The sequence below is a fragment of the Xenopus tropicalis genome, chromosome 7 (genome assembly GCF_000004195.4).
Source record: "Xenopus tropicalis strain Nigerian chromosome 7, UCB_Xtro_10.0, whole genome shotgun sequence".
NCBI lineage: Eukaryota > Metazoa > Chordata > Amphibia > Anura > Pipidae > Xenopus > Xenopus tropicalis.
Genome location: NC_030683.2, coordinates 130,284,217 through 130,356,305, shown reverse-complemented (window position 1 = coordinate 130,356,305; position 72,089 = coordinate 130,284,217). Strand labels below are relative to the sequence as shown.

Below are 72,089 nucleotides of genomic sequence, written 5' to 3'. Positions count from 1 at the left end.
TTCTGGATTTTTTTAAAGGGGAAGTTATCACTTATGTGATTGTCCATTGGGGGCTCTGAGATAAAAGAGTGATTAATATGTGACTTGCAGTACCACCTTTTACCTGTTGCTCTTGCATAGGCTGCAATAGAACAGCGCCTCCCGTTATGAATAAATGGCCAACAAACCAGGTCCCAATAACTTCATGAAGGTGTTACTTTCCCTTTACCCCGACTCCTGACCCGCGACTGGGACGTCCCTTGCACCGCGCCCCCCACAACGTGCAACAAGAAATCCTTTTCCCAAGTCCGAAGGTTCCTCCGGTGAAATTAGGATTGGGTTAGGGCGCCCCCTTGTGCTATAATTACATAATGACCTTAACGGATTCAGTTAAAATAAAGACATTAAAATTCACTTTAAAAAAATAAAATATCGTTATGATAAACTCTGTAAAATGGGGGAGTTTGGGGGGTTCTTAGTGTCCGTGTCGCAGAGAACCGAACCGATATTGGCAGCGGCTCCGATGTCTCCCCTCTGGGGGTTCAGTTGGTACAGCCCCCTGTAGGTATGGGCACGGCTCACTGCATATACGGGTACTTCCATTCCGTCAGGGGTACGTGGGTCTCTTTAACGACTTGGGGTGACGTCCATCTGAGGATGTAGTGTGGCCCCCCCGGCTTGTCGTTGGTGCCTGGAAAGCAATAGGGCTCAGCGTGAGGGAAGGCGGGGTTACACAGTCACTTCCTCCCAGGGCAGTAGGTACAGAGGGTTCCCTGGGTATCTGGGGGAGGTACTTCCTGTGCAGGGGGGAGAGGGGCGGGGTTACATGGTCACTCCCTCCCAGTGCAGTAGGTACAGTGGGTTCCCTGGGTATCTGGGGGAGGTACTTCCTCTGCAGGGGGGAGAGGGGCGGGGTTACATGGTCACTCCCTCCCAGTGCAGTAGGTACTTTGGGTTCCCTGGGTATCTGGGGGAGGTACTTTCTGTGCAGGGGGGAGAGGGGCGGGGTTACACGGTCACTTCCTCCCAGGGCAGTAGGTACAGTGGGTTCCCTGGGTATCTTAGGGAGGTACTTCCTGTGCAGGGGGAGAGGGGCGGGATTACATGGTCACTTCCTCCCAGGGCAGTAGGTACAGTGGGTTCCCTGGGTATCTGGGGGAGGTACTTCCTGTGCAGGGGGAGAGGGGCGGGATTACATGGTCACTACCTACTGCCCTGGGAGGAAAAGTGGGTTCCCTGGGTATCTGGGGGAGGTACTTCCTGTGCAGGGGGAGAGGGGCGGGGTTACATGGTCACTCCCTCCCAGTGCAGTAGGTACAGTGGGTTCCCTGGGTATCTTGGGGAGGTACTTCCTGTGCAGGGGGGAGAGGGGCGGGATTACATGGTCACTTCCTCCCAGTGCAGTAGGTACAGTGGGTTCCCTGGGTATCTGGGGGAGGTACTTCCTGTGCAGGGGGAGAGGGGCGGGATTACATGGTCACTTCCTCCCAGGGCAGTAGGTAAAGTGGGTTCCCTGGGTATCTGGGGGAGGTACTTCCTGTGCAGGGGGGAGAGGGGCGGGATTACATGGTCACTTCCTCCCAGGGCAGTAGGTACAGTGGGTTCCCTGGGTATCTGGGGGAGGTACTTCCTGTGCAGGGGGAGAGGGGCGGGATTACATGGTCACTTCCTCCCAGGGCAGTAGGTAAAGTGGGTTCCCTGGGTATCTGGGGGAGGTACTTCCTGTGCAGGGGGAGAGGGGCGGGGTTACATGGTCACTCCCTCCCAGTGCAGTAGGTACAGTGGGTTCCCTGGGTATCTTGGGGAGGTACTTCCTGTGCAGGGGGGAGAGGGGTGGGGTTACATGGTCACTCCCTCCCAGTGCAGTAGGTACAATGGGTTCCCTGGGTATCTGGGGGAGGTACTTCCTGTGCAGGGGGGGGAGGGGCGGGATTACATGGTCACTTCCTCCCAGTGCAGTAGGTACAATGGGTTCCCTGGGTATCTGGGGGAGGTACTTCCTGTGCAGGGGGAGAGGGGTGGGGTTACATGGTCACTCCCTCCCAGTGCAGTAGGTACAGTGGGTTCCCTGGGTATCTGGGGGAGGTACTTCGTGTGCAGGGGGGAGAGGGGCGGGATTACATGGTCACTTCCTCCCAGTGCAGTAGGTACAGTGGGTTCCCTGGGTATCTGTATAGATCTATCTGTATAGATTGGTAGGTGTGGGTTAGGTGTGCTGGGTTTACTTGGATGGGTTGAACTTGATGGACACTGGTCTTTTTTCAACCCTATGTAACTATGTAACTATACTATCTGGGGGAGGTACTTCCTGTGCAGGGGGGAGAGGGGCGGGGTTACATGGTCACTCCCTCCCTGTGCAGTAGGTACAATGGGTTCCCTGGGTATCTGGGGGAGGTACTTTCTGTGCAGGGGGGTGAGGGGCGGGGTTACATGGTCACTTCCTCCCAGTGCAGTAGGTACAATGGGTTCCCTGGGTATCTGGGGGAGGTACTTTCTGTGCAGGGGGGTGAGGGGCGGGGTTACATGGTCACTTCCAATGCAGTAGGTACAGTGGGTTCCCTGGGTATCTGGGGAAGTTCTTTCTGTGCAGGGGGGAGAGGGGCGGGGTTACACGGTCACTTCCTCCCAGTGCAGTAGGTACAGTGGGTTCCCTGGGTATCTGGGGGAGGTACTTCCTGTGCAGGTGAGAGGGGCGGGGTTACACGGTCACTTCCTCCCAGTGCAGTAGGTACAGTGGGTTCCCTGGGTATCTGGGGGAAGTACTTTCTGTGCAGGGGGGAGAGGGGCGGGGTTACACAGTCACTTCCTCCCAGTGCAGTAGGTACAGTGGGTTCCCTGAGTATGAAATATAACTCATTTGGGGCCAATGACCTGCCTGGGTGGTTATTACCAACTTACCAGATGCCCGAGAGCCCCCAAATGGTTGTTGCGCCACAACTGCGCCAGTGGATTTATCATTTATATAGAAATTCCCAGCCGCGTGCCGGAGAATCTGCGTCGCCTCCCTCAGCACATTCCTGTAATAAGTACCAAGGGTTCATTAGAATCTGTACTAAGCACAATTCAGCAGGAACAGCCCCCTAAGTTTGCCCATAGCCTGTACAGAGAGATACCATAAAACTATGGCACATAGGGATTCCCCTGTACTAAGCACAATTCAGCAGGAACAGCCCCCTAAGTTTGCTCATAGCCTGTACAGAGAGATACCATAAAACTATGGCACATAGGGATTCCCCTGTACTAAGCACAATTCAGCAGGAACAGCCCCCTAAGTTTGCTCATAGCCTGTACAGAGAGATACCATAAAAGGATGGCACATAGGGATTCCCCTGTACTAAGCACAATTCAGCAGGAACAGCCCCCTAAGTTTGCCCATAGCCTGTACAGAGAGATACCATAAAACTATGGCACATAGGGATTCCCCTGTACTAAGCACAATTCAGCAGGAACAGCCCCCTAAGTTTGCCCATAGCCTGTACAGAGAGATACCATAAAACTATGGCACATAGGGATTCCCCTGTACTAAGCACAATTCAGCAGGAACAGCCCCCTAAGTTTGCCCATAGCCTGTACAGAGAGATACCATAAAACTATGGCACATAGGGATTCCCCTGTACTAAGCACAATTCAGCAGGAACAGCCCCCTCAGTTTAGGGAATAATGGGAGTAGAGCGCCAGCTTTGGGTTATACGCCTCCCCCCATCCCATAATTATCCGACAGTTCTGCCAACAGACTCTCATTTGCGTATTTAGATTCGCTCATTAATATGTACGCTCTGTAACCCCAGGCCCCACCCCCAGTACTGTGTTGGTACCGGCGCTGCTCACTTATCCTGTGCAAACACTGCCCCCGTCAGGCCGTATGGGGAAGTGGAGTCGATCAGCTGCAGAACTTCTCTGTAATTGCTTTCCGGATAAACATAAACCGCCAGAACCGGTCCGAATATTTCCTGTGAGAGGCAGAAATACATTAACAGGGCGCCCAAGGATCCAATCATAACCCAGAGCTCCCCTACCCCCGGGTACAGGAAGGGGAGGGCATTATAGCCCTGATGCGCCCTGGGAACCAATCAGGAGTTTATCCCATGCAGAGAGGTTGGGCCTCTTGGTCTCCTCTCCACCCACAGACCCCCATCTCTATATGTAGCTTAGCTTTCTGCACGGTGCTATTACCCATTCAGTTAAAGGGTTAACTTTTCCTATGCTGTAGAGAGTCAGTTTGCAATTGGTCTTCATTTTTTATTAATTGTGGTTTCTTTAAATATTTCAATATTTGTTCAGCAGCTCTCCTGTTTGGAATTTCAGCAGCTATCTTGTTGCTAGGGTCCAAATTACCTTAGCAACCAGGGAGGGGTTTGGATGAGAGACAGGTATATGAATAGGGGGAGGGGCTGAATAGAAAGATAAGGAATAAAAAGTAACAATAACAATAAAACTGGAGCCTCACAGAGCAATAGGTTTTGGCTGTCGGGGTCAGTGACCCCCATTTGAAAGCTGGAAAGAGTTGCTAGGGTCCAAATTACCTTAGCAACCAGGGAGTGGTTTGAATGAGAGACTGGTATATAAATAGGGGAGGGGCTGAATAGAAAGATAAGGAATAAAAAGTAACAATAACAATAAAACTGGAGCCTCACAGAGCAATAGGGTTTGGCTGCCGGGGTCAGTGACCCCCATTTGAAAGCTGGAAAGAGTTGCTAGGGTCCAAATTACCTTAGCAACCAGGGAGTGGTTTGGATGAGAGACAGGAATATGAATAGGGGAGGGGCTGAATAGAAAGATAAGGAATAAAAAGTAACAATAACAATAAAACTGGAGCCTCACAGAGCAATAGGGTTTGGCTGCCGGGGTCAGTGACCCCCATTTGAAAGCTGGAAAGAGTTGCTAGGGTCCAAATTACCTTAGCAACCAGGGAGTGGTTTGGATGAGAGACAGGAATATGAATAGGGGAGGGGCTGAATAGAAAGATAAGGAATAAAAAGTAACAATAACAATAAAACTGGAGCCTCACAGAGCAATATGGTTTGGCTGCCGGGGTCAGTGACCCCCATTTGAGAGCTGCAAAGAGTCAGAAGAATGCAAAAAACTATACAAAATAAATAATGAAGACCAATTGCAAAGTTGCTAGGAATAGGACATTCTATAACATACTAAAAGCTAATGTAAAGGAGCAGTGGGTGCTGCCATACTGCAGGGCGTTGCTAGGGAACCAGCCGGTCCTACCTCCGCCATGATCTTCTCCTTGGGGTTTTTGCTCTCGATGATGGTCGGTTGCACGTAATATCCCTCGCTGTCGTCGCACTTCCCTCCCGCTAGGATGGCGAGGTCGGGTGACGACTGGGCGTGGCTTATCCAACCCTGGATCCGCCTGAAAGACTAAGGAAAACGCAAGTCTCGTGAATTCGCCTCTTATTGGCCGATACCTGTCACCTGATCATCAGTGTGTAGCAGCAACAACCTATTCCTGGTCATTTGGTCACACTCTGTCTCCCAGTGCAGTGCGCCCTACTGTCTCCATCTTGTCCTACTGTCTCCATCTTGCCCTACTGTCTCCATCTTGCCCTACTGCCTCCATCTTGCCCTACTGTCTCCATCTTGCCCTACTGTCCCCATCTTGCCCTACTGTCTCCATCTTGCCCTACTGTCCCCATCTTGCCCAACTGTCTCCATCTTGCCCTACTGCCTCCATCTTGCCCTACTGTCTCCATCTTGCCCTACTGTCTCCATCTTGCCCTACTGTCTCCATCTTGCCCTACTGTCCCCATCTTGCCCAACTGTCTCCATCTTGCCCTACTGTCTCCATCTTGCCCTACTGTCTCCATCTTGCCCTACTGTCCCCATCGGCATGTACAGATGATGGTGGGTAAATCCCATAACAGCTTATAGAATAATCCAGAATGTCGGGACCCCCCCCTCCAATATCTGGCACGGGGGGGGGAGGGCACTTACCTTTTGGTCGATAACCGCGGAGAAGAAGGAGCTGAAGTCGTCGGCCGGCTGAAAGCAGAACAGAAAGTGTCAGCGCGGAGTGTCTAATAAATGAGCCCCTCAAAGCCCCCGTCAGCGGATCAAACAGAGACAAATCCTCGCCCCAAATCCCAAAGCCAAAGTGGCGCTCGGTACCTGACACGCAAGGGGCGGGGCTTTTCAATTAAGGGATGAGGGGACAACCCCCCCGCGTTTCGCTCGAGTTGGTGTCAGGATGAGAGAGGAGGATGAGAGGCGATTGGCGGGGAGGAATTAAGGTTTAATCCCATTAATCCCGTGCTACTGAGGGGGGCGAGGGGGGGGGGATAAATGACAAATCCGCACTCACGTCCCCCACTTTGATCTTGGCGTGTTCCTCCAGCAGCCGCGCTTTGATCCGGGGCCACAGCGAGTCGGGGACATAGAGGCGGGAGCAGGCCGAGCACTTCTGCCCCCCGTACTCGAACGCCGAGCGGATGGTGCCGTTCACGGTGCTCTCCACGTCCGCCGACGCGTGGACGAAGTGGAAATTCTTCCCGCCGCATTCTGACCGGGGGGGGGGAGATAAGGGGCACAGATTGGCATACACTCTGCACCTATGGCACTGCCCATTAGCCTTCCCATTATAGCCACAGGGGCTTCCACTGCTGTGCCAGTCACATGGTGCATAATCACTGCCTGCCCCCCCTGTGCCCCTAATAAAGGGGTGTCTATAGGTTGCCCCCCTATCCCTCCCCCTGTATTGGTTCATGCCAATGTTACTGGGTCAAGTCAGTCCAGGTAGAACCAAGACCCCTCTGGCACTAGTGGGTGCCCTAGTCTGTGACCCCCCCCCCACCCCCCATCCCCCTGGGAAACTGCCCTCACCTCCAGCCAAGCGTGGGAAAGTCCGATACACGTCGAGGTTCTGTGCAACCTGCTTCCAGAGGTGCTTGAAGGTTCTGGGCACAAAAAAAATTATAATATTGATGAGGAAAGGATCAGGTCCTAGCAACGGCACATAGTAACCATGAACTGATTGGGTTTGGGTTGTACCAGTCTTGCCCTACTGTCTCCATCTTGCCCTACTGTCTCCGTCTTGCCCTACTGTCTCCGTCTTGCCCTACTGTCTCCGTCTTGCCCTACTGTCTCCGTCTTGCCCTACTGTCTCCGTCTTGCCCTACTGTCCCCGTCTTGCCCTACTGTCCCCGTCTTGCCCTACTGTCCCCGTCTTGCCCTACTGTCCCCGTCTTGCCCTACTGTCCCCGTCTTGCCCTACTGTCCCCGTCTTGCCCTACTGTCTCCGTCTTGCCCTACTGTCTCCGTCTTGCCCTACTGTCCCCGTCTTGCCCTACTGTCCCCGTCTTGCCCTACTGTCTCCGTCTTGCCCTACTGTCTCCGTCTAGTCCTACTGTCTCCGTCTTGCCCTACTGTCCCCGTCTTGCCCTACTGTCCCCGTCTTGCCCTACTGTCCCCGTCTTGCCCTACTGTCTCCGTCTAGTCCTACTGTCTCCGTCTTGCCCTACTGTCTCCGTCTTGCCCTACTGTCTCCGTCTTGCCCTACTGTCTCCGTCTTGCCCTACTGTCTCCGTCTTGCCCTACTGTCCCCGTCTTGCCCTACTGTCCCCGTCTTGCCCTACTGTCCCCGTCTTGCCCTACTGTCTCCGTCTTGCCCTACTGTCTCCGTCTTGCCCTACTGTCTCCGTCTTGCCCTACTGTCTCCATCTTGCCCTACTGTCCCCATCTTGCCCTACTGTCTCCATCTTGCCCTACTGTCTCCATCTTGCCCTACTGTCTCCATCTTGCCCTACTCACGGGACGCTGCCGGTAAAGTTAATGCCGCAGAGATGCTCGGAGCTGGTGATGGTGTCTCCGAAGACTGGGCCGTCGGCCGGGACAAACTGGATCACGTTGGGGGGGAGCCCGGCCTCAAGCAGAACCTTATACACAGCGTAACTGGAGAGAATGGCGGTGTCACTGGGCTTCCACAGAACCACGTTCCCCTGGAACAGAAGGGAAACCACCCAATGAATAGAATTCTCTGTACAACCTGATACGGACCCGATCTGCATCTGTATCTGTACCAACCATAAGCGCCGGGGCCCCCGCCAGATTCCCACCAATCGCAGTGAAGTTAAACGGCGACACCGCAGCGATAAAACCCTGAAAGGGAGAGATAGAGTTAAACATCTTGTACCGACCCACTAAGGGTACCCCCAGAACTATAGCGGGGTGACTGTTACCCCAATGTTTCTATATATCTGTAACCTTGTTATGGGCTAAGGGGGCCCAGCCTGAAGGCCAGTTAGGGGGGGATTTGGGGTGAGTGCTTATTTGTGCCCTGGGTACCCCTGGAACTATAGCGGGGTGACTGTTACCCCAATGTTTCTATATATCTGTAACCTTGTTATGGGCTAAGGGGGCCCAGCCTGAAGGCCAGTTAGGGGGGGATTTGGGGTGAGTGCTTATTTGTGCCCTGGGTACCCCTGGAACTATAGCAGGGTGACTGTTACCCCAATGTTTCTATATATCTGTAACCTTGTTATGGGCTAAGGGGGCCCAGCCTGAAGGCCAGTTAGGGGGGGATTTGGGGTGAGTGCTTATTTGTGCCCTGGGTACCCCTGGAACTATAGCGGGGTGACTGTTACCCCAATGTTTCTATATATCTGTAACCTTGTTATGGGCTAAGGGGGCCCAGCCTGAAGGCCAGTTAGGGGGGGATTTGGGGTGAGTGCTTATTTGTGCCCTGGGTACCCCTGGAACTATAGCGGGGTGACTGTTACCCCAATGTTTCTATATATCTGTAACCTTGTTATGGGCTAAGGGGGCCCAGCCTGAAGGCCAGTTAGGGGGGGATTTGGGGTGAGTGCTTATTTGTGCCCTGGGTACCCCTGGAACTATAGCAGGGTGACTGTTACCCCAATGTTTCTATATATCTATAACCTTGTTATGAGCTAAGGGGGTGACTGTTACCCCAATGTTTCTGTATATTTGTAACCTTAAGGGGCCCTGAGCAAACACTACTAGAATGTTAGCTCTTTAGGCCAGAACCTTATTCCTACCAGTTACCATGACTCCCATGACCATTGCTTTATTCAGATTTCAGGTTCAGCTCCTCGGGTATCACTCTCACCTCTAAGCCCCTATAGACCATGGAGTTGGTGCTGACGGGGATGCTGATTGGCTGCTCGTGCGTCAGTTCCAGGGCGTATTTGGCGTTGAAACGGAAGAAGTCAATTAACTCGGCAGCGGCATCAATTTCCGCCTGGATCGCAGTTTTCCCCTAGAACAAGAGTGTGAGTTTGGGGCTCATAAATGGGGGGGGGACGACGCCCCAAAGTATCAGGGGCCCCTCCATAATCATGTGGGTGGGAAAGCAGTAATTAATAGGGATTTAGATGGAAGACTTCTAATTATACAAATGTGCCCATTACCTGCCCAATCATGGTCTTGGCCAGAATCTCCGCCCTCCTGGGGCCGCTCAGAAGATCCGCGGCTTTAAAGAAGATCTGCGCCCGGTCCTGTACGGGTTTCAGGTCCCACTCCTTACGCACGCCCATCGCGGCATTGATGGCTTTATTCAGCAGCTCCTGTGGGAGGAGTCAGCAAAGTGGGAGGAGTCAGTAAGGGGGACATTAGTGGAATTAAGGGCGGGGCATATCTGAGTAAGCACTCACCTTATCCGCGAAGCAGTACTTGGCCACCCTGTGAGAATGCTTGAACGGCTGAAATACAGAAGGAGCCGGGAGTTATCAGTTAAAGTGACGGAGGCAGAGTTTACAGCATTGGGGGGGGCACAGGGAAATCAGGGCCGGTGAGACTGGCACCTTAGTAGCCACGGGGGCTTCTTATATAGAACCAATACACCTGTAGTTTCCCCCGTTACCCCAGGGCTGGGGCAGATACAAACACATTCACAAGGGTGGGGGGCACAGGGAAATCAGGGCCGGTGAGACTGGCACCTTAGTAGCCACGGGGGCTTCTTATATACAACCAATACACCTGTAGTTTCCCCCGTTACCCCAGGGCTGGGGCAGATACAAACACATTCACAAGGGTGGGGGGCACAGGGAAATCAGGGCCGGTGAGACTGGCACCTTAGTAGCCACGTGGGCTTCTTATATACAACCAATACACCTGTAGTTTCCCCCATTACCCCAGGGTTGGGGCAGATACAAACACATTCACAAGGGCGGGGGGCACATTTGTCTATGAAACCAGCTGACTGTGTCAACGACCAATCACTGGGCCCGGTTCTTACCGACACTTGGTACCTCACGTCCTTAGTCCAGACTTCCTCTCCCCCAACGACACACGGGATTTCTTCCGTTGTAGCCTTCAGCTCGTGTAATGCCTAATAATACAATAAATACATGAACTGGGGGGTGGGCAAACATAGGGCAATTGTTATCTAGGACAATTCCAGTACAGCCCATAGCAACCAATCAGATGCTTGTAATGCTCTAATTGGCTACAGGTTGCTCTAGCCCTATGACTATACTAATGCTCTAATTGGCTACAACTTATCTCGCTCTGTGAACATTCTAATGTTTTGATTGGCTGCAGGTTGGTCTAGCCCTATTAATATTCTAGTGATCTGATTGGCTAGAGGTTCATCTGGGCCAATAAGTATTGCAATACTTTGATTGGCTACCAGCAGACAGGTTTATCTCCCTGTTATGTAACTGCTCGTTAGGAAATCTTCCACGTTAATCATTAATCAGGTGTCTGGGAATCTCGCCGTCTGTACAAACAAACGAAAGTAGAGAAACTGTTGGAGCGGCATAAAATCGCTAAACGCACGTGGGAATCACACGGCGGCCGCCTGGTGTTCCCATGGTAACAGATTAACCTGTGTCTGTGCCACTGGGGAAAGTTAAGGTCAACTTTTCCCAATATAAACACATGAGAAAAACTGACCGTTCTAGCGGCTGCTATGGGGGCCACTGGGGGCTGCTATGGGGGCCCCTATAATCAGGTTCCTTTAATGTTTACAAGAAAAATAAACCAATTGCCTTACTTGCTGGAGGGCCGCCCTTTCCGCGCTGCCAGATCTGAACTCCAGGATTGGCTCATTCTTGACTTCCGCTGCGGCACAATGATGCCAGCGCCACCTACAGGATACAGGGGGCACAGTTAGGCGGAACCCATAAGTGCCCCAATCCCCCACTGATTTACATCTCACCCAGGGTGCTGCCATTCCTCATTGTACCTGAGCCTCCAGGGGGCGCTCTATCACTCAGGCTGGTTGTTCTTATGAGGAACAGTATGGCAGCCCCCACATTTACACACAAATATGCAGATACGAGGGCTTTCATGGCAAAATAACCTATGGACTATGGACCCCACATGGGTAAATACCCCCCCTACATTGTCTAAACACAATGATAATAAAGTAACATCTACCCCAACTGTTTGTTTGTAGATTTGTCCCTGTTACAAACGGACAACAACATTCTCCCCTCCCATTCCCCCTAGAACTGACACTTTCCAGACTTTCTATCTCAGTGCCTGCGGTGTGGTTAACGCGTCAGCTCTTGTGGGTATAAAAGAAACAATTAAATTGCATTAGAGAGGATGATGGGAGCTGTAGTTTAACAACTGACTCACAGGTACAATAAACTGATACCAAGGTACAACAGGGCCCCAGGAGCACCCCGGGGTGTAAGTGAAGCCGGTGGTACAAAATCTGAAGTAAAATTGTGAGTTTCTTGTGTTGGTGCAGAATCCAAACTGAATACACAGCTTTCCGGGCACAAATAGGGCAACTAACTGCCTGGGGGGAGAGGGGAAGGGGGTTTGGGGAGTAGAGAGACAAATGGGGGGAGAGGGGAAATATAGAAGGGGGGAGAAGAGGGAGGATGGGGGGGAGTAAGGCCAAACAGTTGGGGGGGGGGAGAGAAGGGGAAATTGCAGCCACTTGTCCCTATGTAATACATTCAGACAAACCCGCGCCCCTGAGTTGCTGACAGTCAGTGGGACGGTGGGAGTTGAAGTTAAACATCACTCAGACTGGGGCCCCAGTTCCCCCATTCAGCCCATGGGACTCCCTGTCAGGCAGACACAGCGCTGGCACCAGGGCCCCGGTATCGGCTGCAGAACCTCTTGGCACAGGCAGAGCTGTCAGTCATCCACTAACACTGAATTAGAAGCTGCTGCCAGAGAGGTTCCGCAGGGGCAGAGGTGACAGTTACTATAAGAGTAGAACACAATCGCAAGAGCTGACAATCTAATACCAGACAGAACAGACACCATGTGACTCCTACCCCAGCCTGACAGTAATGCAGTGCCTATGGCTGCCAGCAGGGGGCACTTACCGGGCACAGGAGCGAGTGAGGACCCCTCGGAGCTGCAACATGTTCCTGCCGGGCCAGTGACTCCCCTCGGACTGCGCTCACCTTACACTTACAGCACAACTGGCTCTTCATGCTCCTTGTTACGCGGATCCCTATTGGCTGGGAAGTACGCCGCCCTCTAGCGGCTGCTTGAGATACTGCAGCTGGGTAGGAAGCTTTATAGCAGCGAAGGGTTAATCTGACCTGCCCCTCCCAGGGGGCACTGGGGCAGGGGGATAACTCAGGGGGCAGTGGGGAAGCCACAGATCGGACATTCCATGGTGTAGGTGCCACAGGAATAGCTTTATTCCAGTCAGACATTAGGGGAGGAGCCAGTGGATCCTGTATAAATCGATTATATAGTGACTAACAGACTCCCCATAAGCACAAGCGGCGCTTCCGCCCTGACAGACACGTGATTCGATGTAGCGAATAAATACATCAGCCGCTGGCAAATCAGCCAATCAGATGCGTCCTTATATCCGAGGCTTCCCCACTTCTTGCATGTGCTTGGAAGCATCCATTCCCACATAAAGGGGAGGACTAGTGCTAGAAAACGGAATAGATGGCTGAGGAAGCTGAAAGGATTACTGTTTGGCACGGCAGTTAATTAGAAAATTACAAATGGATAAAAGAAGAATCGCATTAGCATGTGGGTAAAACATAATTAAATGATATATTTTTGACATTCTGCTTCCCCTCCCCTCGCCTCGTTTTGGCCGCGGCCCGATGTAGGCGTTGTTGAGGCCGGTACCCTCAGAGCCAATCAGTGCACGCCGTGGAGCTGTTCCTGTCCAATGAAATCGTGAGAAGTGACAGACGCCTCTTGTGCCCGCTGTTTACCCTCATATGGTCGCCTGGGGGCGGGGCAGACCATTCAGCCCCAGGGCAGCAGGGGGATTGGGTTACACTATTCTGCTGTTACTGGGGGAGTTACACCCTGTACCTTAGGGTTTTGGGGTCTTGTTTTATGTGTTATTACAGTTTTGCTAATAAAGGTGAAGTGAGTGAGTCTCAGTACCCCTAACTTTGTATCTTTCTTGGGGTTCAGTGCAGGAGATCAAAGGGAAATTGAATGAGAATCCGGGACTGTGGTGTTAATATGGGCCCAGTTGGGAGGTACGGTGGGGGAGAAGGGCCAGTTTGCTGCAGGTTCATAGCCAACTCCAAGGGCACCGGTTTATCTGGGTTCTGCCTCAGTCATGTGACTAGAGATTAGATTCCGTGCCGGCGCCTTTATATTGACTCTTAAGTGACTGGGCCGGTTCTGTCATTGGCCTCATTATTTCCCTCTGAAGGGCAGATATATATATATATATATATAGGGAAGGGCACATGTAGCTATGGCTTTTATTTCCACATACACTCTCTGTTCCTTTAAAGGGGAACTAAACCCGGCGGCTCAACCAAACGTTACTCAGCTGTTGCCGGACTACAAATCCCAGAATAATGTAACATATAATGAAGGGTGAGGCATGCTGGGAGCTGTAGTCCAGCAACATCAGGGCTGTATTCTTAAAGCAATATTGCCCAATAAAACTGCATTAAAATGCAAGAAATCCCCCAATGAGAATCCCAGCTGATGTGAGTAAATCCGGCTCCCTGTTCCATTCAGCCAGTTGCATGGGGGTGTGTGTGCATTAGACACGGGGAGAGGCCAAACTGTGCCAGTAGGTGTATGGGGGCCATGCTCATTTGCATATGCAAAGTGCCTGACACTGAGCTCAGAGTTTGTGTCTCACTATTATAAACAGGCTGTGTATGGAACCCCCAGTCTGTATGGCACCCCCAGTCTGTATGGCACCCCCAGTCTGCTCAGCAAACCTTTGCTTTGGTCAGTGTATTAAAGACATTTGTGGAATGATAGAATTCAGATTGTTTAAATAGAAAAAGCCATAATTACCTTCAAAACTAATATTCTGGGGGATGGATATATGGGAATGTTTTGGACTCTGTTGTAAACAAGTTGCATCTAAATAATGAGCTGAACCCTGTATGGGGAAGGGCAGCACTAGTGTATATGTACCCGTACCCATGATGCATCTCTGCACCAATGGGATCATTCGGCCGCTATCATTTATGGATGAATAATTCGATTCCACCTACTTCTCTATAGTGATTGGAGAAAAAATAATATACACAAGAGAAGTGACCAATGAGAATTCTACTGAGCAACAATGTGAGTGTAAGTGCAAGAGAAGTGACCAATGAGAATGCTGATTCCCTGTGTCAGGCCCCTTGCTGGTACCTTACATATAGAGATAATGATGGCATTTTCCCCTCATTATATGGCACAGGAATCAGACATGGGGATAAAGGGACAGACTTGTTCAGTGCTGGGAAACTGTGCTTATTGCTCCCAACTCCAATTGCAGGAACAGAGAACAGGGAGCCGGATTTACTCACATCAGCTGGGATTCTCATTGGGGGATTTCTTGCATTTTAATGCAGTTTTATTGGGCAATATTGCTTTAAGAATACAGCCCTGATGTTGCTGGACTACAGCTCCCAGCATGCCTCACCCTTCATTATATGTTACATTATTCTGGGATTTGTAGTCCGGCAACAGCTGAGTAACGGTTGGTTGCACCGCGCTGTGCCGCAGGGTTTAGTTCCCCTTTAAAAGATTTAGCTCCTGCACATGCTCAGTTTGCTGTGGGCTGCTGTTGGGAGGCGGAGCTTAGGGAATGTAGTAAATTATCAAAACAGCACGTCAGGTAATATCTGCCATAGAAGCTGATTAATAATAAGAATTATGCAGGCTGCACTGGTTCCTATGTTGCCCTGTAATGTAATGTGGGTGTTAAGAGTTTTTGCATTTTTTAATGAAACATTTCCCAGCTCCCCAGAGCCAGTGGCTGCATTAATATGCAAAATAATCCTCCAATGAGAATCCCAGCTGATGTGAGTAAATCCGGCTCCCTGTTCTCTGTTCCTGCAATTGGAGTTGGGAGCAATAAGCACAGTTTCCCAGCACTGAACAAGTCTGTCCCTTTATCCCCATGTCTGATTCCTGTGCCATATAATGAGGGGAAAATGCCATCATTATCTCTATATGTAAGGTACCAGCAAGGGGCCTGACACAGGGAATCAGCATTCTCATTGGTCACTTCTCTTGCACTTACACTCACATTGTTGCTCAGTAGAATTCTCATTGGTGAATTGGTTTCCATGTGTAATTAAGTTTATCATCAACTTCTATAGAGAGCTAGGGGGCGCAGTGGGGCAGCTTTACGGTTGGGTTTAGTGTCCCTTTAAAAGATAGTCTAACAAAGTAACAAGATGGCGGCCCCCATTGGAAGCATAAATCATTACTTTAATTAGGTTTCTCAATCCCTGGGCTTGTGCAGTAAATTTATAATGTTTATATCTATGCTCAGTATACAGAATACAGCAATCCTAATGATTTTCAATTTTAGACTTTAGCTGCCCTTTAAAAAGAAAGTTATAGAACAACCAAATCACATTTAAAAGCAATGGCTGCTGAGCAGACTGGGGGTGCCATACAGACTGGGGGTGCCATACAGACTGGGGGTTCCATACACAGCCTGTTTATAATAGTGAGAGCCCAAACTCTGAACTGAGTGTCAGTCAAATCAGCATGCCTGGGAAGGAACATAGTGTTTGTGCAGAGGTTCCCCTGTACATATCATGTTGTTCTGCCTATACACCTACCGGCCCCTATACACCTACCGGCCCCTATACACCTACCGGCCCCTATGCACCCACCGGCCCCTATGCACCCACCGGCCCCTATGCACCCACCGGCCCCTATGCACCCTCCGACCCCTATGCACCCTCCGGCCCCTATGCACCCTCCGGCCCCTATGCACCCACCGGCCCCTATGCACCCACCGACCCCTATGCACCTACCGGCCCTATACACCCACCGGCCCCTATACACCTACTGGCACCTATACACCCACCGGCCCCTATACACCTACTGGCACCTATACACCCACCGGCCCCTATACACCTACTGGCACCTATACACCCACCGGCCCCTATGCACCTACCGACCCCTATACACCTACCGACCCCTATACACCTACTGGCACCTATACACCCACCGGCCCCTATGCACCTACCGACCCCTATGCCCCTACCGGCCCCTATACACCTACTTGACCCTATACACCCACCGGCCCCTATACACCTACTGGCACCTATACACCTACTTGACCCTATACACCTACCGGCCCCTATACACCTACTTGACCCTATACACCTACCGGCCCCTATACACCTACTGGCACCTATACACCCACCAGCCCCTATACACCTACCGACCCCTTTGCACCTACCGGCCCCTATACACCTACCGACCCCTATGCACCTACCGGCCCCTATACACCTACCGGCCCCTATACACCTACTTGACCCTATACACCCACCGGCCCCTATACACCTACTGGCACCTATACACCTACCGGCCCCTATACGCCTACTGGCACCTATACACCCACCGGCCCCTATACACCTGACCCCTATGCACCTACCGGCCCCTATACACCCACCGGCCCCTATGAACCCGCCGGCCCCTATGCACCCGCCGGCCCCTATGCACCCGCCGGCCCCTATGCACCCGCCGGCCCCTATGCACCCGCCGGTCCCTATGCACCCGCCGGTCCCTATACACCCGCCGGCCCCTATACACCTACTGGCACCTATACACCTACCGGCCCCTATACGCCTACTGGCACCTATACACCTGACCCCTATGCACCTACCGGCCCCTATACACCCGCCGGCCCCTATGCACCCGCCGGCCCCTATGCACCCGCCGGCCCCTATGCACCCGCCGGCCCCTATGCACCCGCCGGCCCCTATGCACCTACCAGCCCCTATGCACCCTCCGGCCCCTATGCACCCACCGGCCCCTATGCACCCACCGGCCCCTATACACCTACTGGCACAGTTTGGCCTCTCCCCGTGTGTAATGCACACAAACCCCCATGCAACTGCTTCATAAACAGTTTGAAGAAACTTGTCTCCCCGCAATTAAAGCTAAAAATGCTCCGTACATGGGGGAGGGTGTAAAATGCAAATCACTGTATTATATACAGGAAAATCTTTATAATGGGATAGTTTAGTCCCAGCGGGGCTGGAGCTTTAGCCATAGCTTGTGTCTCTATATAATAACTGCTCAGTGCAGGGATCTCTATTGATACTTTGGTTTGGACACAGTAAATTGTGTTGTTTGTTCCCTATGTGGGAGGGGCATATGGTGCTGTCACCCTATGGTATATAAGTGATAGAAACAACTCATTTTTATGTTTAATTAAGAATTTAATGTATATACAGGTCCTTCTCAAAAAATGAGCATATTGTGATAAAGTTCATTATTTTCTGTAATGTACTGATAAACATTAGACTTTCATATATTTTATATTCATTACACACAACTGAAGGAGTTCAGGCCTTTTATTGTTTAATATTGATGATTGTGGCATACAGCTCATGGGAACCCAAAATTCCTATCTCAAAAAATGAGCCTATCATGAAAAGGTTCTCTAAATGAGCTATTAACCTAATCATCTGAATCAACTAATTAACTCTAAACACCTGCAAAAGATTCCTGAGGCTTTTAAAAACTCCCAGCCTGGTTCATTACTCAAACCTGCAATCATGGGTAAGACTGCCGACCTGACTGCCGACCTGACTGCCGACCTGACTGCTGCCCAGAAGGCCATCATTGACACCCTCAAGCAAGAGGGTAAGACTGCCGACCTGACTGCCAACCTGACTGCCGACCTGACTGCTGTCCAGAAGGCCATGATTGACACCCTCAAGCAAGAGGGTAAGACTGCCGACCTGACTGCCGACCTGACTGCTGTCCAGAAAGCCATCATTGACACCCTCAAGCAAGAGGGTAAGACTGCCGACCTGACTGCTGTCCAGAAAGCCATCATTGACACCCTCAAGCAAGAGGGTAAGACTGCCGACCTGACTGCTGCCCAGAAGGCCATCATTGACACCCTCAAGCAAGAGGGTAAGACTGCCGACCTGACTGCTGCCCAGAAGGCCATCATTGACACCCTCAAGCAAGAGGGTAAGACTGCCGACCTGACTGCTGTCCAGAAGGCCATCATTGACACCCTCAAGCAAGAGGGTAAGACTGCCGACCTGACTGCTGTCCAGAAGGCCATGATTGACACCCTCAAGCAAGAGGGTAAGACTGCCGACCTGACTGCTGTCCAGAAGGCCATCATTGACACCCTCAAGCAAGAGGGTAAGACTGCCGACCTGACTGCTGTCCAGAAGGCCATCATTGACACCCTCAAGCAAGAGGGTAAGACTGCTGACCTGACTGCTGTCCAGAAGGCCATGATTGACACCCTCAAGCAAGAGGGTAAGACTGCCGACCTGACTGCTGTCCAGAAGGCTATGATTGACACCCTCAAGCAAGAGGGTAAGACTGCTGACCTGACTGCTGTCCAGAAGGCCATGATTGACACCCTCAAGCAAGAGGGTAAGACTGCCGACCTGACTGCTGTCCAGAAGGCCATCATTGACACCCTCAAGCAAGAGGGTAAGACTGCTGACCTGACTGCTGTCCAGAAGGCCATGATTGACACCCTCAAGCAAGAGGGTAAGACTGCCGACCTGACTGCTGTCCAGAAGGCTATGATTGACACCCTCAAGCAAGAGGGTAAGACTGCCGACCTGACTGCTGTCCAGAAGGCCATGATTGACACCCTCAAGCAAGAGGGTAAGACTGCCGACCTGACTGCTGTCCAGAAGGCCATCACTGACTCCCTCAAGCAAGAGGGTAAGAGACAGAAAGAAATTTCTGAACAAATAGGCTGTTCCCAGAGTGCTGTATCAAGGCACCTCAGTGGGAAGTCTGTGGGAAGGAAAAAGTGTGGCAGAAAACGCTGCACAACGAGAAGAGGTGACTGGGCCCTGAGGAAGATTGTGGAGAAGGACCGATTCCTGACCTTGGGGGACCTGCGGAAGCAGTGGACTGAGTCTGGAGTAGAAACATCCAGAGCCACCGTGTACAGGCGCGTGCAGGAAATGGGCTACAGGTGCCGCATTCCCCAGGTCAAGCCACTTTTGAACCAGAAACAGCGGCAGAAGCGCCTGACCTGGGCTACAGAGAAGCAGCACTGGACTGTTGCTCATTGGTCCAAAGTACTTTTTTCGGATGAAATCAACTTTTGCATGTCATTCGGAAATCAAGGTGCCAGAGTCTGGAGGAAGACTGGGGAGAGGGAAATGCCAAAATGCCTGAAGTCCAGAGTCAAGTACCCACAGTCAGTGATGGGCCGGGGTGCCATGCCAGCTGCTGGTGTTGGGCCCCTGGGTTTTATCAAGGGCAGGGTCAATGCAGCTAGCTATCAGGAGATTTTGGAGCACTTCATGCTTCCATATGCTGAAAAGCTTTATGGAGATGAAGATTTCATTTTTCAGCACGACCTGGCACCTGCTCACAGTGCCAAAACCACTGGTAAATGGTTTACTGCCCATGGTGTTACTGTGCCCAATTGGCCGGCCAACTCTAATGACCTGAACCCCATAGAGAATCTGTGGGAAATTGTGAAGAGAAAGTTGAGAGACACAAGACCCAACACTCTGGATGAGCTTAAGGCCGCTATTGAAGCATCCTGGGCCTCCATAACACCCCAGCAGTGCCACAGGCTGATTGCCCCCATGCCACGCCGCAGTGAAGCATCCTGGGCCTCCATAACACCCCAGCAGTGCCACAGGCTGATTGCCTCCATGCCACGCCGCAGTGAAGCATCCTGGGCCTCCATAACACCTGAGCAGTGCCACAGGCTGATTGCCTCCATGCCACACCGCATTGAAGCATCCTGGGCCTCCATAACACCCCAGCAGTGCCACAGGCTGATTGCCCCCATGCCATGCCGCATTGAAGCATCCTGGGCCTCCATAACACCCCAGCAGTGCCACAGGCTGATTGCCCCCATGCCACGCCGCATTGAAGCATCCTGGGCCTCCATAACACCCCAGCAGTGCCACAGGCTGATTGCCTCCATGCCACGCCGCATTGAAGCATCCTGGGCCTCCATAACCCCCCAGCAGTGCCACAGGCTGATTGCCCCCATGCCACGCCGCAGTGAAGCAGTCATTTCTGCCATAGGATTCCCGACCAAGTACTGAGTGCAGAACTGAACATAATTATTTGAAGGTTGTTTTTTTTTGTATTAAAAACACTTTTCTTTCATTGGTCGGATGAAATATGCTCATTTTTTGAGATAGGAATTGTGGGTTCCCATGAGCTGTATGCCACAATCATCAATATTAACACAATAAAAGGCTTGAACTACTTCCGTTGTGTGTGATGAGTGTAAAATACATGAAAGTCTAATGTTTATCAGCCAGACAGGACTGTGATTGGTTGGCCTGTATGCATGTTTAATAGGGAACAGGCGGAGACTAGAGCAAGCAGGCAGGGGAAAGAAGGATATTGTGAGTCGCTCCCTAAGCTCAGTGACATCAGCCAAGAGCAGACTGAGCATGTGCAGTAGTTGGGCAAAAGATGGAGAGCTACTGTGGGCATCTTCAGGGGCATGGGGCTTTATTTCTATAGAGCGTTGGTGGCTTTGGGCTGGTACAGGGGCTCAAACACATAAACATTTCTACCCATATTCCTTTTTAGGCTTTAGTTGCCCTTTACAATAAATGTTACCAGTTAAATATATCAGCTTCTGAGTGTTTATGTGCCCGACATTAATAACTGCTCCTACTGGTGTCTGGTTAAAGGGGAACTTCACCTTCAGGTTATAGAATGGCCAATTCTTAGCAACTTTCCGCTTGGTCTTCATTTTTTTATATCTTTTGAATTATTTATTGTCCTCTTCTGCCTCTTTCCGACTTCCCAATAGAAACCAAAACCTATTGCTCTGTGAGGCTCCAGTGTTACTGTTACTTTGTATGACTTATCCGTCTCTTTAGCCCCTCCTCTATTTATAGTTATGTCTCTATCAAACTACTGCCTGGTTGCTAGGTTAAATTGGGACCCTGGCAACCAGATAGCTGCTGAAATTCCAAACTGCTGAGCAAAAAGCTAAATAATCAAAAAACCGCCAATAATAAAAAATGAAGACCAATTGCAAATTGTCCTAGAATAGCATTCTCTACATCATACTAACAGACAACCAGCATAGGGCAGAATGATAGGGGGGTTCCTCTCCTACCTACCCCTGGTACCTGCCCTCTTCCCCCGCCCACTTCTCTAGTGCGGCAACCAGTGGCCCCTCCCCCATTTCCCCTTACCACACCCCCAAACCTATCTTCCCTAGACCGACTCACTCATTGGCCAATATGTGTCCAACCGGTGCCCCCAGTCACATTGATCGGCCGCCATTTCCCCATATTCGTGGCCCCCCCAGTTTATTACATTCCTATTATTACAAAAACTGACACACAAACCAAGTTCCAGAATTTTTGGCATTTATTAAAAGTTTTTTTTTTTGTTTGTTTTTGTAACCAAAGATACATAGTTACCCCCGTCCCATTAATAATTACCCCCCCGGCGACAATACATTGCTCTGCAATATGGCAAGTACCAAAGGGCTCTGAGACTTCACTTTTTAAACCCCCAAATTTGTGTAACAAAACCCCAGAAAAAAACAGAAATTATGTGACAGTTATAAACCCCCCAGGGGGGTAAATACATCACATGACAGAAACTAAAATCCGGGAATAAACAGCAGATATGATTAGAGCGCGAGATTTGCTTCCTGAATACAAAACCATTTCTGATTCGTTTAGACAAAAATACTTCCCCTTTATGGGTTGTACCAAGTGGGAAACGTCCATTTTGAAAAACTTGAAAAATCTGAGTTTGCAATTTTTTTGCCGTCATATTCGTACATTTTGGAAAAGCCTGAAATAAAATGTAATAACTTTGCTCCAATCAGGGTCGAACTGGGAAAAAACCCGGCTGCCCCGCCCTAATGTGACCCCGGCGGCCCCAGACCCGCCCCCTGTGCGCTCCCCCACCCTCAGGTGTCCCTCCCCTGACGCCTTTCACTTACGCCCAATCAGGGGAGGACATCGGGCAGTGGCTGGGGCCCCTGTTTGGGGGGGGTTTGGGGGCCCCTTGGGGGGCTCCCATGTGTTCAACTAAATTAAATCCCGACCCTAATGGGCTTATTTATCAATTTTCGAGTTTTTTTTCTACTTCAAATAATTTCACAAATTTCATAAAACTCGAATCTTTGTTTATTTACTAAAAAAAAACCTTTTTTTTTTTTTATAACTTTTATATTCGAGTTTTTCCATTTTTTTTGCAGGAAATAAATATCAAACATTCAAGTTTTTTTAACCATAATTTTAGGAGGTTTTTAGGTTTTAGCACAAAACAATTGAAATCATAGAAAAAATTCAAAATTTGAGTTTTGATAAATCGGCTTTTCGCTCGCAGACAAATTTTTCATATTCATCAAATGGAACATTAATGGGGCTTATTTATCAATTTTCGAGTTTTTTTCTACTTCAAATTTCACAAATTTCATAAAACTCGAATGTTTGTTTATTTACTAAAAACTTTTTTTAATTCAAGTTTTTTAACCATAATTTTAGGTTTTAACAAAACAATTGAAATCACAGAAAAACCTCAAAATTTGAGCTTTGATAAATTGGCTTTTAAACTTAAAAATATCAGCTTTTCGCTCGCAGACGAATCACATTTTTCATATTCATCTCCATTTGATGAATATAAAAAATTTGATTCGTCTGCGAGCGAAAAGCTGATATTTTTATACATTAATGGGGCTTATTTATCAATTTTTGAGTTTGTTTTCCTAAATCGAATAGACTCTGCTTATTTATCAATAAATAAATATCGAATAAAAAAAACTCAAATACCTCGACTTTTTCGAGTTTACAAACTCAAAAAAATTCTGACTTTGCCGAAGGACAACTCCCATTGGCTTCTACAGAAACTCGAATGGCGAATTTTTACATTTCGAGTTTTCGGGTTTTTTTGCCCTTGATAAATACCGGATATTCGAGTTTTAGAAACACAATTCAAACTCGAGTTTCGAAGTCGAACATCGATAAATCTCCCCCTAAGGTGTTGGGATAAATCTTTTGTATTCAATGGAATGGATCAGGGATTTGGGAGGTTCCCGATATCGTTAATTATTTCCGATCACAACAGGAAACGTTTTTTGGCTTTTTGTCGATTGGCGGATTCAGAGAGCAAATCAGCGCTTCCCATTTGCCCGTTGTGTTCTCCAATGAGAATATTCGTAAATGAAACAGATTCACATTGTTTCTGCTATTGCTTCTATAGAGAATTTCCAATACCGTTTCCCGTTCCTGCCCCGCCCACAGGGGGCGCTAGTGGCCGGGAATAGGTATAAACGTCGGGTACAAACAGCTGAATTATTAAGGTTTCATTTCCCCCAGAACAAGATTCGAACAAAAAAAATGAACAAATAAAAAATTTCCCAGAGAGATTTGATTCCGATTTGTATTCGTTAAGGATTTTGCCCCTATTTCTAAAATCCCTATTGCCCATTTCTTACATATTAACCCCCTATTTGTCCTATAAAACCAGTGTAAAAACCCAAGTGGAATCTCCCGCGGCAGAACCGCCGGCGACAACAATGGAGTCCGAATACTGAGCGCAGAGTCCGATACTGATTTATTTTATTTTTGAAATTTATTTATTTTTTTGTCTTTTAGAAAAAAAAAAAAAGGTTTCGCTCATAAAAATAGAATATTCACAATTTTTTGCGGTATAAATAGAGGACAGGAAGTCGATGGTTATAGGTCAATTTTCCCAGGAAGTCTATTTTTTTTTTCTTTACCGGATACATTGCACCCCGACATTTGATTACAATTTCCCAATAACATTCGTCCGTGATTCTGACCCCATAAAATCTTTGGACCGGGGGGGAATACGAATTGGGTACCTGTACCCCCCCCCCAAAATCCTACGACTTTCTATACATGCACCCACATAAAGCAATGTTTATATAATCACCACCACCCACTCCTTATGTACAGGGGGGCCCCCCGAGGGACCCCCAATTTCAGTTCTGTGGCTTCTGCCTATGTAATGTTTATTTTTTGGCTGGTAGCTTTAGGGAACCCCAAATACACCCCCATTGGGGCCCACTGATTGGAGACCCCCCCCCCCCATTACACAGAATTATTACATCAGCCCCCTGGGGAAGACTCGTTGGCAAAATCACAAATTCGTAATTCCAACGAGGAACTGCACAAGGCCGGCCCCCGAGGACCCCGGCGGCCAATCAGTTTCGAGAGTCGATTCTAACAAATCGACGTTTGCGTTTCCCCTACAAAAAAAAAAAAATTCTAAAAAAAAGGTGTCAATGTGACACAAAATTGCGTAGAAAATACAAAGAATCTATTTACAGATCTGCCGATAAAGAAGAGGAACGATTGGCCGCGCTTACGGGAATCCGCGGATCCAAAAATGTTGCTATTTCGGCAGAATTGTAGATTTGGGGAAAAAATCAGGGGAATAAAGGGTTAAAAAAAAGTTCCACACTGACCCCCCAATTCCTCTTCGTTATTCAGGGAGGGAGAGCTTTGGCTACAATACAGGGAGAGAGGAAGCGGGACAGCGTGGGCGGGAAGGCGGTTCCGCGGGGGCGGGGACCCAGAGGAATTCATTATAATCACAAGGCCACCGAGGTTCGATAAATAACAATTATATACAGAAATGGCTTTAAAGGCAAAGTTAAGCATTAAGGAAGAAATAAAGTTTATACTGGAATAACGGATTGCCGGAGTCGCAGCCTCGGACGGGTCGTGGGCGGAGCTTGATCCTGATACGTTAAGGAGCCAGTCGTCTGCTCAGGGAGCTCGAAAGGGACGTTATCATAGAAGTAAAGGTGCAACATGGGGTGCAATTAATTTGCCCCACTGACATCAATATACATTCTCTCTTCTTAATAATCAAAGGGAATTTTTTTTAAAAGTTGCTCTACAGAAACAACTCTGTTTCAGGCTCCGCCCATCATGTTTGTGTGTCACATGGTAGGAGGCAGAACCCACTTAGATACGAGGAACTACCTGCCAATCATATTTGGTTTAACTTCCCCTTGTAAATCATTCTTTTTTTTTTTTCTTATGAAAAAAAAAATTCCTTCTATGGCGGGAAGGGTTAACCCTATAAGTGCTACAGTCCGGGTCCTGTTTGGTCCTGTTACCAATGACGCCCGACGTGTCCGTGACTCCAATTAAAGACAGAGGCAGCCCCCCCTAGGGGCAAATAAGGCAAGCGTATTGCATAGTATTCCTGCACAGCGCCATTAAGTCTCCAGCCTTTCCGACTGCAGCGCCACACGGGGGCCGTAAAGGGGAACCGCCCCCGAGGATCTCCGCAGCCCCCATAAGACACACCCCCTTTCCTTCGCTATATCTGGGAGCCAAAAGCTTTGTATTGGTGAGGCCATTGCGGATCAGCCCACAGGGTGGCGCTACAGGGGGGAAGGCACATTAAACAGCACTTGTGTTTCTTACAAAAAAAAAAACCCCAAAACAATATTTACACCTTTTTTTTTTGTTTCCATAGAAGAATAGACATTTACAGCACCAACATCAGGGGAGGGAAGTCTGTCGGAGCGACCGGACTCCGCCCCCAGAGTCCCATCTGGCGGGAACCAGTGTCTCTGATTGGTTCATCACTTGCTGCCTCTCCCACAAGGCGGGGCTTATCAGCTAATGGCGCTGTTGCCTTCCGCGTCCTTCTCGAATTCCTCCTGTATCTCGTCCGAGTTCCCGGAGTCGCTGCTGGACACGGAACTGCTGGACGGAGAATTTCTGCGTCAGAAAAAAAGAGGAGAATCCACATGTAGCGAGAAGCGCCCATCACCGGCGGAAAAGGAAAGGGGAGGGGTTTGCCAACATAATTGTAGATTGTAAGCTCTTTTGGGCAGGGCTCTCTTCCCCTCTTGAATCGGTTACTGATTACTGTATATGTTACTCTGTCTCCATCTTGCCCTACTGTCTCCATCTTGCCCTACTGCCTCCATCTTGCTCTACTGCCTCCATCTTGCCCTACTGTCTCCATCTTGCCCTACTGTCTCCATCTTGCCCTACTGTCTCCATCTTGCCCTACCGTCTCCATCTTGCCCTACCGTCTCCATCTTGTCCTACCGTCTCCATCTTGCCCTACTGTCCCCATCTTGCCCTACTGTCTCCATCTTGCCCTACTGTCTCCATCTTGTCCTACTGTCTCCATCTTGCCCTACTGTCTCCATCTTGCCCTACTGTCTCCATCTTGCCCTACTGTCTCCATCTTGCCCTACTGTCTCCATCTAGTCCTACTGTCTCCATCTTGCCCTACTGTCTCCATCTTGCCCTACTGTCTCCATCTTGCCCTACTGTCTCCATCTTGCCCTACTGTCTCCATCTTGCCCTACTGTCTCCATCTTGCCCTACTGTCTCCATCTTGCCCTACTGTCTCCATGTTTGCCCTGGAGTAGTAACCCATAGCAACCAGTAAGATGTCTGCTTTTAAATAGGTAACCAGTACTACCCGCTGATTGGTTGCTATAACAATTCACTGAATGTGGAATTTCTCTGCGAATCCAAAAATTCGTTTGCCGCTAGTTGCTATGGGTTACTGCACCTGGGCAAAATTAGTGACTTTTATTACATCACCCCCTTAGTCCAAAGCTTGAGATAGGGGTGGTTTCTGTAGTTACTAGGCAACAGCTCCAGAGCACTGGCTATTGGTGCATTCTGGGAGTTGTAGTTCACCTACAGGTTGAAAAACCTTGAACTAGAAGGATAGGAAAATAGTATAGAAAATAGGGAGTCGCCCAATAGACATTTCCATCACCCGCAAAGCATTAAATACGCCACAAGGCACCACCTACCTGCCCGCGGATCCCTTTATGAGCCTCCGGCACGTCTCCATCTGTACGTCGAGGCCCCGTTTCATGCTGCACATTTCCATGTATTCGTGGAGGTGCCGGTTCATGTCGCTCTTGGCCGTGGCCAATTCCAGCTGTCGGGAGCCGGAGAGAGATAAAGGGTTAAATCAATTCCTTGCCCTCAGCCTGCAGGTTCCATTTTCTGCCACTAGATGTCACTATTCCCATGCACTGCGGATTCCTGCATTTCCTGCAGCAGAACCCATATTTAAAGGGGCAGAGCATTATTATTATTATATTATTATTATTATTTACAGTAAAACCCAGAACTGAGTAGGAAAAACTGCACTATCAGCGCAACGGAACCGTTATTATTGTATCAACTGAATTGTGACAGGCTCAGTCTGGTCCCAGAGGACACACAGCCCATTGCAGTTTTACTAATCAGAGGGCGTCCCTATTGGTTATACATAAAGCCGGGCCCCGGGCCCTTGTCTCACCTCTATCTGGTCAATGGTTTCCTGGTAGGCTTTGTCTCGGGTTGTTAGGAAAGTCTCTGCTTCTTCGATCAGATCCCCCAAGGTTTCCTCTTGCTAAACGGCAGGGGAAAAACAAAGACTAATTAAAGGGGATATAAACCCAACCATAACGCTGCCCCACTGCGCCCCCTAGTGTTGCTATAGTCGTAATTCTAGATGCAAGGAAATTCCCCAATGAGAATTCTACTGAGCAACAATGTGAGTGTAAGTGCAAGAGAAGTGACCAATGAGAATGCTGATTCCCTGTGTCAGGCCCCTTGCTGGTACCTTACATATAGAGATAATGATGGCATTTTCCCCTCATTATATGGCACAGGAATCAGACATGGGGATAAAGGGACAGACTTGTTCAGTGCTGGGAAACTGTGCTTATTGCTCCCAACTCCAATTGCAGGAACAGAGAACAGGGAGCCGGATTTACTCACATCAGCTGGGATTCTCATTGGGGGATTTCTTGCATTTTAATGCAGTTTTATTGGGCAATATTGCTTTAAGAATACAGCCCTGATGTTGCTGGACTACAGCTCCCAGCATGCCTCACCCTTCATTATATGTTACATTATTCTGGGATTTGTAGTCCGGCAACAGCCGAGTAACGTTTGGTTGAGCCGCGCAGCAGGGTTTATAACCAGCTGAGGATGCTGGGAACTTGGGCATGAATACAATATACTATTTGGGTAAAGCTGCAGAACACACCGGCACAGGGCTTTTCTCAGGCACCTACCTCTGCCGGCACCTCGACGGGTGGGTTGCAGTTGGTGAAATCCTCCCAGAGAAGCAGGGTGTCCTCATTCTCCTCCCACGTCAAACTGTCGCAGTCGTCATCAAAATCATAGGTCTCGCGTCTGTCGGGGAGGAAAGGAAAAAAAGCGCTCAGACTGCTGCATTGCTACAATATGGCTCCCGTAACCCCCAGCACAGCTATTGTACAGTCAGGACTAAAATATTACTCTCAGCATTTCCAGTAACCTCAGTATTTACATTTTTACACACCTACACTATCAACATTTTTTTGCTTTTATGTATAAGTCCATTATCCGGAAACCTGTTATCCAAAAAGCTCCAAATTACGGGAAGGCCATCTCCCATAGACTCCATTATAAGCAAATATTTATAATTTTTAAAAATGATTCCCTTTTCTCTGTAATAATAAAACAGTACCTGTACTTGATCCCAACTAAGATATAATTACCCCTTATTGGGGGCAGAACAGCCCTATTGGGTTTATTTAATGGTTAAATGATTCCCTTTTCTCTGTAATAATAAAACAGTACCTGTACTTGATCCCAACTAAGATATAATTACCCCTTATTGGGGGCAGAACAGCCCTATTGGGTTTATTTAATGGTTAAATGATTCCCTTTTCTCTGTAATAATAAAACAGTACCTGTACTTGATCCCAACTAAGATATAATTACCCCTTATTGGGGCAGAACAGCCCTATTGGGTTTATTTAATGGTTAAATTATTCCCTTTTCTCTGTAATAATAAAACAGTACCTGTACTTGATCCCAACTAAGATATAATTACCCCTTATTGGGGGCAGAACAGCCCTATTGGGTTTATTTAATGGTTAAATTATTCCCTTTTCTCTGTAATAATAAAACAGTACCTGTACTTGATCCCAACTAAGATATAATTACCCCTTTTTGGGGGCAGAACAGCCCTATTGGGTTTATTTCATGGTTAAATGATTCCCTTTTCTCTGTAATAATAAAACAGTACCTGTACTTGATCCCAACTAAGATATAATTACCCCTTATTGGGGCAGAACAGTCCTGTTGGGTTTATTTAATGGTTAAATGATTCCCTTTTCTCTGTAATAATAAAACAGTAGCTGTACTTGATCCCAACTAAGATATAATTACCCCTTATTGGGGGCAGAACAGCCCTATTGGGTTTATTTCATGGTTAAATGATTCCCTTTTCTCTGTAATAATAAAACAGTACCTGTACTTGATCCCAACTAAGATATAATTACCCCTTATTGGGGCAGAACAGCCCTATTGGGTTTATTTAATGGTTAAATGATTCCCTTTTCTCTGTAATAATAAAACAGTACCTGTACTTGATCCCAACTAAGATATAATTACCCCTTATTGGGGCAGAACAGCCCTATTGGGTTTATTTAATGGTTAAATGATTCCCTTTTCTCTGTAATAATAAAACAGTACCTGTACTTGATCCCAACTAAGATATAATTACCCCTTATTGGGGCAGAACAGCCCTATTGGGTTTATTTAATGGTTAAATGATTCCCTTTTCTCTGTAATAATAAAACAGTACCTGTACTTGATCCCAACTAAGATATAATTACCCCTTATTGGGGGCAGAACAGCCCTATTGGGTTTATTTAATGGTTAAATGATTCCCTTTTCTCTGTAATAATAAAACAGTACCTGTACTTGATCCCAACTAAGATATAATTACCCCTTATTGGGGGCAGAACAGCCCTATTGGGTTTATTTCATGGTTAAATAATTCCCTTTTCTCTGTAATAATAAAACAGTACCTGTACTTGATCCCAACTAAGATATAATTACCCCTTATTGGGGCAGAACAGCCCTATTGGGTTTATTTAATGGTTAAATGATTCCCTTTTCTCTGTAATAATAAAACAGTACCTGTACTTGATCCCAACTAAGATATAATTACCCCTTATTGGGGCAGAACAGCCCTATTGGGTTTATTTCATGTTTACATTTTTGTTAGTAATGTATGGAGATCAAAATTAGTGAAAGACCCCAGGTCCCGAGCATTCTGGTTGACCTATAGCTGTACCTAAAAACAATTTTGGAAATGGTCCTTCGAAACTGAAGCAATTAGTTCTCGGTTTTTAATTTTCCATTCTTTCCCATGGGAATAACATATAAATGCCCCATTACACAGAACTGTTTCTTATCCCACCTTGTGCATCAGACGGAATTAACCCCTACTACCTTATTAGTAAAGTGAACTGTATAATATTATCAAAATACAGAGTTTTATTAATGCCAAAAATAGAAATATAAAGGATATGGCATTACATTACGTACTGAGTCATTTCCTACTCGGCCCTTGTAAATTTCCCTGCATGTCCACATGGTAGCGCTATTGGATAATGTTTCCAGAATAAAGCCTTACAGCACACCAATAGTAATATAATATAACCATGGCTGTGGGATAGCAGGTATAGTAGGGAGAGATGGTGCCTATAGTAGCAGTGGGATAATAGCCTCTGGGAAGGGACTGGGGCTGTGGGATAGCAGGTATAGTAGGGAGAGATGGTGCCTATAGTAGCAGTGGGATAATAGCCTCTGGGAAGGGACTGGGGCTGTGGGATAGCAGGTATAGTAGGGAGAGATGGTGCCTATAGTAGCAGTGGGATAATAGCCTCTGGGAAGGGACTGGGGCTGTGGGATAGCAGGTATAGTAGGGAGAGATGGTGCCTATAGTAGCAGTGGGGGATAATAGCCTCTGGGAAGGGACTGGGGCTGTGGGATAGCAGGTATAGTAGGGAGAGATGGTGCCTATAGTAGCAGTGGGGGGATAATAGCCTCTGGGAAGGGACTGGGGCTGTGGGATAGCAGGTATAGTAGGGAGAGATGGTGCCTATAGTAGCAGTGGGGGGATAATAGCCTCTGGGAAGGGACTGGGGCTGTGGGATAGCAGGTATAGTAGGGAGAGATGGTGCCTATAGTAGCAGTGGGATAATAGCCTCTGGGAAGGGACTGGGGCTGTGGGATAGCAGGTATAGTAGGGAGGGATGGTGCCTATAGTAGCAGTGGGATAATAGCCTCTGGGAAGGGACTGGGGCTGTGGGATAGCAGGTATAGTAGGGAGAGATGGTGCCTATAATAGCAGTGGGGGGATAATAGCCTCTGGGAAGGGACTGGGGCTGTGGGATAGCAGGTATAGTAGGGAGAGATGGTGCCTATAGTAGCAGTGGGGGGATAATAGCCTCTGGGAAGGGACTGGGGCTGTGGGATAGCAGGTATAGTAGGGAGAGATGGTGCCTATAGTAGCAGTGGGGGGATAATAGCCTCTGGGAAGGGACTGGGGCTGTGGGATAGCAGGTATAGTAGGGAGAGATGGTGCCTATAGTAGCAGTGGGATAATAGCCTCTGGGAAGGGACTGGGGCTGTGGGATAGCAGGTATAGTAGGGAGAGATGGTGCCTATAGTAGCAGTGGGGGATAATAGCCTCTGGGAAGGGACTGGGGCTGTGGGATAGCAGGTATAGTAGGGAGAGATGGTGCCTATAGTAACAGTGGGGGGATAATAGCCTCTGGGAAGGGACTGGGGCTGTGGGATAGCAGGTATAGTAGGGAGAGATGGTGCCTATAGTAGCAGTGGGGGGATAATAGCCTCTGGGAAGGGACTGGGGCTGTGGGATAGCAGGTATAGTAGGGAGAGATGGCAGATACAGTAGCTATGGGGTGGGGGCGGGGCTAGCAGAGATATCAGATTATAGGCCACTAGTTGATCTCTGGGGAACAGATGAAGTCACAGCCAAGGAATTGGCAGATTTTGAATAGGCTCCTCCTTTTCCTCTATAACGGCCCCAGAGAGGAGCGAGGGCCTTGGCAGAGGATTCTGTCTCTAACGGAAATCATTTCCCTTCCCAGGAAAAGCCGCCTGGTTCTCAGCTGGTTCCCCCTCCCCGGAGACAATCAGTCAGGAGTCAGAACTGAAACAACACAGAGAGCAGTGCAAGCTGGGAGGCTGCTGGGTCCATCTGCTCCCCATGTTTATTATATAGGTATAAGTGTTTGTATAGCAGATATCAGTTGGTTCCATGCTCCTGGGCTGCTCTCTTTCCCATGGTCAGACAGGAACCTCCCCCTGGGTAAGTGAATCCAATCTCCCCCCAGTACTTACCCAGGTACAGAGCTCTGATTCTCTGTACTTCCTGCTCCTGGGCTGCTCTCTTTCCCATGGTCAGGCAGGAACCTCCCCCTGGGTAAGTAAATCCAATCTCCCCCCAGTACTTACCCAGGTACAGAGCTCTGATTCTCTGTACTTCCTGCTCCTGGGCTGCTCTCTTTCCCATGGTCAGGCAGGAACCCCCCCTGGGTAAGTGAATCCAATCTCCCCCCAGTACTTACCCAGGTACAGAGCTCTGATTCTCTGTACTTCCTGCTCCTGGGCTGCTCTCTTTCCCATGGTCAGGCAGGAACCTCCCCCTGGGTAAGTGAATCCAATCTCCCCCCAGTACTTACCCAGGTACAGAGCTCTGATTCTCTGTACTTCCTGCTCCTGGGCTGCTCTCTTTCCCATGGTCAGGCAGGAACCTCCCCCCGGGAAAGTAAATCCAATCTCCCCCCAGTACTTACCCAGGTACAGAGCTCTGATTCTCTGTACTTCCTGCTCCTGGGCTGCTCTCTTTCCCATGGTCAGACAGGAACCTCCCCCTGGGTAAGTGAATCCAATCTCCCCCCAGTACTTACCTAGGTACAGAGCTCTGATTCTCTGTACTTCCTGCTCCTGGGCTGCTCTCTTTCCCATGGTCAGACAGGAACCCCCCCCTGGGTAAGTGAATCCAATCTCCCCCCAGTACTTACCCAGGTACAGAGCTCTGATTTTCTGTACTTCCTGCTCCTGGGCTGCTCTCTTTCCCATGGTCAGACAAGATGGTGATGGCCCCGCCCCCTGATTATGGGAAAGAGAGCAGCCAAGCAACAGGAAGTAGAACTCCGTACCTGGGTAAGTACTTAGTAGAGATTGGATTCACTTACCCCTTTTGATATTGCTAACGAGCCCATATTTTAACCATTTAATGTTAAACACTGACCAGCCAATGGCGCTGCCCGGCTCAGAGTGGCACTTACAGTTGGTTAAACATTCGTTTCATCTCGTCTGTGATGTTGAGGGAACAACTGACTTCATCGTCCGAGAACCTCCCGGCGTCACCGTCCTGCTCCGAGATATCGTCCTCCGACGCCAACTTGCGCTCTCGCTTTTTGGTCACCGCCCCCACCTGACAGAGAGAGACAGAGCCGGCAGCTGGCAGTTAGTAGACAGCCCCGAGTGGGGGGAGAAGAAGGATCAGATGATGGAGACACAGGCAGCAGACGAAGGGAGTGATGGAGGCTGAATAAAGCATTAGCGAGTAGCCAATCAGCAGCCAGGGCAGGATCGGGGGCAAGTTACAGCCCGGGGCAAACATGCAATGTGTGTGTAAGGGCAGAATACAGAGGTCGGGGGGCTCCGCACAGCAGTGGAAAGAAGAAGGCGATGGAAGGGCTATCACTGGTTTACTTCCCCTTTAATAAGCTCTGAGCTCAGGAATATGACTTGGCGGCTGAATTATAACTCCCTGCATCCCCAGGGCTGGCAGTTACAACCGACTGACATTGGGCTACTGGCCAGCAGGGGGACCTTGCCCCTCTATCTCTCTACAATAGGGGCCATGGGGCGACTCCTGAATTTTACCCCCCTGATAGCGAGAGAAAGGGGCGGAGTTCACCTGGAACATCTTGGACACATCCTCAGAGTTGCGCTGCTGCGCCACATCACACAGTTTGGCGGTGATATCAATCCGCCGGCAGATGTCCATATCCACCTTCATGGCCTTCTCTTGGATCTTTGAGTCGAGATCGGTCATCGGCTGCAGGGGGTACATTGCTGTATTATATCCTCTCCCAATCATATAGAGTTACAAAAGCTCCGCCCATGTTGCACAGACCCCGCCCCCAGGGAGCTCATATAACAGACGTTTGCAGGGGCCACATAAGTGGGGTGAAAACTATGTGCCAGGCCATCCCCCCCCCCCCACAAAAATATTCAGAGATGTCACAATTGCCAGCAGAGATGTCACAACTGCAAGCAGAGATGTCACAATTGCCAGCAGAGATGTCACAATTGCAAGCAGAGATGTCACAACTTGCAGCAGAGATGTCACAACTGCCAACAGAGACCTCCCAATTGCCAGCAGAGACCTCACAACTTGCAGAAGAGACGTCACAACTGCCAGCAGAAATGTCACAACTGCCAACAGAGACCTGACAACTGCCAACAGAGACCTGACAACTGCCAACAGAGACCTCACAACTTGCAGCAGAGACGTCACAACTGCCAGAGACGTCACAACTGCCAGAGACGTCACAACTGCCAGAGACGTCACAATTGCTGGTACTTCAAGAGTTAATAATAAGACACTGGGCAAAGTTACAGGTACAGTAGGGACCGATCCCCCATGGAATAAAGTGAGCCTGCCCAAATACATCCTGTGAAATAAACTTTGAATCAATTATTTCTCAGGATTTATTTAAGATTTTGTTGAATTTGACTCACGTTCAATAAACTCAGACAAGAACAGTTGGGGTTAAACTGGACTACAACTCCCAGCATCCTTCAACAGGCAGCTACCAATAGGAGAGTTGGAAGGCGGAGTCTAAAAAGGAATCTGATTGCTAGCAGTAAAAGCATGTGTGCTGCAGGGTCATGTGACCTGTGATCCAGTAGTTCCCTGCCCCGGGAGTTCCTCCTGTACATTAGTGGATGCCTCTCCTATGGAGTCATGTGTGGGACATTCCATACATCCCAGAGCAGTTATGGGGCAGGGAAGTGAGTGGTGGAGTCAGTGAGCGGCCTCTCAGCGGAGGTGGTACGTGCCAATAATAACATTTCCATACGGCCCTGGAACGGGGCCAGCAGTGAGACAGGGCCGGGGTATGCGCTGAGCTCACCAGGAATGCGGCTGCCTAGCAAATAACACACAAAGCATCAGCCGTTCCCCCTATTCTATACATAATGGTTCTGCTCCTTTGTGGCCACTCCCTCCCCTGTCCCATAAACTAATCGCCCGGGCAACCATGATGCAAAAGAAAGTAATTGGGCAGCTTGTATAAATGACTAAGGGGGGGGGAGGGGCTCTCACTGTCTCACACACACCCCCCTTCACCATCAGATGGTATATCCCAGACGCCATTTGCCTGCAGCAGAACCAGAACCCCCCCCCCCCTCATCTCTCTCTTTTCACTTTATATGGAACTACCTGGTACCTCTCCATCTGGTTATTTGGTCTGAGCCCAGGGCAAGTTTTAGGGCAGAGATGGTGCTGCCCGGCCCAAAAACTCCTGACTGCTTCTTGCTCTGAATGATGGGAATTGTAGTACAAGTATGGGATCCCTTATCCGGAAACCCATTATCCAGAAAGTTCCGAATTACGGAAAGCCTGTCTCCCATAGACTCCATTGTAAGCAAATAATTCCAATTTTTAAAAATTAATCTCTGTAATAATAAAACAGTACCTGTACTTGATCCCAACTAAGATATAATTACCCCTTATTGGGGCAGAACAGCCCTATTGGGTTTATTTAATGGTTAAATGATTCCCTTTTCTCTGTAATAATAAAACAGTACCTGTACTTGATCCCAACTAAGATATAATTACCCCTTATTGGGGGCAGAACAGCCCTATTGGGTTTATTTAATGGTTAAATGATTCCCTTTTCTCTGTAATAATAAAACAGTACCTGTACTTGATCCCAACTAAGATATAATTACCCCTTATTGGGGGCAGAACAGCCCTATTGGGTTTATTTAATGGTTAAATGATTCCCTTTTCTCTGTAATAATAAAACAGTACCTGTACTTGATCCCAACTAAGATATAATTACCCCTTATTGGGGCAGAACAGCCCTATTGGGTTTATTTAATGGTTAAATGATTCCCTTTTCTCTGTAATAATAAAACAGTACCTGTACTTGATCCCAACTAAGATATAATTACCCCTTATTGGGGCAAACAGCCCTATTGGGTTTATTTAATGGTTAAATGATTCCCTTTTCTCTGTAATAATAAAACAGTACCTGTACTTGATCCCAACTAAGATATAATTACCCCTTATTGGGGCAGAACAGCCCTATTGGGTTTATTTCATGGTTAAATGATTCCCTTTTCTCTGTAATAATAAAACAGTACCTGTACTTGATCCCAACTAAGATATAATTACCCCTTATTGGGGCAGAACAGCCCTATTGGGTTTATTTAATGGTTAAATGATTCCCTTTTCTCTGTAATAATAAAACAGTACCTGTACTTGATCCCAACTAAGATATAATTACCCCTTATTGGGGGCAGAACAGTCCTATCCCTTCCTATAGGAGATTAAAATTACAGAAAGACCCCTTATCCAGAAAACCCCATGTCCCCAGCATTCTGGATAATGGGTCCCATACCTCTACAACAATCATGGTCATTCTGACTCTTTCCCCTCGCTCTGTAATAAACACGGCACTTGGGCTGCAGGAGTCATTACAGTACAGTTCCTACCCCACATGGGGCAAGTATGGTGTCTGTGTGGGGCCAATCGCTCTAACCCCCCCCCCCCGCCAGGGGCCATTGCAGCCTAATTGCCCTGTAGTCACATCCCGACACTAGTACACATGCAGGCAGCTGTTAGGGACCTGCCCCTGAGGACTCGGTACCACAGACTGGGCCAGAACACGCAGTCGGAACAGACACAAGCTGGTTGGGGTTCAGCCTTAAAGAGACAGACAGCCCATTAATGTGTCACGTGAGCCGGTGATGAAGCGGGGTGAGGGGGGTCTCCCATGGGCGCCTTGCAGCCCCCCCAATACAAACTCGTGCTGGGAATCTGTTATGGACGAAGCCGCGTGGAGTGAATACAATGAGGCACCGACGTACTTACATCACTCATCAGACCCTTGAACACCACCAGTTCCGACTTCAACCTCTCGATCTTCTCATTGAGTTCATCATGGACGCTGTAAGCCTCCTGCGCCTCCTGGGGAGACAAGAAATAGTTCTGCGTTAGTGTAAGTTCCGACTCCCGACGCCCTGACCCCTCTCTCATTATTCTTCTCATGTGACCTGTCTGCAATACCTGCCATAAATCGAGGCAGGACTGCTGCTGGGGTGTCAGAAAGGAAGCAGAGACGGAAGCCCAGAGGAATCAGTTATAATACAAAGAGTTGCCAAAGCCACTTACCTCTTGCAGGGTCTCCACCATTGATTCCAAATTCATCCTCTTAGCAAGCTCCTCCTCCCACCTGCAACGGCACAATAAAGAACCATTAGTATCCCCAAGGCTCCTCCCACCCATATGTATAAATACAAATATACAGAGAAGGAATGTTCTGGGCACACAATAAGCTGTACCCCCATACTGTACTGTCTAAGGGAAACACTATGGCACCTCCCTCCCATATGTATAAATACAAATATACAGAGAGGGAATGTTCTGGGCACACAATAAGCTGTACCCCCATACTGTACTGTCTAAGGGAAACACTATGGCACCCCCTACCCATATGTATAAATACAAATATACAGAGAAGGAATGTTCTGGGCACACAATAAGCTGTACCCCCATACTGTACTGTCTAAGGGAAACACTATGGCACCCCCTACCCATATGTATAAATACAAATATACAGAGAAGGAATGTTCTGGGCACACAATAAGCTGTACCCCCATACTGTACTGTCTAAGGGAAACACTATGGCACCTCCCTCCCATATGTATAAATACAAATATACAGAGAGGGAATGTTCTGGGCACACAATAAGCTGTACCCCCATACTGTACTGTCTAAGGGAAACACTATGGCACCCCCTACCCATATGTATAAATACAAATATACAGAGAAGGAATGTTCTGGGCACACAATAAGCTGTACCCCCATACTGTACTGTCTAAGGGAAACACTATGGCACCCCCTACCCATATGTATAAATACAAATATACAGAGAAGGAATGTTCTGGGCACACAATAAGCTGTACCCCCATACTGTACTGTCTAAGGGAGACACTATGGCACCCCCTACCCATATGTATAAATACAAATATACAGAGAGGGAATGTTCTGGGCACACAATAAGCTGTACCCCCATACTGTACTGTCTAAGGGAAACACTATGGCACCCCCTACCCATATGTATAAATACAAATATACAGAGAAGGAATGTTCTGGGCACACAATAAGCTGTACCCCCATACTGTACTGTCTAAGGCAAACACTATGGCACCCCCTACCCATATGTATAAATACAAATATACAGAGAAGGAATGTTCTGGGCACACAATAAGCTGTACCCCCATACTGTACTGTCTAAGGGAAACACTATGGCACCCCCTACCCATATGTATAAATACAAATATACAGAGAAGGAATGCTCTGGGCACACACACAGTACTGTAATGCTGATGAATGGGATATAAATATTGCATATAAATGGAGACTGGGCTAAAATCCTATTATCTAGCAGAATAATGAATGTCACCCTGAGATTCTCAGACTAAGACGTAGGCACTTAGATGCACGGCTGATATATGGGCACGTTGGCCAGCGCAGGATGTGGGCACCGTGCCCAGCCATTTGGCCGCCCTCCCGCTCCAAGGGCCACAATTTAACTGCACTGACAGCATAAATCCAGCGAGCGGAGAATTCTCCTTTACTGTCGCCCTGGGAGACAGAGGGGGGATAAATCAGGAACCTGTTGCAGAACTACAACTCCCAGCATCCCACAACAACCAAGCAAAAACTTTTAAAGGGACAGTGTACCTTAAATATAACTTCTTCCCACCCCCCTCTCTGACTCTCGTTACAGATCCCTATGTTTAGCCACATCGGCCAGCCAATAAAAGGAAGATCCGTCTGTCTCGGCTTTTGGAGGATTTCCAGGAGTCTCTGCGGCATCTGAAATATGTCCCTGTTTTAACCGCATTCCTCTACAGCCAATGAGATCCGCCGAGCTGCCCTCGGAACGGATACTGGGAATTTGCTTAGAACGACATTTATTTTTATTAGGCTAAAAATGATTTATTTTTTTTGTTGGAGGGTGAAGTTCCCCTTTAATAGCAGAGTTACTCAACCAATCAGACGATTTCAACAGAGATTCCGTGCCGTCCCTGCCCAGTGAGTAATGAGACTTGTATTAGAAGCTGGTTAATTATCCGCTCGTTATCCCAATCAGGGAATAAAGGGGAGTCGGGATATGCAGATTTGGTGGGTGCGACGCTCTGCGGAGATTTCCCTGTTGGGTGCGACGCTCTGCAGCGAACATGTCTGAGCGCCGTTGGGGCAACCGCTCCCCCAATATCAGAAAGTGATTTCATCAATGAGAAGTTTCCCGTCACTAAGTGAATCATTCCCTAATGCCCCGGGGCAACTATGCCACCCACGGGAGCAGGAGAGAAGTCATGTCTGAGTCAGCTGAGCATGCTGGGACTTATCTGCCATTGGCTGCCCAGAGACATGTGCAAATGGCAACTATAATGTAAGCAGCAGTCCTGCCCTGCTTTATGGCTGAGATTCTAGCTATCTGTATAACAGAGCATTCTGTCACAGTGGCACAGATCCTATCTGATCCCCCCATTGTAAGCAGCAGTCCTGCCCTGCTTTATGGCTGAGATTCTAGCTATCTGTATAACAGAGCATTCTGTCACAGTGGCACAGATCCAATCTGATCCCCCCCCCATTGTAAGCAGCAGTCCTGCCCTGCTTTATGGCTGAGATTCTAGCTATCTGTATAACAGAGCATTCTGTCACAGTGGCACAGATCCTATCTGATCCCCCCCATTGTAAGCAGCAGTCCTGCCCTGCTTTATGGCTGAGATTCTAGCTATCTGTATAACAGAGCATTCTGTCACAGTGGCACAGATCCTATCTGATCCCCCCCCATTGTAAGCAGCAGTCCTGCCCTGCTTTATGGCTGAGATTCTAGCTATCTGTATAACAGAGCATTCTGTCACAGTGGCACAGATCCTATCTGATCCCCCCCCCCCATTGTAAGCAGCAGTCCTGCCCTGCTTTATGGCTGAGATTCTAGCTATCTGTATAACAGAGCATTCTGTCACAGTGGCACAGATCCTATCTGATCCCCCCATTGTAAGCAGCAGTCCTGCCCTGCTTTATGGCTGAGATTCTAGCTATCTGTATAACAGAGTTTTGGGGTGCCAGGGAGGCACTGGATGGCTCAGCCCCCTAATTAAGTGCTATTGCAGCTTGAAACAAACCAGGGAAGGGCTTGGATTACTTTTACAGAGAAATCTCGATCATGAAGGGAAATTGTTTGAAGTAGAAATGAATGGGGTGTGAGGGATGAAAGTGATTCTCTCCTCGCACGGATAACCCTCAGGCTTTTAGACTTTTGTCTGCGGCAGAGAGAGAAGCCACAGAGAAAGGGAGAGATTGTCTGGACAATATTTGTTCTGATTGGAGCAGTAGCTGAGCCTCTCCGTGTATTTAACCCGAGTTGCACTCACAACATTCCCATGTCTAGAACATTCCGTGTAATGGGTCGGTGGCTCGGAAGGATTTCATTATCTTAATGGAGATGAAAGCAAAAATCACTGGATGGAGAGGGGGTTCCTAACAAACTGGTACCAGTGACTTAAGCTTTAGTTGCCCTTTAAAATAAGCCCAGACTGTTTGTGCCCGTGCAGATATTTTATTGTTTTTCTCTTTTGTGCCGATCCCTTTAGGGACTGATCTTGTCACGTTTAGTGTCACTATTTGACATGAAATAACTGGCGGGATAAGAGGGGCCGCACCCTGGTGCCTTTGTACTGATCCCCCAACTGCCAAATTCCTCCGTCCCTATGACTAACGCCGAGTAATGTTGCACCTCGCAGGATTAAATGCGACGGATCTCACGCAGGTGGGGACACATTGTTGCAAACAGACACACCTTTCTGATAACGCCAATTAAAGGGCAAGTTAACTTCTAGCATCAAGTGAAGAAAGGTAGAACTGGCTCTGGCTCTGGAACCCAAGCTTTGTTCTAACATTCTGGATTAAACCACAGCCAATCAGAGCTTTGGAATAATCAAGGGCTAAACCAATGGGTTCTAAATCCATGGGTCACTACGATGCCATTAAAGCAGTGAAATATTAGTCTGCTGTAGAAAACAGTAATTAAAATGAAACATTGAAAAGTTTGGTCCCTTGAGAAAAGAGAGATCGACCCAGAACAAAATATAGCAGAACAATCAAAGGCTAGAATTAACTTTAGCCAATCAGATCATTAGAATAAGGGATAGTATAACCTGTAGCCAATCAGGTTATTAGAATATAGAGGGCCTAGAAAAATCTGTAGCCAATCAGGTTTTTGGAATACACAAGGGCTAGACAAGCCTGTAGCCAATCAGGTCGCCCATTTCATATTAAATCCTGCCTGTGAGGATCCCTGCACCCTGATGTCCGGCCCTTTAATTACAGAGTGCTTCAGTGCAGAGCGCCAGATGCTGCATCTTTATCAGCGCCAGATTGGCTGGATGGGATCCAGAGGGAGCATTAACCCGACAGAACCTCCCCCCCCCCCCATGTCAGTACCAGGCTCCAATACCCGGGGCCCCCCGACTCGGCACAGGGCAACGAGTGAGGGAAATGTTACTTTCCCCTTTAGTGTAATGGGAACCGAGCGGAAGGTGCCAGGATCTCTGCCAATAGCAGTGACGTGGGGGCAGGAGGAATGCAGGGGAAATGGGCTCTATTTGGGCGGCCAATCACATTCCTGATACTCAGCAGACAGCTGCATCCTTGCGTCTCACAGTCGGGGGCACAGAGTTCAGTGTTCCCCTGGCAGTGCCACAGGCGGCTGCTGCCTCGTCACACTAATGCCCATTCCCGTACCAAGCTGGGCGCACAGGCCTGCCCCCCCCCCCCCCCGGCACCTCAGGGTGGGGGCACCAAAATACATTTTACCCATGTATGCAACATTACACGTCTGAACCAAATCCAGTTCAATATGAAGCAGCTATTCCCAAATGACTCCACCTGGGTTTGCTTGGTGCCCCCCTGGCACATCCCATTCATGCCCATAATGCCCCCATGGGAGGCAGTTAGCAGCCTTTTTGGTAGGAGCTACAACATATGGCCTATATATATATATATAACACTTTATTCCTCTCCAAGGAATAACCCCCAGTAAAAGGGGCCACACGTGCCATAAAGCTCTGATTGCCCCAAGGTGGCAGTAGCACCAGAGGGTTTAGCGCCAGTTCAGTAAATGCACAATTACCAAAAACAATTAATTCATTTATTCTCCACTTATTCCTAACAGTCAGGCACTAATGTCATGGGACACAAACTGGTTGCTACGGGGGATCACATAGGAATCTGTAATGTAAATACTGCCCATTCCCACATACACACAGTGTGATATATTGTGTAACGTTAGCGCTCGTGATCTGCTCTGTTTCCATTTGCTCAACACAACTCCACTGTCTCATAGGGGCATCGTGTCTGTCTGTCCCTTTCCCTTCTCTGCACTGCTGGTTCTGACTCCTGATACAACTCCCCAATACCCATTCATCCCTCATTCTCACTGGGTTTATAGTTATGTGTAACTGTCACTGTGTCTGTCCCTTTCCCTCTCCTGCACTGCTGGTTCTGACTCCTGATACAACTCCCCAATACCCATTCATTCCTCATTCTCACTGGGTTTATAGTTATGTGTAACTGTCACTGTGTCTGTCTCTTTCCCTTCTCTGCACTGCTGGTTCTGACTCCTGATACAACTCCCCAATACCCATTCATTCCTCATTCTCACTGGGTTTATAGTTATGTGTAACTGTCACTGTGTCTGTCCCTTTCCCTTCCCTGCACTGCTGGTTCTGACTCCTGATACAACTCCCCAATATCCATTCATTCCTCATTCTCACTGGGTTTATAGTTATGTGTAACTGTCACTGTGTCTGTCCCTTTCCCTTCCCTGCACTGCTGGTTCTGACTCCTGATACAACTCCCCAATATCCATTCATCCCTCATTCTCACTGGGTTTATAGTTATGTGTAACTGTCACTGTGTCTGTCCCTTTCCCTTCCCTGCACTGCTGGTTCTGACTCCTGATACAACTCCCCAATATCCATTCATCCCTCATTCTCACTGGGTTTATAGTTATGTGTAACTGTCACTGTGTCTGTCCCTTTCCCTTCCCTGCACTGCTGGTTCTGACTCCTGATACAACTCCCCAATACCCATTCATCCCTCATTCTCACTGGGTTTATAGTTATGTGTAACTGTCACTGTGTCTGTCCCTTTCCCTTCTCTGCACTGCTGGTTCTGACTCCTGATACAACTGTGTCTGACAAGAGGTTAATCTGAGCTGCTTTGCTACAAATTTTTAATCGTTTGGGTTCTAGTAGGAACCCGCAGTGCAGATGAGAGACAAGAAGAGACAAGAACGCCACTTTCTTAGGAAAAGGTAATTTTATAGAAATCAGCCAATCAGCCGCAGGCGTCGCTGTAGTTTCCGCTACAAAAATAAAAAACATGAAACCCAAAGTGAAAGGTTTTACACCAACGATTTAATTTGAACTAAAAGCTTCCCGGGCGGCAGGGAGCGGATTCCCAAGCAGCTAAGTGTTTAGGGATCAGACTCCATTATCAGCCCCAGGAGTGGGAGGAGCAAGTTCCTTTCCAGTCACATCCCTGCGATTGGTCTGGGCCTGATATACGTCTATTTCTGCGCTGCCAGTTGGGTGTCTGTTGGGCGATACTTCCTGCCCTATGGTTTTTGGTTTCCTGTGTTTTTTTCACGTATCTATGGTAACCTGCGCTTTATTTCTCGATTTGACTTTGGTAAAAGCCCTGATTCTGATTTCCTTTTCATAATTCAGCAATTTCTCTAAAATTTTACAAAGAAACCAAAGGATCTGACAGAATGCTCTGTTATACAGATAGCTAGAATCTCAGCCATAAAGCAGGGCAGGACTGCTGCTTACAATGGGGGGGATCAGATAGGATCTGTGCCACTGTGACAGAATGCTCTGTTATACAGATAGCTAGAATCTCAGCCATAAAGCAGGGCAGGACTGCTGCTTACAATGGGGGGGATCAGATAGGATCTGTGCCACTGTGACAGAATGCTCTGTTATACAGATAGCTAGAATCTCAGCCATAAAGCAGGGCAGGACTGCTGCTTACAATGGGGGGATCAGATAGGATCTGTGCCACTGTGACAGAATGCTCTGTTATACAGATAGCTAGAATCTCAGCCATAAAGCAGGGCAGGACTGCTGCTTACAATGGGGGGATCAGATAGGATCTGTGCCACTGTGACAGAATGCTCTGTTATACAGATAGCTAGAATCTCAGCCATAAAGCAGGGCAGGACTGCTGCTTACAATGGGGGGGGGGGATCAGATAGGATCTGTGCCACTGTGACAGAATGCTCTGTTATACAGATAGCTAGAATCTCAGCCATAAAGCAGGGCAGGACTGCTGCTTACAATGGGGGGGATCAGATAGGATCTGTGCCACTGTGACAGAATGATCTGTTATACAGATAGCTAGAATCTCAGCCATAAAGCAGGGCAGGACTGCTGCTTACAATGGGGGATCAGATAGGATCTGTGCCACTGTGACAGAATGCTCTGTTATACAGATAGCTAGAATCTCAGCCATAAAGCAGGGCAGGACTGCTGCTTACAATGGGGGGATCAGATAGGATCTGTGCCACTGTGACAGAATGCTGTTATACAGATAGCTAGAATCTCAGCCATAAAGCAGGGCAGGACTGCTGCTTACAATGGGGGATCAGATAGGATCTGTGCCACTGTGACAGAATGCTCTGTTATACAGATAGCTAGAATCTCAGCCATAAAGCAGGGCAGGACTGCTGCTTACAATGGGGGGATCAGATAGGATCTGTGCCACTGTGACAGAATGCTGTTATACAGATAGCTAGAATCTCAGCCATAAAGCAGGGCAGGACTGCTGCTTACAATGGGGGGATCAGATAGGATCTGTGCCACTGTGACAGAATGCTCTGTTATACAGATAGCTAGAATCTCAGCCATAAAGCAGGGCAGGACTGCTGCTTACAATGGGGGGATCAGATAGGATCTGTGCCACTGTGACAGAATGCTCTGTTATACAGAATGCTAGAATCTCACCCATAACTCATTCCTTATGAATGGGGTCCGATTACAAACAGAACAAGAACCTGACACCGTATTGTCCAGGAAGCTCTTTCCTAAAATATCCCCGGATCACTGACGCGCTGGTAAATGGGATTTGGGCCGAAGATGGATTTCACCACTGGCCAATCAATCGGCTTCCAGAGTTCCAGAGGCTGACTATTGGGCCTCTGGGCTGGATCAATAGGCCGCGCCGATACAGCGAGGGAATAATTACACACTTGCACTAGTGATTCGACCAATAAAATCTCTCATATTCATGAAACCTGAACCTGTTGCATTGTGGGAAGAAAGCCCCAGAGTGCGGTTCATGTAAAAAGGACCTGACTGTTGCATTGTGGGAAGAAAGCCCCAGAGTGCGGCTCATGTAAAAAGGACCTGACTGTTGCATTGTGGGAAGAAAGCCCCAGAGTGGGGTTCATGTAAAAAGGACCTGACTGTTGCATTGTGGGAAGAAAGCCCCAGAGAGGGGTTCATGTAAAAAGGACCTGACTGTTGCATTGTGGGAAGAAAGCCCCAGAGTGGGGTTCATGTAAAAAAGGACCTGACTGTTGCATTGTGGGAAGAAAGCCCCAGAGTGGGGTTCATGTGAAAAGGACCTGACTGTTGCATTGTGGGAAGAAAGCCCCAGAGAGGGGTTCATGTAAAAAGGACCTGACTGTTGCATTGTGGGAAGAAAGCCCCAGAGTGGGGTTCATGTAAAAAGGACCTGACTGTTGCATTGTGGGAAGAAAGCCCCAGAGTGGGGTTCATGTAAAAAGGACCTGACTGTTGCATTGTGGGAAGAAAGCCCCAGAGTGGGGTTCATGCAAAAAGGACCTGACTGTTGCATTGTGGGAAGAAAGCCCCAGAGTGGGGTTCATGCAAAAAGGACCCGACTGTTGCATTGTGGGAAGAAAGCCCCAGAGTGGGGTTCATGTAAAAAGGACCCGACTGTTGCATTGTGGGAAGAAAGCCCCAGAGTGGGGTTCATGTAAAAAGGACCTGACTGTTGCATTATGGGAAGAAAGCCCCAGAGTGGGGTTCATGTAAAAAGGACCCGACTGTTGCATTGTGGGAAGAAAGCCCCAGAGTGGGGTTCATGTAAAAAGGACCTGACTGTTGCATTATGGGAAGAAAGCCCCAGAGTGGGGTTCATGTAAAAAGGACCTGACTGTTGCATTATGGGAACAAACGCCACCATAAACCCAAAGCTGGAGAGGGCGGAACAAGTGGGGATTAAGCCTGCGTCTCGCTTCCCATGACTTCATTCGGGACTTTATGAGAACGCGTCGTACTCGCACCCTTTCCAGACCAGATAACACCCTGTCTAACTGTCTGAGGCCCAATGTCTCTCGGGGCCCTGGCCGGCGGCCAATCTGCCCAAATCCCTCGGCTTCATGAATCTGGTCAGGGAGAATAAAGGCAACATGTTACGGTTCTACCCAATTCTGCCCCAATGGCGAGGGGTGACGGCCATCTTATCCCTCTCCCCGTTTTATATCAGCTCAGGGGGTAATTATAGATGCAAGGAAATCCCCCAATGAGAATTCTACTGAGCAACAATGTGAGTGTAAGTGCAAGAGAAGTGACCAATGAGAATGCTGATTCCCAGCACTGTGTCAGGCCCCTTGCTGGTACCTTACATATAGAGATAATGGTGGCATCACCCAGCGGCGCCCCGTATGACCCAGCAGTGCCCAGTATCACCCAGCGGTGCCAGTGGCAGAACCCTAGAGACAAGGCAGCGGCGGATATGCGCTACAAACAAGCGACATGTTATGATTGGCTGCGGCCCAGGAGGATATTGGCTAAGGGAACGTGAATGTGCAGAGCAAGGAATTCAGCCGTCGCTAGGCAGCCGGCCCAGGGAAACGCTGCTTCCTGCAACCCAATGCACCAGGGACCGGAACCAAGAATCCCTGCCTAGAAAGAAACAGTGTAACCGGGTCTGTCCGGCCCCTGAGCCCATAGTACATAGGGGCCCCTTGTAACCCCCCCCCTAGAAATGTACATAATTATCCTGACAGCTGATTGGACCAGTTCAGTTTCCCATTGACAACCAGATGATGTCACTGTCGCGGTATTTATCCTCGTTTGTCGGATCTGCCCCACAGAAAACTTGGCCGGAGAGACGTCTGATCCCTTTAATGGATTAAATCTGGCAGATCCGACAATACTGAGAGCGCAAGATCCGACCTGCCCCATTAATAACTGACTCCGCCCCTTGCCCAGATGTGATGTAACCAACCCCCACGGCCAATCCTGACGCATCCGGGGAAATATTTACAAGAAAAAGGGATAATCCTACAGGAACTCACCCGCGCCCGGGGGGAAAGGGACACATTTATAGGCGCACAAACCACACATTAACCGCAGATTGTAAAGCTGAATTATTGGGCATAATTATATGTATCAGTAGCGGGCGTTACGCGCCATCATACGGCTGGGACGGTCCGTTCCTACACACGCCATCCCCTGGCACCGGCTTGCCTCACTATACACTTATGTTTCCATAACCCAAACTGTGCGCTGCCCCTTTAAGAGAAGCTGAAAAACACTGAACCCTCCAAAAAACTTTCTGGCAGGTCCCTGAGTGCCAACGCGATACAGTGGGGCCCCTGTCAGAACCATGAATGGGCCCCTTGTACTGACGGCTCGCTGACTGCTCATTCCTGGCTCCCCACAAAGCCACGAGCGGCCGGGACAAACAGTCTCAGTGGAACCCAATACCCCCCCCCAGCTCCCTGGGATGGGGCAGCACAGTCAGGAGGCAATTTTCTACCTGACCCCCTTAACCCTTTAGCTGCCAGAGGGTACCCAGAGCACAAATAAGCACTCACCCAAATCCCCCCCTCACTGGCCTTCAGGCTGGGCCCCCTTAGCCCATAACAAGGTTACAGATATATAGAAACATTGGGGTAACAGTCACCCCGCTATAGTTCCAGGGGTACCCAGGGCACAAATAAGCACTCACCCCAAATCCCCCCCTAACTGGCCTTCAGGCTGGGCCCCCTTAGCCCATAACAAGGTTACAGATATATAGAAACATTGGGGGTAACAGTCACCCCGCTATAGTTCCAGGGGTACCCAGGGCACAAATAAGCCCTCACCCCAAATCCCCCCCTAACTGGCCTTCAGGCTGGGCCCCCTTAGCCCATAACAAGGTTACAGATATATAGAAACATTGGGGTAACAGTCACCCCGCTATAGTTCCAGGGGTACCCAGGGCACAAATAAGCCCTCACCCCAAATCCCCCCCTAACTGGCCTTCAGGCTGGGCCCCCTTAGCCCATAACAAGGTTACAGATATATAGAAACATTGGGGTAACAGTCACCCCGCTATAGTTCCAGGGGTACCCAGGGCACAAATACCCACTCACCCCAAATCCCCCCCATAACTGGCCTTCAGGCTGGGCCCCCTTAGCCCATAACAAGGTTACAGATATATAGAAACATTGGGGTAACAGTCACCCTGCTATAGTTCCAGGGGTACCCAGGGCACAAATAAGCCCTCACCCCAAATCCCCCCCTAACTGGCCTTCAGGCTGGGCCCCCTTAGCCCATAACAAGGTTACAGATATATAGAAACATTGGGGTAACAGTCACCCCGCTATAGTTCCAGGGGTACCCAGGGCACAAATAAGCACTCACCCCAAATCCCCCCCTAACTGGCCTTCAGGCTGGGCCCCCTTAGCCCATAACAAGGTTACAGATATATAGAAACATTGGGGTAACAGACACCCCGCTATAGTTCCAGGGGTACCCAGGGCACAAATAAGCACTCACCCCAAATCCCCCCCTAACTGGCCTTCAGGCTGGGCCCCCTTAGCCCATAACAAGGTTACAGATATATAGAAACATTGGGGTAACAGTCACCCCACTATAGTTCCAGGGGTACCCAGGGCACAAACATATTTATCAGACAGCCTGGGGCAGTGGGGGCAGTGGGGGCCGGGGGGGGGGTTGCACAGAGGGGAATGGAGTCTGTTTCCGAGCCTTAATAGGAGCAGCACAGGGATGAGCTCAGACGGTGGATAAACAACGAGTGATTGGACGGGGGGGGGGGGTGACATGTTTGGTTTCTCTCATTGTGACGTCACTCAGTTCAGACCCCAAATCATTGACAAATTCAGAGTGGAAACAATTAGCCGCTTCCTAAATGGCTCCCTGACCCTGGGCACGAGCCAACACACCACACATACTGCCAGTTGGCTCAGTGACACTTTCGAGTCCCCAAGTCAAATTCAGAGAAAGTGGCGACTCCTGAATGGCAGTATTAATTCCCTTTCTTAAACCTGTCTATTGTATCTGCCATCAGTTGCTATGGGTTACTGCTCCAGGGCACACTTAGTGTCTTTTATTACATAGGGGGGGCTCATAGGGGGGACCCTGAGGGTTGGGGGTTACTAAATACAATCACAGTGATATCAAACTACATCTCTCTGCACTTTCCTGTAGACGTCACAATCCCAAGGCAAGGGAATGGCTGCCTTAAAGGGACAGAGGTTTATTATGTAGCCGAAGGGACACCTGATCTAGGGGGGAAATCAGATCCGACTGGGAATGGAGGGGGAATAAAGGGTAAGTGGGAGGCCGGACATTCCACAGGACAAAGGCAGATCATTTCCCTTTCACACTGGACTTTGTTACTTTCAGAGCAAAACTATAATAAAAACTCCCCTTTTGTTTCCTTACTTACAGCACTGCAGCCCGGCAGCACCCTCGCCGATTTAGGTAGGAAAGTGGGAGAGGTAAGAAAGCTCAGCTGGGGCAGGGGCTGATGGGAATGGGATAGGGACCTTAGATTGTAAGCTCACTGGGGCAGGGACTGATGGGAATGGGATAGGGACCTTAGATTGTAAGCTCACTGGGGCAGGGGCTGATGGGAATGGGATAGGGACCTTAGATTGTAAGCTCACTGGGGCAGGGGCTGATGGGACTGGGATAGGGACCTTAGATTGTAAGCTCACTGGGGCAGGGACTGATGGGAATGGGATAGGGACCTTAGATTGTAAGCTCACTGGGGCAGGGACTGATGGGAATGTGATAGGGACCTTAGATTGTAAGCTCACTGGGGCAGGGGCTGATGGGAATGGGATAGGGACCTTAGATTGTAAGCTCACTGGGGCAGGGGCTGATGGGACTGGGATAGGGACCTTAGATTGTAAGCTCACTGGGGCAGGGACTGATGGGAATGGGATAGGGACCTTAGATTGTAAGCTCACTGGGGCAGGGACTGATGGGAATGGGATAGGGACCTTAGATTGTAAGCTCACTGGGGCAGGGACTGATGGGAATGGGATAGGGACCTTAGATTGTAAGCTCACTGGGGCAGGGACTGATGGGAATGGGATAGGGACCTTAGATTGTAAGCTCACTGGGGCAGGGACTGATGGGAATGTGATAGGGGCCTTAGATTGTAAGCTCACTGGGGCAGGGACTGATGGGAATGGGATAGGGACCTTAGATTGTAAGCTCACTGGGGCAGGGGCTGATGGGACTGGGATAGGGACCTTAGATTGTAAGCTCACTGGGGCAGGGGCTGATGGGAATGGGATAGGGACATTAGATTGTAAGCTCACTGGGGGAGGGAGTGCGTGCAGCCTACACAGACCTTCCCACGTGGCCGACTATTGGGCACAGTGGCTGCGCCAGAATGTGAGCAATGCGACTCATGAATAACCAGCAATGTAGAAGTCGGACGCGGCGCTGAATGTACACGTGGGCGGCCGAGGCCGCGGTGACTTTATCAGGCAGGAACGGCATGAAAAGGGATATTGATTTTTATCCAGGAAGGGTCAAGTGGCAATTATACGGGAGGGGGGGTAATTTGTGAGCCACGGCGGTTGCCACCCACCATTAACCCTACTGGTGCCGGATATGGGTGGATTCCTCCTACAGTCAGTGCACTAATCTGCCTGCAGCCCCCCATGCACTCCCTATAATAATGTATTTGCACTGAGTCTGACTCCGGACTCCTTAAAGAATCAGCCCCAATGGCAGAAAGGGATAAACAGATATGGCTGCCAGGTTGGCAAAGGGTAAAGAAACCCGCTGGGTCGGAAACGCCTTTGTCTCCAGGAGCCACAATAGCGGCAGGGGGCACCTTGGTCTCACAATCAGCTCGGGGGGCAGATTCGCTCCGCAGCCCCCACCCCCTGCGCCTTCCCCGGCCCCTGACCTGATTGCTTATTCCTGTCACAGGAAAATCCGCTGACTCCGGAGGAAAACCAATCACTTCTCCCCCCGAGAGTCTCTGATCCTCTCCCATCATGCAACAGCCTGCAGTGTCTGCCCGCCGGGGGCTAGCCGGGGTACCGGGGGGTTTCAAGGGGAAGTATTACCTCATATAGAAAAAATTCTAAATATTTATTTCCTGTTATTTATAAATCATTCCCATCAGCCCCTGCCCCAGTGAGCTTACAATCTAAGGTCCCTATCCCATTCCCATCAGTCCCTGCCCCAGTGAGCTTACAATCTAAGGGCCCTATCCCAGTCCCATCAGTCCCTGCCCCAGTGAGCTTACAATCTAAGGTCCCTATCCCATTCCCATCAGTCCCTGCCCCAGTGAGCTTACAATCTAAGGTCCCTATCACTTTCCCATCAGTCCCTGCCCCAGTGAGCTTACAATCTAAGGTCCCTATCCCATTCCCATCAGTCCCTGCCCCAGTGAGCTTACAATCTAAGGTCCCTATCACTTTCCCATCAGCCCCTGCCCCCAGTGAGCTTACAATCTAAGGTCCCTATCCCATTCCCATCAGTCCCTGCCCCAGTGAGCTTACAATCTAAGGCCCCTATAACATTCCCATCAGCCCCTGCCCCAGTGAGCTTACAATCTAAGGTCCCTATCACTTTCCCATCAGCCCCTGCCCCAGTGAGCTTACAATCTAAGGTCCCTATCCCATTCCCATCAGTCCCTGCCCCAGTGAGCTTACAATCTAAGGTCCCTATCACTTTCCCATCAGCCCCTGCCCCAGTGAGCTTACAATCTAAGGTCCCCTATCACATTCCCATCAGTCCCTGCCCCAGTGAGCTTACAATCTAAGGCCCCTATAACATTCCCATCAGCCCCTGCCCCAGTGAGCTTACAATCTAAGGTCCCTATAACATTCCCATCAGCCCCTGCCCCAGTGAGCTTACAATCTAAGGTCCCTATCACTTTCCCATCAGTCCCTGCCCCAGTGAGCTTACAATCTAAGGTCCCTATCACATTCCCATCAGTCCCTGCCCCAGTGAGCTTACAATCTAAGGTCCCTATCACTTTCCCATCAGTCCCTGCCCCAGTGAGCTTACAATCTAAGGTCCCTATCACATTCCCATCAGTCCCTGCCCCAGTGAGCTTACAATCTAAGGCCCCTATCACATTCCCATCAGCCCCTGCCCCAGTGAGCTTACAATCTAAGGTCCCTATCCCATTCCCATCAGTCCCTGCCCCAGTGAGCTTACAATCTAAGGTCCCTATCCCATTCCCATCAGCCCCTGCCCCAGTGAGCTTACAATCTAAGGTCCCTATCCCATTCCCATCAGCCCCTGCCCCAGTGAGCTTACAATCTAAGGTCCCTATCCCATTCCCATCAGCCCCTGCCCCAGTGAGCTTACAATCTAAGGTCCCTATCCCATTCCCATCAGTCCCTGCCCCAGTGAGCTTACAATCTAAGGTCCCTATCCCATTCCCATCAGTCCCTGCCCCAGTGAGCTTACACTCTAAGGTCCCTATCCCATTCCCATCAGTCCCTGCCCCAGTGATCTTACAATTTAAGGTCCCTATCCCATTCCCATCAGTCCCTGCCCCAGTGAGCTTACAATCTAAGGTCCCTATCACATTCCCATCAGCCCCTGCCCCAGTGAGCTTACAATCTAAGGTCCCTATCACATTCCCATCAGTCCCTGCCCCAGTGAGCTTACAATCTAAGGTCCTTATTCCATTCCCATCAGTCCCTGCCCCAGTGAGCTTACAATCTAAGGTCCCTATCCCATTCCCATCAGTCCCTGCCCCAGTGAGCTTACAATCTAAGGTCCCTATCACATTCCCATCAGTCCCTGCCCCAGTGAGCTTACAATCTAAGGTCCTTATTCCATTCCCATCAGTCCCTGCCCCAGTGAGCTTACAATCTAAGGTTCCTATCCCATTCCCATCAGTCCCTGCCCCAGTGAGCATACAATCTAAGGTCCCTATCACATTCCCATCAGTCCCTGCCCCAGTGAGCTTACAATCTAAGGTCCCTAACACATTCACGCACACACAGTGTAGTTTTTGGAGTGAGGGAGGGAACCAGAGAACCAGGAGGAAACCTACACAGACAGACCCCCCCCCAGTCTGAGAGGGGGGGGGGGTCGGCTATTTAACCCTGTACTAGCCGCACCACCTTCCTGTAACAGTTACTGTCCCTCCCGCCCGTATCCGCCCCCATGTGATACACAGAAGTGACCGCGGGGTCAGTGGGAAAAGCAGAGCAGCAGGGAAAGGGTTACAGGCTAATGGCCGCTGTATTGATTGGTGTAAAGACCGGATCCTCCGGCTCAGAATGTTACAGTGAAACCCTGAGCTTTCCCTTTTGTCCTTGTCCCTCAGCCCCCGACACCGACACAGGAGAGTCAGTAATAAATGTCATTAATGCCCCGTAATTCCTGAACTTCTTGTTAAACCTCAAATAGCAGCAAAACATTCACTGTCTGTAAACTCACTTCAACTGCAACGTCTGGCTTAGCAACCTGTATATACAATATATAAGGATAATGTACCCCCTACTGTCACTGATAAGGATATTAGCAGTCACTGAGGGGTTCTGTGCCCCCCATATAAAGGCACAAGGCTGCAGGTTGAGTTATACAGGGAACTCTGAGTATCACTCATGTATTATAAGGGATAATGTACCCCCTACTGTAAATGATAAGGATATTAGCAGTCACTGAGGGGCTCTGTGCCCCCCATATAAAGGCACAAGGCTGCAGGCTGAGTTATACAGGGAACTCTGAGTATCACTCATGTATTATAAGGGATAATGTACCCCCTACTGTAAATGATAAGGATATTAGCAGTCACTGAGGGGTTCTGTGCCCCCCATATAAAGGCACAAGGCTGCAGGCTGAGTTATACAGGGAACTCTGAGTATCACTCATGTATTATAAGGGATAATGTACCCCCTACTGTAAATGATAAGGATATTAGCAGCCACTGAGGGGTTCTGTGCCCCCCATATAAAGGCACAAGGCTGCAGGCTGAGTTATACAGGGAACTCTGAGTATCACTCATGTATTATAAGGGATAATGTACCCCCTACTGTAAATGATAAGGATATTAGCAGTCACTGAGGGGTTCTGTGCCCCCCATATAAAGGCACAAGGCTGCAGGCTGAGTTATACAGGGAACTCTGAGTATCACTCATGTATTATAAGGGATAATGTACCCCCTACTGTAAATGATAAGGATATTAGCAGTCACTGAGGGGTTCTGTGCCCCCCATATAAAGGCACAAGGCTGCAGGCTGAGTTATACAGGGAACTCTGAGTATCACTCATGTATTATAAGGGATAATGTACCCCCTACTGTAAATGATAAGGATATTAGCAGTCACATGAGTCATGTGGAACATTACATCCATACATTGGTAGGGGGTTTCCAGTGGGATATTAACCCTTGGGCGCGTGTACACACACACATGACCCCCAGGCGCCCCCCCCCAGCCTGTGAATATCCCAATTGTGCCAGGCAGGCAACAGTGTCGTCATACTTCCTACTCCCCCCCCCCCCACCCATAATCCCACACTGCTGCTCAGAGAGGAAGCGAATGCACCAGCAGCAGAAACTTCCGGAATTAATAAAGGAGTTTCCCTTAATATGAATATATTTACATCTTTGCTGCGGGTCTTGTAACCCATAGCAACCAATCATTAGGTCGCATTTACCAGAAACAAGCATCTGATTGGTCGCTAAGAGCCTGGGCAAACTTTGCCCCTTTTCATTTCATTACCCCATTAAATCGTGTAGCTGGTACCACTGGGCATTGGGGGTAGGTTTGGGGGGGGGGGGTGCCGCTGCCTCTGTTAGAGACAGAAAGCTAAGAATGGAGAATGAGCCCCCGTGCATTTATTCCTCGGCAGAACCCTGGGTCGGCGCCGGTTCCCTCCAGGGGAAGAAATAAAACCCAGAGAAATCTCTATAACAGGAAACCACACAAATAGGAACAGACGCCACCCCAGCTGCCCCGGCGCGGGGTATAGAGTAGCAGCGAGTGCCACCCCCCTACTGGAGGCCTGCCAGCCCGGCCAATCCGGAAACAGATGGACAGGGCGATGGGAGTTTAATTTGTAATATAGATTTGGCCCTAACTGTCTGTCTGCAGTTGGACTACAACTCCCAGCAGCCATGGGTTCTGTCTGCAGCTGGACTACAACTCCCAGCAGCCATGGGTTCTGTCTGCAGCTGGACTACAACTCCCAGCAGCCATGGGTTCTGTCTGCAGCTGGACTACAACTCCCAGCAGCCATGGGTTCCGTCTGCAGCTGGACTGCAACTCCCAGCAGCCATGGGTTCTGTCTGCAGCTGGACTACAACTCCCAGCAGCCATGGGTTCTGTCTGCAGCTGGACTGCAACTCCCAGCAGCCATGGGTTCTGTCTGCAGCTGGACTGCAACTCCCAGCAGCCATGGGTTCTGTCTGCAGTTGGACTGCAACTCCCAGCAGCCATGGGTTCTGTCTGCAGCTGGACTACAACTCCCAGCAGCCATGGGTTCTGTCTGCAGCTGGACTACAAACTCCCAGCAGCCATGGGTTCTGTCTGCAGCTGGACTGCAACTCCCAGCAGCCATGGGTTCTGTCTGCAGCTGGACTACAACTCCCAGCAGCCATGGGTTCTGTCTGCAGCTGGACTGCAACTCCCAGCAGCCATGGGTTCTGTCTGCAGCTGGACTGCAACTCCCAGCAGCCATGGCTTCTGTCTGCAGCTGGACTGCAACTCCCAGTAGCCATGGGTTCTGTCTGCAGCTGGACTGCAACTCCCAGCAGCCATGGGTTCTGTCTGCAGCTGGACTGCAACTCCCAGTAGCCATGGGTTCTGTCTGCAGTCGGACTGCAACTCCCAGCAGCCATGGGTTCTGTCTGCAGCTGGACTACAACTCCCAGCAGCCATGGCTTCTGTCTGCAGCTGGACTGCAACTCCCAGTAGCCATGGGTTCTGTCTGCAGTCGGACTGCAACTCCCAGCAGCCATGGGTTCTGTCTGCAGCTGGACTACAACTCCCAGCAGCCATGGCTTCTGTCTGCAGCTGGACTACAACTCCCAGCAGCCTTGGGTTCTGTCTGCAGTTGGACTACAACTCCCAGCAGCCTTGGCCTGGGGTATTCCCATTGGCCTGAAGACAATGAGGGGTCTCACCTTTAGGTTGGGGGGCAACCCTGATACCCACAAAGGTATTTCTAGGCTACTGTACAGTATAAGCTGGGGTTATAGGATTAAAGGGTAAGTAACCGCAGGCGCCCAAGCGGAGCAATAAAAAAACTGCACCGTAACATTTTGGCACAGACATTGCCGGCGACCTGCCCGCGTCTCTGGAAAGCACAGTTCCTGGATGTAGGGAAATCGTTAGCTTCTCCCAGGGGGCCGCAGTTTCCATTACCTGGCGCTGAAAAATCTCCTCACTGCGCATTGGGTCGGGTTACAGAACCTTCCGGGGGGGGGGGAATAAATCAAAGGGGGGAGAATTTACTGTACTATTCCTTCTCTGTATATTTGTATTTATACATATGGGTAGGAGGTGCCATAGTGTTTCCCTTAGACAGTACAGTATGGGGGTACAGCTTATTGTGTGCCCAGAACATTCCTTCTCTGTATATTTGTATTTATACATATGGGTAGGAGGTGCCATAGTGTTTCCCTTAGACAGTACAGTATGGGGGTACAGCTTATTGTGTGCCCAGAACATTCCCTCTCTGTATATTTGTATTTATACATATGGGTAGGGGGTGCCATAGTGTTTCCCTTAGACAGTACAGTATGGGGGTACAGCTTATTGTGTGCCCAGAACATTCCCTCTCTGTATATTTGTATTTATACATATGGGTAGGGGGTGCCATAGTGTTTCCCTTAGACAGTACAGTATGGGGGTACAGCTTATTGTGTGCCCAGAACATTCCTTCTCTGTATATTTGTATTTATACATATGGGTAGGAGGTGCCATAGTGTTTCCCTTAGACAGTACAGTATGGGGGTACAGCTTATTGTGTGCCCAGAACATTCCTTCTCTGTATATTTGTATTTATACATATGGGTAGGGGGTGCCATAGTGTTTCCCTTAGACAGTACAGTATGGGGGTACAGCTTATTGTGTGCCCAGAACTTTCCCTCTCTGTATATTTGTATTTATACATATGGGTAGGGGGTGCCATAGTGTTTCCCTTAGACAGTACAGTATGGGGGTACAGCTTATTGTGTGCCCAGAACATTCCCTCTCTGTATATTTGTATTTATACATATGGGTAGGAGGTGCCATAGTGTTTCCCTTAGACAGTACAGTATGGGGGTACAGCTTATTGTGTGCCCAGAACATTCCTTCTCTGTATATTTGTATTTATACATATGGGTAGGGGGTGCCATAGTGTTTTCCTTATTCAGTACAGTATGGGGGTACAGCTTATTGTGTGCCCAGAACATTCCTTCTCTGTATATTTGTATTTATACATATGGGTAGGAGGTGCCATAGTGTTTCCCTTAGACAGTACAGTATGGGGGTACAGCTTATTGTGTGCCCAGAACATTCCTTCTCTGTATATTTGTATTTATACATATGGGTAGGGGGTGCCATAGTGTTTCCCTTAGACAGTACAGTATGGGGGTACAGCTTATTGTGTGCCCAGAACATTCCTTCTCTGTATATTTGTATTTTTACATATGGGTAGGGGGTGCCATAGTGTTTCCCTTAGACAGTACAGTATGGGGGTACAGCTTATTGTGTGCCCAGAACATTCCTTCTCTGTATATTTGTATTTATACATATGGGTAGGAGGTGCCATAGTGTTTCCCTTAGACAGTACAGTATGGGGGTACAGCTTATTGTGTGCCCAGAACATTCCTTCTCTGTATATTTGTATTTATACATATGGGTAGGAGGTGCCATAGTGTTTCCCTTAGACAGTACAGTATGGGGGTACAGCTTATTGTGTGCCCAGAACATTCCTTCTCTGTATATTTGTATTTATACATATGGGTAGGGGGTGCCATAGTGTTTCCCTTAGACAGTACAGTATGGGGGTACAGCTTATTGTGTGCCCAGAACATTCCTTCTCTGTATATTTGTATTTTTACATATGGGTAGGGGGTGCCATAGTGTTTCCCTTAGACAGTACAGTATGGGGGTACAGCTTATTGTGTGCCCAGAACATTCCTTCTCTGTATATTTGTATTTATACATATGGGTAGGGGGTGCCATAGTGTTTCCCTTAGACAGTACAGTATGGGGGTACAGCTTATTGTGTGCCCAGAACATTCCTTCTCTGTATATTTGTATTTATACATATGGGTAGGGGGTGCCATAGTGTTTCCCTTAGACAGTACAGTATGGGGGTACAGCTTATTGTGTGCCCAGAACATTCCCTCTCTGTATATTTGTATTTATACAGCAGGAGAACTTTCTGCCCCGCTGCCCATAGTAATAACCCATTAGGGGGTCACAATAACCCTGTACCTATAAATCAGCAGTCACTGCCCAATGAATGGGGCAAATAAAACAATGGACACTTTCTACCTCTGTCCACCTGAATTCATATCTAACAGGGGATGCTGGGAGTTGTAGTCCTATAAAAACAAAGGCCAATAAAAGCAAGCAGAGGAAGGTGCCAGCGCTGAGCGGGACGGGCAGTGCCAGTGAATAGGGACACGCGTGGCATTTGCCTTTGGGGCGGGAGGCGGGGAATGTTTATTGGAGACACCCTGGGTGGGGGCAGGAGGGCCACATAACTCACATTGCTCCTGTGGAATGTGTGAGACACCTGCGAGAGCGCCGGCTGCCCCATAATCACCGGGTCATTACCTGTAAGTGCCGGGGGAATGTCTGGCCCGTGCCAACACCAGCGCTGCCCCAGTCTGTTCAACCAGCTGCCCCAGAGGGGCCCGTGCCAACACCAGCGCCAGTCTGTTTAACCAGTTGCCCCAGAGGGCCCCGTGCCAACACCAGCGCCAGTCTGTTTAACCAGTTGCCCCAGAGGGCCCCGTGCCAACACCAGCGCTGACCCAGTCTGTTTAACCAGTTGCCCCAGAGGGCCCCGTGCCAACACCAGCGCTGACCCAGTCTGTTTAACCAGTTGCCCCAGAGGGCCCCGTGCCAACACCAGCCCCAGTCTGTTTAACCAGTTGCCCCAGAGGGCCCCGTGCCAACACCAGCGCCAGTCTGTTTAACCAGTTGCCCCAGAGGGCCCCGTGCCAACACCAGCGCTGACCCAGTCTGTTTAAACAGTTGCCCCAGAGGGGCCCGTGCCAACACCAGCGCCAGTCTGCTTAACCAGTTGCCCCAGAGGGCAGTGTGCCAACACCAGCACTGCCCCAGTCTGTTCAACCAGCTGCCCCAGAGGGCCCCGTGCCAACACCAGCGCCAGTCTGTTTAACCAGTTGCCCCAGAGGGCCGTGTGCCAACACCAGCACTGCCCCAGTCTGTTCAACCAGCTGCCCCAGAGGGCCCCGTGCCAACACCAGCGCCAGTCTGTTCAACCAGTTGCCCCAGAGGGCCGTGTGCCAACACCAGCACTGCCCCAGTCTGTTCAACCAGCTGCCCCAGAGGGCCCCGTGCCAACACCAGCACTGCCCCAGTCTGTTCAACCAGTTGCCCCAGAGGGCCGTGTGCCAACACCAGCACTGCCCCAGTCTGTTCAACCAGCTGCCCCAGAGGGCCCCGTGCCAACACCAGCGCCAGTCTGTTTAACCAGTTGCCCCAGAGATGGCGACATAGGGGCCCGTGCCCAGTGACCCACACAGATTGGCCCCTGAAAAGCAGCTGGAAATGTGCCCTGGCAGAGGCAACAATGGGAAGGCGGCCGTGCCCTTGGGCAGACTGGTCACAGCCTATTGGCCAGTTCATTGGCCACTGGAACAGTCGCTCAACAGGTTTTTAATCCCATGAAACACCCAGCAAAAATATTTGTGTTCTGGTTCAGCCTCTCCTCCTTATCTCACCCCAGCTGGGGGTAAACATGCCCAGAGCAAACTGGGCCACGCAGCTGACAATCTACCAGCCGATAAGGAGCAGATAACAGTTGTTCACCTTTGAGTTAACCTTTAGTATAATGCAGAGAGTAATATTCTGAGACTATTTGCAATTGGTCTTCATTTTTTAGTTATTTGACTTATTTGTTCGGCAGCTCTCCAGTTTGGAGTTTTAGCAGCTATCTGGTTGCTAGGGTCCAAGTTACCTTAGCAACCAGGGAGTCGTTTAAATGAGAGACTGGTCTATGAATAGGGGAGGGGCTGAATACTAAAACCAGAACCAAAATAATTTGCAGTTGGTCTTTCTTTTTAAATGAAGGGCAAAATAGCGCTGTTTGTCTCACCGGGTTGCCCAGCAGAACAGGCTTCTGGGTAAGGGAATGCCAAAGACGCAGCTGTTTATTGGCTGCCGGAATTCCACCGCGGAATCCATAGTGATAAATCTCCCCCCCCCCCATTGTTTGGGCGCAGATTCCCAAATCCCCGCGCCGTGACCCCCCTCCGCCATCCCGGCCATAAAACGTCCATAAAAACCGCCTGGGAAAGACGCGGCCGAGGAAATTGCCCGATTTACGTAAAAATTAACCCTTTATTGGGGGGGGATAAAATAACATTTATAGCCGGCAATAAAACCGCGGGGGGTGCGTCCGACCTTTTTACGAGCCCCTTTGTCTCCGCGTGTAAATGTTTGTTTTCGCTCCCTCGGCCAATAGCGTTAGAGCTCTGATAATCCCCCCCAAATAGTGCCCCTTTAACTGGAATCCCACCCAAGAACGAGCCCCCTATAAACCCCATAATTACTGCGTCGTTAGGGAGAACTGCGCATATAGTAATTGCTTATTGTACAGCGCTACGGAATATGTCGGCGCTTTATAAATAATAATTTAAAGACACAGGTACCTACAGCGGGACAGGCAGGTGTTATCTGATTGGCCCGGGAAGGAGTAGAGAGTCATGTGACTAGGGGAATATGTTGGCGCTTTATAAATAATAATAATTTAAAGACACAGGTACCTACGGCGGGACAGGCAGGTGTTATCTGATTGGCCGGGAAGGAGTAGAGTCATGTGACTAGGGGAATATGTCGGCGCTTTATAAATAATACCGGTAATTTAAAGACACAGGTACCTGCAGCGGGACAGGCAGGTGTTATCTGATTGGCCGGGAAGGAGTAGAGAGTCATGTGACTAGCGGTGACCAATATTATATTATAAAATCAGTGTATTTTGTTGACTGGGGCCTTTTACGCCGCAGACTGCACTGGTAAACAAGTTGCGCTGAGGCAACCGGATTGGGTGCAAATTAGTAAGTGGGTGGGAGGGTATTTATATTGGCAGGGGGTAACCAAGCATTAATGGGAGATGCCCGTGGGCACGACGCTCTCTGCCAAACAATGGGCTATGACCTCACACACAGCGGGCACGCACGGGCACGCACAGTGAGGTCAGAACTCTCCCTGCCCCATAACATGGGGATTAAAAGGAAACTGCGCTGGCCTAAGCAAATATCATTGAGAGCAGCCCCCCCCCCCGATCATATAGAGAGGAAGGTGCCCCCCTAAAGAGGTCACTACACGCGGGAACGTGCTGGGGGGGGGGGGAGTCGGCCGCTGGCGCCGTGTTCAAAGGGGAAGCGACAGTTTGTTCAACACAAGGTTTATTTGCTCTGGAACGGTTCCTGAAGGCTGAGCTGCATTTAGTCGATCTGGCCCAGCGGCACGAAGGGCAACCGAGAGGGATCGACGGGGAGGTCAATGATCCAGCAGCCGGGGGGGGGGGGGGGGGGGGGGCAAGGACATATATACATACCTACCTACCTACATACACACATACATACATACACACAGTATATACATACCTACCTACATACACACATACACACATACACACAGTATATACATACCTACCTACATACACACATACATACATACCTACATACCTACATACATACAGTATATACACACATACCTACATACCTACATACATACAGTATATACATACCTACCTACATACACACATACATACATACCTACATACACACATACATACAGTATATACATACCTACCTACATACACACATACATACATACCTACACACCTACATACATACAGTATATACATACCTACCTACATACACACATACATACAGTATATACATACCTACCTACATACACACATACATACATACCTACATACCTACATACATACAGTATATACATACCTACCTACATACACACATACACACAGTATATACATACCTACCTACATACACACATACATACATACACACAGTATATACATACCTACCTACATACACACATACATACATACACACAGTATATACATACCTACCTACATACACACATACATACATACCTACATACCTACATACATACAGTATATACACACATACCTACATACCTACATACATACAGTATATACATACCTACCTACATACACACATACACACAGTATATACATACCTACCTACATACACACATACATACATACACACAGTATATACCTACCTACCTACATACACACATACATACATACACACAGTATATACATACCTACCTACATACACACATACATACATACCTACATACCTACATACATACAGTATATACACACATACCTACATACCTACATACATACAGTATATACATACCTACCTACATACACACATACATACATACCTACATACACACATACATACAGTATATACATACCTACCTACATACACACATACATACATACCTACATACCTACATACATACAGTATATACATACCTACCTACATACACACATACATACAGTATATACATACCTACCTACATACACACATACATACATACCTACATACCTACATACATACAGTATATACATACCTACCTACATACACACATACACACAGTATATACATACCTACCTACATACACACATACATACATACCTACATACCTACATACATACAGTATATACATACCTACCTACATACACACATACATACAGTATATACATACCTACCTACATACACACATACATACATACATACATACAGTATATACATACCTACCTACATACACACATACATACATACCTACATACACACATACATACATACCTACATACACACATACATACATACCTACATACACACATACACACATACATACATACATACATACAGTATATACATACCTACCTACATACACACATACATACATACATACATACAGTATATACATACCTACCTACATACACACATACCTACATACACACATACATACATACATACATACAGTATATACAAACATATATACATACCTACCTACATACACACATACATACATACCTACATACACACATACATACATACATACATACATACATACACACAGTATATACATACCTACCTACATACACACATACATACATACATACATACATACAGTATATACATAGAAGGGCCGCCCAGAACAGGTGGCCAACACTTCCACCTACTGAGAATTCCAGAAATGCGGAATTCAAGGGAAGGAATGGCGGCCGACGAGCACCCAAAGGGGTTAAAGTGGCCGGACCTGGCCCGTCGGACCCGACTGCTGGAGAAATTCCCCACATTCCCCGGCACATATTTATAAATAAAGTTAAATATACAAAGTATTTAGTCCCCTCGGGGCAGTCATAACCCTATCCCTGCGCTGCTCATTTCCTATAGACATCAGAATGTCATTTTCTTTCAGTCTGGAGGGTGTAGTTCCCCTTTAACTCTGCTGCCTGAGGGTCTGGCCTCCGGGTGTGAGACAGAGGGACACAATGAGTGCAATCCCATGATCCCTTGGGAGGGGGGTGAGAAAGACAAACATGTTTTCCCTGTTTCCCTGCTCCCAGGCACAGACTCTTGTTTGGTCAGATCCCCCCCACCCCCATCCTGAGGGGCAGTTATAGCCCCTATTGTTTCTCCTACTCCCATGTAACTGGAGGAGTCCCAAGCCGGACTTGGGTTTCTTACTATTGAGTGCTATTCTGATACCTACTGGGAGCTGCTATCTTGCTCCCTTCCCATTGTTCTGTTGATCGGCTGCTGGGGGTGTCTGTCTGTCCCTTTCCCTTCCCTGCTGTTTCTGACTCCTGATACAACTCCCCAATACCCATTCATTCCTCATTCTCACTGGGTTTATAGTTATGTGTAACTGTCACTGTGTCTGTCCCTTTCCCTTCCCTGCACTGCTGGTTCTGACTCCTGATACAACTCCCCAATACCCATTCATTCCTCATTCTCACTGGGTTTATAGTTATGTGTAACTGTCACTGTGTCTGTCCCTTTCCCTTCCCTGCACTGCTGGTTCTGACTCCTGAAACAACTCCCCAATATCCATTCATCCCTCATTCTCACTGGGTTTATAGTTATGTGTAACTGTCACTGTGTCTGTCCCTTTCCCTTCCCTGCACTGCTGGTTCTGACTCCTGATACAACTCCCCAATACCCATTCATTCCTCATTCTCACTGGGTTTATAGTTATGTGTAACTGTCACTGTGTCTGTCCCTTTCCCTTCCCTGCACTGCTGGTTCTGACTCCTGATACAACTCCCCAATACCCATTCATCCCTCATTCTCACTGGGTTTATAGTTATGTGTAACTGTCACTGTGTCTGTCCCTTTCCCTTCCCTGCACTGCTGGTTCTGACTCCTGATACAACTCCCCAATACCCATTCATTCCTCATTCTCACTGGGTTTATAGTTATGTGTAACTGTCACTGTCCCTGTCCCTTTCCCTTCCCTGCACTGCTGGTTCTGACTCCTGATACAACTCCCCAATATCCATTCATCCCTCATTCTCACTGGGTTTATAGTTATGTGTAACTGTCACTGTGTCTGTCCCTTTCCCTTCCCTGCACTGCTGGTTCTGACTCCTGATACAACTCCCCAATATCCATTCATCCCTCATTCTCACTGGGTTTATAGTTATGTGTAACTGTCACTGTGTCTGTCCCTTTCCCTTCCCTGCACTGCTGGTTCTGACTCCTGATACAACTCCCCAATACCCATTCATTCCTCATTCTCACTGGGTTTATAGTTATGTGTAACTGTCACTGTGTCTGTCCCTTTCCCTTCCCTGCACTGCTGGTTCTGACTCCTGATACAACTCCCCAATATCCATTCATTCCTCATTCTCACTGGGTTTATAGTTATGTGTAACTGTCACTGTGTCTGTCCCTTTCCCTTCCCTGCACTGCTGGTTCTGACTCCTGATACAACTCCCCAATACCCATTCATTCCTCATTCTCACTGGGTTTATAGTTATGTGTAACTGTCACTGTGTCTGTCCCTTTCCCTTCCCTGCACTGCTGGTTCTGACTCCTCACTAGCAGACCCGGTACACTCATTGTGCTACATAGTTTCAGGAGTCAATATCAGTAACATTTCCAGGTTAGCGCATTAGTCGGGTTGGACACATCGGGGTTAAACAAACTCAGGGTGAAGCTAACGATCCCACTAACGAGTCTGGCGCGGCAGCGGCTTCGTTAGTAATTTCCTCTCTCTAATCAGAGTCAGAGCTGCTCGTTAAGAGGGAGATACAAGGATACAAATAAAAGGCTGCTATTGGCTAAAACAAAAGTCAATCAGTTACACTGTGTCCCTTTATTGCTGAACTACAGTTCCCAGCATTCCCTAAGGGCCAGAGGATGCTGGGAGTTGTCGGCTCTGCACTAAAATAGTCTCCGGTCGGGGCCCCTGACACTGAGGATTAGAAACGTCTCGGAGTCGCTGACCCCCGGCCCCCCCCCCCCCCCAGGCTCCCGGGTGGGGGGGGCTCAGACATATTTAGTATCAGTTCATATATAGACCCAGGGGCTAAAACTGGCGCATCTATGGGCCACCTGGTAGCCCCGCCTACTGGCCCGGACTATTCCTGGCATTTTCTGGGCATTTTTCATGTGGTTTCAGACTCCAACTCTCAACAACCCCCCCCCCCCCAAAATCCCCCCCTGCAGGTAAGTATAGGGGGGCAGAATGAGGCCTGTGGGGGCCGTTCCACCTCGACGCCGTAAGGAGGCTGAGCCTGCACTGCAGATCCCTGGCAGCATTACGGCATCTTGCAGATACTCAGCGGGAACTGCCCTGGTTACACCAAAATGCCCCCCCCCCAGGCCCCGCGTACGGGTATCTGCCCCCACATACGGGTATCTGCCCCCCTGGCACCGACGTGCCCCCCGCACATCATGGGGCGCCCCAATATAATGATAAACATGATAGAGCCGGGGGGGTGTGACTGGCCCAATCCCCGTGGTACTGACCCGTCAGCACAATGAGCTCCCTATAATCACTGCACCAGAACCAGCGGGCACGGGGGGCACAGACAATGCCCTTCTACCCACTGACCCCCCCCCCCCCCAGGTAAGAACACAGAAAAGCCCCTTCCTCAGAACCAAACCAGGACCATCCGGCTGCCCGGGAGACAGGAGTAAATAGTGCCCTGTTGCCCTTGGCTACGGGGCAAGTTGTGGCCTGGGGGCAGGTAGGTTCCCAGCAGCCATAGCTGCAAAGTGTTTACAAACAAAACAAGGTGAAGCCTGAGAGGCACCTGTATGGGGGGGGCAGCTGGAATTGGTATTGGGGGGGGAACTTGGGGGGGGGGGGGGGAGTGTGAGAGGGACGGGGTTAAAAAGAGATGGGGTAAAATCCTATGGGGGGCTGGGGGGCACCTTTATCAAGAAGAAGGTAGGTAATTAAATTATGGCTGGGGGGAGCATTTAAAACCATGGGGGGCTGGTATCACTATACTGGGGGGCTCTTACAGGTACCGGTATTACCAACATACAGGGTGGATATCGGATTATTGGGGGGCTGGTATCACTATACTAGGGGGGGCTCTTACAGGTACCAGTATTACCAACATACAGGGTGGATATAGGATTATTGGGGGGCTGGTATCACTATACTGGGGGGGGCTCTTACAGGTACCAGTATTACTAACATACAGGGTGGATATAGGATTATTGGGGGGCTGGTATCACTATACTGGGGGGGCTCTTACAGGTACCGGTATTACCAACATACAGGGTGGATATAGGATTATTGGGGGGCTGGTATCACTATACTGGGGGGGCTCTTACAGGTACCAGTATTACCAACATACAGGGTGGATATAGGATTATTGGGGGGCTGGTATCACTATACTGGGGGGGCTCTTACAGGTACCGGTATTACCAACATACAGGGTGGATATAGGATTATTGGGGGGCTGGTATCACTATACTGGGGGGGCTCTTACAGGTACCGGTATTACCAACATACAGGGTGGATATAGGATTATTGGGGGCTGGTATCACTATACTGGGGGGGCTCTTACAGGTACCGGTATTACCAACATACAGGGTGGATATAGGATTATTGGGGGGCTGGTATCACTATACTGGGGGGGCTCTTACAGGTACCAGTATTACCAACATACAGGGTGGATATAGGATTATTGGGGGGCTGGTATCACTATACTGGGGGGGCTCTTACAGGTACCAGTATTACCAACATACAGGGTGGATATAGGATTATTGGGGGGCTGGTATCACTATACTGGGGGGGCTCTTACAGGTACCAGTATTACTAACATACAGGGTGGATATAGGATTATTGGGGGGCTGGTATCACTATACTGGGGGGGCTCTTACAGGTACCAGTATTACTAACATACAGGGTGGATATAGGATTATTGGGGGGCTGGTATCACTATACTGGGGGGCTCTTACAGGTACCGGTATTACCAACATACAGGGTGGATATAGGATTATTGGGGGGCTGGTATCACTATACTGGGGGCTCTTACAGGTACCGGTATTACCAACATACAGGGTGGATATAGGATTATTGGGGGGCTGGTATCACTATACTGGGGGGCTCTTACAGGTACCGGTATTACCAACATACAGGGTGGATATAGGATTATTGGGGGGCTGGTATCACTATACTGGGGGCTCTTACAGGTACCAGTATTACTAACATACAGGGTGGATATAGGATTATTTGGGGGCTGGTATCACTATACTGGGGGGGCTCTTACAGGTACCGGTATTACTAACATACAGGGTGGATATAGGATTATTGGGGGGCTGGTATCACTATACTGGGGGGGCTCTTACAGGTACCGGTATTACCAACATACAGGGTGGATATAGGATTATTGGGGGGCTGGTATCACTATACTGGGGGGGCTCTTACAGGTACCGGTATTACTAACATACAGGGTGGATATAGGATTATTGGGGGGCTGGTATCACTATACTGGGGGGGCTCTTACAGGTACCGGTATTACCAACATACAGGGTGGATATAGGATTATTGGGGGGCTGGTATCACTATACTGGGGGGCTCTTACAGGTACCGGTATTACCAACATACAGGGTGGATATAGGATTATTGGGGGGCTGGTATCACTATACTGGGGGCTCTTACAGGTACCAGTATTACTAACATACAGGGTGGATATAGGATTATTTGGGGGCTGGTATCACTATACTGGGGGGGCTCTTACAGGTACCGGTATTACTAACATACAGGGTGGATATAGGATTATTGGGGGGCTGGTATCACTATACTGGGGGGGCTCTTACAGGTACCGGTATTACCAACATACAGGGTGGATATAGGATTATTGGGGGGCTGGTATCACTATACTGGGGGGGCTCTTACAGGTACCGGTATTACCAACATACAGGGTGGATATAGGATTATTGGGGGGCTGGTATCACTATACTGGGGGGGCTCTTACAGGTACCAGTATTACTAACATACAGGGTGGATATAGGATTATTGGGGGGCTGGTATCACTATACTGGGGGGGCTCTTACAGGTACCAGTATTACCAACATACAGGGTGCATATAGGATTATTGGGGGGCTGGGTAACAGGTGAAAGACAGGAGAGGATGGGGGGGTTACAGTAGAAGGTTACAGGGATCAGAATTTGGGGAGCAGAGATACTGGGGTACTGGGGGGCCTGATGCATGGGATGGGTGGGACAGTGGCCATAGTAACCAGGAATTTAGGGGGTGCATAGGGGATTACTGGGGGGCTAAGGCAGGGTACCATAGGGGGTTACCAGGCTAATAAGTTGGGGGCACAGGCACATGGATATTGGGGGGCACAGGCACATGGATATTGGGGGGCACAGGCACATGGATATTGGGGGGCACAGGCACATGAATATTGGGGGGCACAGGCACATGAATATTGGGGGGCACAGGCACATGGATATTGGGGGGCCCTTACTTGATCTTGTACTCGTCCCTCTCCCGCTTGACTTTGGCCAACACGTTGTACAGAGCCCGGATTTCGGGGGTGATGGTGTCGATCTGAACCCCAACTCCGTCGGGGTGAGTCCAGGAGACCCCGGGGCCCTGCACGGTTTCCAGGGAGCCGCGGCCGGTGCGCCGCACATGGGTGAAGCTCCAGATGGTCCCGGGGAGGCGGCTGTAGGGGGGGTTGCTATTGGGGGGCTGCGGTTGGTTCAGGTTACTCGGGTCGGTCTGGACCCCCTGATCCCGGCGGAAGATGCGGAACCGGCTCCGGCGCTGCTCCTGCTCCTGTTGGTACTGGTTCTGCAGTTGCTTCTCCAGCAGCCGGTTCCGCCGCTCCAGTTCGTGCACTTTGGCCAAGAAGCAGCGGAACCGAACGTTGAGGGTTTTCAGCACATGGATATTGGAGCCCAGGTCATTGCGCAGCGCCATGGTGGCGGCCGTAGCCGGGGGGGCCTCCGGGGCCCGGGCCAGCTCCCCGAACAGAAGGGAGTTCATCCTGCCGGGAATGGGGCTGCGATCCCGGGCTGTGTCCGCTCTGTCTCCCGGGGACGGGGAATCCTATGCGGCTGAGGCGGCTCCTCTCGGTACGTCCATCCCCGGCAGCTGCTCCAGCGCTTTGTACTGCGGGGCCCGCACCGCCCTCTAGTGTCCGCCTTGTGCGCTGCACCCCTCCCACTGGCACTGCCCCCTCCCACTGGCACTGCCCGCTGCCCCCTCCCACCGCTGGCATGGCAACGGCCAGGTGTAGGGATGGCATGGGTTGGGGATTTACAGCCAGCTGTGCCAGGGTCAGGGGGGCACTGTAATACAGCCAGCTGTGCCAGGGGGCACTGTAATACAGCCAGCTGTGCCAGGGGGCACTGTAATACAGCCAGCTGTGCCAGGGGGCACTGTAATACAGCCAGCTGTGCCAGGGGGCACTGTAATACAGCCAGCTGTGCCAGGGGGCACTGTAATACAGCCAGATGTGCCAGGGGGCACTGTAATACAGCCAGCTGTGCCAGGGGGGCACTGTAATACAGCCAGCTGTGCCAGGGGGGCACTGTAATACAGCCAGCTGTGCCAGGGTCAGAGGGGCAATAGTATACAGAGAGCTGTGCCAGGGTCAGGGGGGCAATAGTATACAGAGAGCTGTGCCAGGGTCAGGGGGGCAATAGTATACAGAGAGCTGTGCCAGGGTCAGGGGGGCACTGTAATACAGCCAACTGTGCCAGGGGGCACTGTAATACAGCCAGATGTGCCAGGGGGGCACTGTAATACAGCCAACTGTGCCAGGGGGGCACTGTAATACAGCCAACTGTGCCAGGGGGGCACTGTAATACAGCCAACTGTGCCAGGGGGGCACTGTAATACAGCCAACTGTGCCAGGGGGGCACTGTAATACAGCCAACTGTGCCAGGGGGGCACTGTAATACAGCCAACTGTGCCAGGGGGGCACTGTAATACAGCCAGCTGTGCCAGGGTCAGGGGGGCAATAGTATACAGAGAGCTGTGCCAGGGTCAGAGGGGAAATAGTATACAGAGAGCTGTGCCAGGGTCAGGGGGGCAATAGTATACAGAGAGCTGTGCCAGGGTCAGGGGGGCAATAGTATACAGAGAGCTGTGCCAGGGTCAGAGGGGCAATAGTATAAAGAAAGCTATGCCAGGGTCAGAGGGGCAATAGTATACAGAGAGCTGTGCCAGGGTCAGAGGGGCAATAGTATAAAGAAAGCTATGCCAGGGTCAGAGGGGCAATAGTATACAGAGAGCTGTGCCAGGGTCAGGGGGGCAATAGTATACAGAGAGCTGTGCCAGGGTCAGAGGGGCAATAGTATAAAGAAAGCTATGCCAGGGTCAGAGGGGCAATAGTATAAAGAAAGCTATGCCAGGGTCAGAGGGGCAATAGTATACAGAGAGCTGTGCCAGGGTCAGAGGGGCAATAGTATACAGAGAGCTGTGCCAGGGTCAAGGGGGCAATAGTATACTGAGAGCTGTGCCAGGGTCAGGGGGGCAATAGTATACAGAGAGTTGTGCCAGGGTCAAGGGGGCAATAGTATACAGAGAGCTGTGCCAGGGTCAGAGGGGCAATAGTATACAGAGAGCTGTGCCAGGGTCAGAGGGGCAATAGTATACAGAGAG

General features: G+C 49.3%; 2 protein-coding genes across 4 annotated transcripts in view; both read right to left on the bottom strand.

Annotated features, from left to right (window-relative positions):
- Positions 1-12,298, bottom strand: part of aldh4a1 (aldehyde dehydrogenase 4 family member A1) — a 14,839-nt gene extending 2,541 nt beyond the window's left edge. The window contains 15 exon segments of the mRNA NM_001102714.1: positions 1-670; positions 2,878-2,996; positions 3,808-3,929; positions 5,200-5,352; positions 5,926-5,973; positions 6,293-6,489; positions 6,811-6,884; positions 7,738-7,925; positions 8,011-8,085; positions 9,056-9,205; positions 9,357-9,512; positions 9,600-9,647; positions 10,184-10,276; positions 10,943-11,036; positions 12,240-12,298. The exon segment at positions 1-670 is cut by the window's left edge and continues 2,541 nt beyond it. Coding sequence (NP_001096184.1) covers positions 558-670; positions 2,878-2,996; positions 3,808-3,929; positions 5,200-5,352; positions 5,926-5,973; positions 6,293-6,489; positions 6,811-6,884; positions 7,738-7,925; positions 8,011-8,085; positions 9,056-9,205; positions 9,357-9,512; positions 9,600-9,647; positions 10,184-10,276; positions 10,943-11,036; positions 12,240-12,280 — 1,671 coding nt within the window. The 5' untranslated portion in view covers positions 12,281-12,298 and the 3' untranslated portion in view covers positions 1-557.
- An 11,570-nt stretch (positions 12,299-23,868) lies between these two features.
- Positions 23,869-70,601, bottom strand: iffo2 (intermediate filament family orphan 2). 3 transcript variants are annotated; one of them, XM_031905513.1, is made up of 9 exons: positions 69,943-70,601; positions 37,564-37,624; positions 37,264-37,359; positions 34,075-34,215; positions 33,437-33,585; positions 28,352-28,472; positions 27,589-27,681; positions 27,092-27,222; positions 23,869-26,015 (listed from the first exon to the last, which is right to left on the bottom strand). In XM_031905513.1, the coding sequence occupies exons 1-9, from the start codon at positions 70,464-70,466 to the stop codon at positions 25,925-25,927; spliced, it is 1,407 nt and encodes a 468-aa protein (XP_031761373.1). In that variant the 5' UTR covers positions 70,467-70,601; the 3' UTR covers positions 23,869-25,924. The 3 variants fall into 3 exon arrangements, with proteins under 3 accessions (XP_031761373.1, XP_031761374.1, XP_031761372.1); XM_031905514.1 differs by having other exon boundaries at positions 23,869-26,012; XM_031905512.1 differs by having other exon boundaries at positions 23,869-26,030; positions 69,943-70,600.
- Between the last annotated feature and the right edge of the window lie 1,488 nt (positions 70,602-72,089).

Bases quoted from the DNA above. Each gene is read 5' to 3' on its own strand.
- iffo2 (XM_031905512.1), bottom strand. From the start codon at position 70,466: ATGAACTCCCTTCTGTTCGGGGAGCTGGCCCGGGCCCCGGAGGCCCCC. The intron at 27,682-28,351 runs GTAGGTGCCTGA...CCTGCCGTTTAG, and splicing joins CCGTCGAGGTGCCGGCAGAG to CAAGAGGAAACCTTGGGGGA. The intron at 26,031-27,091 runs GTAGGTGGTGCC...TTTCTGACGCAG, and splicing joins ATAAAGGGATCCGCGGGCAG to AAATTCTCCGTCCAGCAGTT.